General features: G+C 43.1%; 1 long non-coding RNA gene across 1 annotated transcript; it reads right to left on the reverse strand.

Moving 5' to 3' along the window:
• Nucleotides 1–294: 294 nt before the first annotated feature.
• LOC128327844 (uncharacterized) lies at nt 295–38,920 on the reverse strand. Its single transcript, XR_008308831.1, has 4 exons — nt 38,713–38,920; nt 26,872–26,993; nt 25,306–25,362; nt 295–1,926 (listed from the first exon to the last, which is right to left on the reverse strand). It is a non-coding gene; the product is annotated as an uncharacterized LOC128327844 (long non-coding RNA).
• Between the last annotated feature and the right edge of the window lie 33,169 nt (nt 38,921–72,089).

The raw sequence follows: 72,089 nt of genomic DNA on the forward strand, positions 1-72,089 counted from the left end.
GGACTGCAATCCTCAGCTTTAATTGGAAAGAAGTTCCACTAAAATCAATGGGAATCATCCAGACTAATCAGTCATGACTAAACACCACTGAAATCAATGAGACAAGTTGGACCTGACTAGTAATTTCAACTGGACTTAGTCATGACTAACTTAGACAGGATGTTGCCCAATGAAATTTCATCATCATCATCATCATCATCATCATCATCATCATCATCCTTTATTACAGTCATAGACCAGCATAAAAATACATGTTAGAGAATACGAGTAAATAAAAGTGGAAATGGAAGGTAGTTACATATGTGATGATGTATATTAACATTAAAAGAACTAATAGTACTTATAATGTATGAGAGTGTTAAAAATGCAAATGCTAAAAGAGCTAAAAGTACTAAAATACTAAAAATGTAAATGCATATAATAATAATAATACAATTACTATGTTTAAAAGTCATAAAAATGCATAAAAGACATTAAAAGGGGAAATAAAATAGTAGAGTTAAAAAACCCTTAAAATAATAGAGTTTTAAAAACCAAATGAAACTTGCTTCCAACCAAAATTTCTTTAAATAAAAAACACCCCTCTGGCATAAAATTAAAAAAACCCCAAACTACTTAGGAGCTCTAGCTAAAGACGGATGTTGTGAAACCTGAAGAACTCGATGCCCTCTGCTATGTCTTTATGAGGGGTTTTGTATCACCTCATCTTCAAGTTAGGAACTGTGAATGAATCCTTAAATTAAATGTCCCCATCCAACTATTCTTGCATCCTCTCTCAGATATACCACAGTCTCACCATTCAGCTAAAACCAGCTCTCAGCTTTTTCTCCTTTCAGGGCAATGTGTGTTACTACTGGCTATCTGATGGAGTTATGTAGCCATGGCTGCCTGTTGGATCTGGCTGGGGTATTGCACAAGCAACACTCATGTATGTGTCTGATTCTGAACACTCAACATGGGAGAAAAAGGGAAGTGGGATGGATTTGTGTCAGATTATGCCACAGTTTAGATCAGTTTAGTTTATAGTCTTTAAGTGCAAGAAAAAAAGGAAGTGAGAGGATCTTTGGTCCATCTGATAAGATGTTGAATGGCATCCCATGCGGCTGCATCTTGATCACTGCTGATTCCCCATCCTCCAAGTAGGCGCATGTGCTCCCAGATGTTACTTCACTTGTCAAATCGGAGTGCATTTCTGTCATATCAGATCTGGCTAGCATTTCTGCTCATTAATATAAATTCATTATGCATTTACACTGAAAATAGTAGCAACAATAACCTCTTAAGACCATATTTTTGTTAAACAAATGTCTCTTTAATATGCTGTACAACCCTGATTTTTGACATATTTTTGATAAACAAACGTCCCCTTCATATGCTATGCAACCCTGACTTTTGACATTCCTGATCCCTCTGCTCTGTGTCAGCCATTATTGCCACACTTAATTCATCTTGCAATTTTAGAAAATGTCCTCTATGCACGCCATGAATAGATTACTTTCTAATCTTTCCTGTCTCTGTAGATCTTTTGTAGCTGTGCATAGACAACATTTCATAACAATACAACTTACTGGTGGAGGAAATTATTTAGAGGAGGAAACAAATGGAAGTCTCTTTTATGGAGAAGCTTTACATCCAATTCTTATTATATAATCTCAAGACTCAGCTATTTTAAAGGATTCATTTGTGTTATTCACAATTGTCTTCCAAATATATGTGAAGACTTTACAGTTATTACCTTGGATTGACCAAAAGGGTATTCATTGTCTGTAGGTATTATATGTATTTGACATTCAGGAACTTGTAGATTCATGTCATGATTTTAATCCATATGTGGCTTGTCATCAGCTCATTGCCTCGAATTAGTAGTTCAAGATGCAATCCTTTGCTCAAGTTAGGTTTGTTGTAAGTTCCCTGAGCTGATGAATCCTGGAGATAAGCAAATCAAAGAAAATAAAAGTGTCTTGAATACATCGCAAGCATTTTTGAAAATTTCACCTCTACTTTGTCATTATCTCCCCCCATTAAAATTTTATTATGTACTCCAGTGCTTATGCACATATATTGCCAATTATACAAACAAACAAACAGAATATTTAGAGTGTTTGGGATTGGTGGAGAGAGAGAGAGAGAGAGAGAGAGAGAGGTGTGAAGGAGAGGACAACTCATGAATAGGTTTCCAGCTTATCCGTATATATTTTAATGGCAAATTTAGATACGATTTGCCAAAAACTGGCCCCATCCACCCCCAGCACAGTACCTCCAGTGACTGTTGCTGGTGTCAATCTTATTTTTCTTTTTAGATTGTGAGCCCTTTGGGGACAGGGATCCATCTTACTTATTTGTTATTTCTCTGTGTAAACTGCCCTGAGCCATTTTTGGAAGGGTGGTATAGAAATCGAATGAATGAATAAATGAATGGGGAAAAAACTTTGGTCACAACCCTCTTTAGATTCTTCATGGCCTTTCCATCCTCTTATGTATCCAGCACAGACTTCTTACCCTTACGTTCCAAGTGAACCGCTGCCATGGTCCTACCGCTCCTATCTTTCTGTCCTTGTTTCTCATTATATCCCTGCCACTGACTTCCATTCTTTCAACTCTACTGCTTTCAGCCAAGATTGAAGGTCCACACATTTCAATGACTGCACACATTCTCCCTTGCTGCCTGCTACATGTGGAATAGCTTTCCTGAACATATCCCGGGTACCACCTCTCTTCCTACCTTCAAATCCCTCCTCAATCCCACTTTGTCCATGTGGTCTTTGGTTTATCCTCTTAATCCTCAATGAGAACAGTAACCAAGCTTTAAGTACATGAAGTGACATTTGCCCACATTCTGTCTTCCCTGCCATTCTCTTTCCTTCCCCCTGTTGTTTCCTCACTGCTTATTTCATGTTGTAAGCTTCTCAGGAGCAGAGATTTGTCTGTTGCCTATGTAATGTGCAAGGTATCATATACACTGCTGGCATGGTATAAATAATAATTAAGAAAATAAGGTGTGCTTAAGACTCCCTGAAGGCAAGCAAAGTCTGACTACTTAAAAAACCACTAATTTCAAAGGGACTTGAGCATGACTGCTTTTTTCTCTGGATTGGGACCTTTTAGTTGCAGGGTTTTTTGCCCCCAAAGCTGATATTGCATCCACCTGTTGTGCCATTCCAGCTTGGTGGCATTATACAGGTATTTTGCTGATGGGTTTTGATATATAAAGTGGTAGCAACATCATGGCAACCTACTCCTTTCTCTTTTTAAGCAGAGAGGACAAATGTGGGTTATGAAAGTAAAGAATTGTTCACAGAACACATTTGATCCATGCCCACACTTACTGGCAACCAAAAAAAGACACACACCTGCTCTTTTCACAAAACAAGAGGTTTTGTTCTTCACTCATCAAAACAGCAGAAGTAGCTAGCCCCTAGCAGGTGCCACATCATTTCCTTAAGCGTTTGATGGGTCATTGACTGTTATGCATTCTAAGAGATGCCACATTATTTATGCAAGACTGCATATGACTGTGTAGCCAATAGGCATGTCTCATCACTCTTTTTTATTGCACAAAAGGAAGATAATATTGAAAGCCTATCACATTCCTCCTGGCCTTCTTTCCTTTGTCCATTTTTTTGCTAGCTCATTTTGCAATGCAGTCCTATACACAGTTTCTCAGAAGCAGGAACTACTGTGCTCCATGGTGCATATTCGCAGGAATGCAACCTTTGTATATTGCAGCACTGACACATGTAGATCTCTTGTCATAAGGGCCAAACTACACATTGCATTAAATACCTAGTTTTGTCCAGTGTGTGGTTTTATTTTCAATTTAAAGAAGCAGCGGCAGGGGAACTAGATAAGGATTGTGGCCCCAACCCACAAAAGGGGCTACTTAATCCTTTCCCCTTGTGCTGTGGTCCTGACAAAAATTGGCCCTTTTGAAATTGTTAGTAGCTCCGGGAAGGAAGCTCCCCTTGGCACTGAGTGTGGCTATCTTCCCTTCAATCGTTCACACAATTAGTTGCTATGGGTGGAGAAACATCCCACACGTCCAATTTACATTTATTTTATTTACATTTATATTCCGCTCTTCTTCCGAGGAGCTCAGAGCTGTGTACATGGTTATGTTTATCCTCACAACAACCCTGTGAGGCAGGTTAGGCTGAGAGATACGTGACTGTCTAGAGCAGTGTTTCTCAACCTTTTTGGAGTCAAGGACTGCTAAATTCTTCGTGCAGAGTTTCAAGGACCGCTACATTCTTCATGCGCAGTTTCCCGGACCAGCAGTTAGTAAAGGGATTTCAAGTCTATCTATCTATCTATCTATCTATCTATCTATCTATCTATCTATCTATCTATCTGTCTAACAAACAGACTTCTATACTGCCCAAAACTTGCATCTCTGGGCAGTTTACAATTAAAATAATATAAGCATTAAAATCATTAAATTTGGAATCTTTTGCAAACATGAAATATTAGGGGTTCTCCTTGGGTCCCTCAGTTAACCTTGGGTCCCTCAGTTAAACTCCCATAACCCCCAACCACAATGGCATTTGGCCATTATGGCAGGGGATTATGGGAGTTGAAGTCCACCAACATCTGGGTACCCAAGGTTGAGAACCCCTGAATCTAAAAGCTTGGGTGAAGAAATTTGTCTCCAGTATGTCTTCAGTATGTGTGGGGTGGGGGTGGGGGTGCTTGTGATTACTCAGTGGAGAGGGGATGTTGGGCCATTAGAAAAATTCAAAAGCTACATGGGGCCAATGAAAACAACACACAAGCAAGCTTTGAATTCCCCCAAACGCTTCATCAGGCTGGATGTCAAGCAAAGCAAGAAGGAGATGAGGAGAGGAGAGCTGGGCAAGTTCAGTAGAGCTGGAAATCTACAGTTTAACCCTCTCATGATGGAGGTGGAGTTTTAGCAGGAGTTGTGTAGTTACAGGGCCGGATCCAGATGACGTTAGTCAGGACCACCCACTGAAATTAATTTAGTCATCTCTCATTTGTGTCAATGCTGCTTGGTCATGATCACCTGGCTTGATCTGGACCCTGCTCTTAGATGTGCACTTTGTGAGGTGGACCTAATGAAACTCGCGCAGCTCCTCCAAAACTCCTTAAAAACGGTTACATGGCAGGTGCTGGGAATGGGGGTTTTTTTAACGGTGAAAGAAAATGTGAAGAAGAGCGGTGGGGACCTGGCATTAAAGGGAAGGGGGTGATTCTGAGATGGCGGAGGGCGTGGGGTGTTGTAGTGGTGGATGCCTCATCTTCCTCGCTGGGGAGACGAGGCACTGTTCAGGGTGGGTGAGGCAATGGTGCACCTGACTGCACTTGGAAGGTCGCTTGGGTCCAAGAGCTGACACCACTGTCCTTGCGCACCAGAGTGTAGCAGGTATTCCCCCATCCTCTCACAACGCGTGCTTCTGTGCCCCCCTCCCAACCTCCTGCATGCGCCAATCACACCAGCCTGCCTTAGGGGCCACGCAGCTCACGTGGCCCCACATGCTGCCCGCGCATACCTGTGAGCCGAGCCGAGGCAGCCCTCCTCCCTCCCTCCTCTGCTTAGCCCTCACCGCGGCATGATCCCGGCCAGAGGTTGTCCCCCGCACCTGGCGAGGTCATAAAGGGGACCACCGTCTTCCACTGGTGGTGCAGACCAGGAGGTTATAGGGGACCAAGGGACCACAACACCCCACCAATGCAAGAGGGAAACGGCGTTTCCTCTCAAGGTGCTTTGGCCGCAACAGGCAGCTGGTTTTAAATCGGTTTGGATTGGACACAAACCGCGCTGGGCATCAAATCCCCAGGATCACTTCATTCCAGTGCCATTCATCCAATGACCCTTTTACATGAACGCACAAAATGGTATCTTGCCTCTTCTCCGTACCATGCTGCCTCCCTCCTCCACTTAGCCCTCCTTGGTACGTGTGCTTGCTCCCCATCCCCCAAGGAAGGTCCACCTGCACTCCTTTTCTGCAAAGCCCGAGCCAAGGCGGCCCTCCTCCCTCCCTCCCTCCGCCACTTAGCCCTCACTGCGGCATGATCCCGGCCAGAGGTTCCACCCCCTGGCGAGGTCACAAAGGGGACCGCCGTCTTCCACCAGCAGTGCAGACCAGGGGGTTACAGGGGACTGAGGGACCACAACAGCCCACCGATGCAAGAGGGAAACAGCGTTCCCTCTCAAGGCGCCTCGGCCGCAACAGGCAGCTGGGTTTCAATCAATCAACCTTTGGCTGCAAACAATGAGCATGCAAGAACCAGCAGCCCTTCAAGTGGCGCCCACTGCCATACCTTTTCCTTGATGCCCCCGCACCACATACAGTCTGAAGCTGTAAAGAGAGGGAATAAGAGAGCTGTAGGAAGATCTCAACAGCACGTGGAGGCAAGGCGGAAGCAGGGTCCCGCGCTTCTGCGATACTCCTCCTCTTCCTCTTCCATGCCATGTGCATAATTTAGGAAGTGAGTGCCTTGATTGCAGTTGTTGGGTGTGTGTGTGTGTGTGTGTGTGTGTGTGTGTGTGTGTGTGACTCCCAGTCAGGGACCGGCACTCAACCCTTCGGGGACCGGCAGCGGTCCAGGGATTGGTGGTTGAGAAACTGTGGTCTAGAGTCACCCACTGAGTAACATGGTTGAATGGGGATTCGAACTCAGGTCTTCCTGGTCCTGGTCCAACACTCTAACCACAACACTATGCTGGCTTTCAATAGCCAGGAGCTGTGTGGAGGTTTTTACTCCAATGCCTTTCACTTCTATTCTGCACTTCTATTCAGAAGTGCAGTGACAGGCTACACCCATGGATCCCGTTCCTCCCCTTTTCCCAGTGTTGCAGTGGGGAGCATGAAGCCATCTTCTTTAGCCATCATTTGTTCCTTGGGAGTAAGAGGAATTTGCCAGACCCTTGCCTATCCCTGGATCAGGGCCATAATAAATTGCCCAAGGCCACCCTTGAGTCAGTGAGTCAGTGAGTCAGTGGGATTAGAATCCAAGTTAAGACCTTTATTCACTTTTTCTTTACAGCAGAGATCAAGTTTGTTCCATATAGAGCCCTGGACAGGAGTAAATGGCAATCCATCAGATAGTGGGCTTACATTTCAAAGGCTTGAATTCATATCCCAATCTGCTCATCTTGAAAGTTTTTGGCAAGTCACTACTTACAAATTCTCCATCTGTTAAATGAGAGGAAAAACAATGCACTACTTCAAAGAGTTGCTGTGGCAATGAAGGAGATGAGGGCTGTAATGCATGTTGCCTGCAGCTGGCACCTTGATCCCAAATATGTGTGTCCTGTCTGCAAAGCTAGAGTAACATCTTTGCCATGTCAAAGAATACCATAATAGTGGTTTGTGAAATTGCACTGCACAACATTTGCTATGTATCACCACCACATACCATCCTGAGAAGGGATTTGCTTGGTAGCAAGTCAAACTGTCTCCCTAAAAATGCTAGATGAGGCTTCACATTTTTAAATTCAATCTTCCTACTGCACTTAAAAAAAAAAAAAAAAATCCTAGCTGATCAGATATCTTATATTTTAAATAACGAAGCCAGCAAATTTCCCTGATCAAACACACTTTACAGAACCAGAAACTCAAATAGTCCTCTCCTCCAAACTGCATTAGAAAGCAAAATACAAATCTGGCAAGGAAAAAGAAATTATATTATGAACAAGAACTGCTATATAAGTTTGAAAACACTAAATGCATTGGAGAGCAAAAATGCTCCTCTGGAGAGGTTTCTTTTCATAAAACATGAAAATAAAACAGTCTGAATTTATTCAGCCCTATATTCCAATTTCCTGGGGTACCAATTACCTGGACTCCTTGGTGTAGTGTATGATTAAGGAAAGAATGAAGAATGGTGCTAAAAATTTAAAAGCAAGGTGGAGTGGGACAATTAGCAATTTATTCAGAACTCATCATTGAACAAATTAGGACTCATTAAATTTTGCTACTGTCTTTAATGAAGGTAGCAGCTGCTGTGCCACTTCTTGTAGAATCGATAATAACTTAACACTACACAAAGGAATTTGTTTATTTCTCTTCTCCCAGACCAAGCAGTAGACAGAAAATTCAGCAGGTGCTATTTTTGTAAAAATGGAAAGCATTATGAACTGGTTCAATTATTCCCCAGATTTCATTTCCTTTTCCTCTTCTGTATCTCCAGGTCCTCATTAGTGAAAGGGGGAAAGAGATCATTTACCAGTGAGTTATCAGGAAAACAGTTTCCTTGGATAATGAAAGTTATGTGAAGCCAGGGAAAAGTCAATGAAACATTATTGGGATCACACACAACCTATCAATATCTTCACCTCAAATGACATTTTTACTGAATGTTGTGCAGACAGAATTTAGAGTTACCCCCTTCCCCTTAAGGGAGGTAGGGAGATATTATAAGAATTAGAAGCTGATCCCTTACTGGCAAACAAATGTAGCTGAACTATTTGCAATAGGTATTCTGATGTATTCATTTATTGGTTCTTATTTTAATTCACAAAACACTGATAAGAACATAAGAACAGCCCTGCTGGATGAGGCCCAAGGCCCATCTAGTCCAGCATCCTGTTTCTCACAGTGGCCCACCAGATGCTGCTGGTATGCCCTCTCTCCTACTGTTACTCCCCTGCAACTGGTACTCAGAGGCATCCTGCCTTTGAGGCTGGAGGTGGCCCACAGCCCTCCGACTAGTAGCCGTTGATAGACCTCTCCTCCATGAAGTTATCCAAACCCTTCTTAAAGCCATCCAGGTTGCTGGCTATCACCACATCGTGTGGCAGAAAATTTTGCAAGTGGATTATGGATGTCATCCACACAGCTGAAAACTGGTTAGGACAAGTGTTGAGAGCTGTGTGTGCTCCCAATTTTTAGTTGTATGGGAGCAAATAACTAGCTTGGATGAGGGATGAGTGATTGTGTGGAATCAAGGTAGAAGGAAAAGCTGGGTAGGATAGGACAGCTTTTTCCTTCTACCTTGGTCAAATGCTGGGTATAAAAGCTGGGTAGGACAGCACTGGCCTACCCAGCTTCCCTCCTACCATGATTCAACACAATCATTTCTCCCTCTTCCTACCTAGTTGTTTGCTCCCACACAATCAGAAATTGGGAGCACACCCTGCTCCAAAACCTGGATAGGATACTTGTCCTATTCTGTTTTCAGTTGTGTGATTGACCTCATTGCATTAGAGGGAATTGCAAAATTGCTGTGTAACTTCCTCAGGTTAAAGGACGAAAATATCCAGATATGAGTAATTTTTTAAAATACTAATTCATGTCTGTTTCTCCAGAATTTGGACTGTCTGGGCAATTGGTTATGTGGCAACAGCAGAAGAAATAGGACTGGGGGTCACTGGGATTTTGGGCAAGTTATTACCATATGCAGGTCTGGGTGGGTGAAACTGAAATTTCAACCACTGGACTGTGCATTGCACTTCTGCTGCCTGAGAGTGACCCAAGTAAACTGCTGATATTTTTAACTTGTAAAAATAAAAAATGGGGGGGGGGGGAGAAATGGACAGAATGAAAAATGCTTAAAATGATTTGGTGTCACATATACATACAACCAATATGCATATGGCTCAAATTCCTGAAGTTATCTATCTGATTTTAGCTAGATTTAAATGCCTGGTCAAATGTATTTCCACATCAAGCTCTATGAAGAGAAACACAAGAAATCATTATATACTTGTTTTACTTGTGCTCGCTTGTGGCTTTCTAGCATATGTACACAGCATGTACACTGCAAAAGATTTCACATGTAATAACGCATATGCATTTTACAGGTTTATTTCCCTTTGCAAAGGTGATTTCTGTGTAGTGATTCATTAAATGTCCCTTTATCCATTCTGTTGGTGGATGTGTAATTCAAGAAAGTCCGAATCACTGCCTTGTACAGCTTCGTTTCCTTCATCTTTAGGAATTCCATAGTCAAACATTGAAAAATATATTCTCTCAATATTTAGTTTAACCCCAAATGCTTGATGCCTCTGAATGCTCTTGGAATAAAAATTTAGAATAAGTGCAACTTTTGATTTTAAAATTGATCATTTTTAGATGCCGGAGGTGAAATCTTAACTTCACAGAAATCAATGGCTCCCTTTAACTTCAGTAAAGTCTAGGCTTTCACCCTAGAGCTCATTCTGAGAGAGGCGAAACACTGCCTTAGAATTCATTTTCTTAGAATTCATTTTGAACGTCCATAATATGAATACAAATGGTGGCTTCTTCAACAGCAATGTGTAACAAATGGTTAGCAGAAACAATGTTCCCTCCCTCCCTCCTTCCTACAGCTGGAAAAGTCATTCACAAGGGTCAAAGAACCTTAAGTATTAGTGTGGTGTGGGTAGGGGTATGTGAGTCAGCTCGAATCGAGCAAGGCTGGAGTTTGGGAAGGGCTCAGCTCAAAGGGTTTGGTTCAAACCGGATGGGCCCCATTCGGGCCAAATTCAAACCAAACTGGGTCCGGTTCTACTTGAGCCGGCTCAGAACTCTACTGGTAAAGGGGAAACCAGTAAGGATTCCCTTTACCAGTAAAGGGGGGTGGCGGGGGGCTTCTATCAAAGTAGATCAGTTGGGAGGGGAGTAAAAAGGTACCTGCAGTGGCTGTGGCAATGGTTGTGGGGAGGAGCAGCAGGAGCAGGAGGGCTGCTCCCATCCCCACTGGCCTCCCCTTGCATAGCCCGGGCCTGTTCGGTTTGGGCCAATGCACAGGTGTGGAGGTAACTAAAATGGCCTCCATGCATGTGCAGAGGCGATTTGCATGACCATGCAATTTGTGTGGTCAGACAAATGGCCTTTATGTATGCCGCCACCACCCCGCCTCCCCCACACCCATGGCTGCTGCCACAGCCGGTGGTGGCTGTACTTGTAAGGTAACTTTTCACTACCCTCCTGCCTGTTCTACTTTTATGGAAGTCCCATTGCCCCCACCCTTTACCAGATTCCCCCTTACTCAGAGGTCTCTGAGCCTTCGAACTGGCTCAGTTCAAACTCCAACTTGGTCTGGTTCAAGTATGCATGGAACTGAACCGGCTGGCTCGAGTCTGATTTGGATTCAAGTCAAATAAGCTTTTCTAGTTTTGTGCACATTCCTAGGTGTGGGGTGCTGTACCCATGGCTGCAGGTGGGGTGGGGAGAGAGACCCAGAAACTGTACAGAGAGGCCTTCTGCTGGTAGACTGGAAGGTGTGTCTTTGGGCTTCACCTCCATTCCCCCAACAGCCCTGGTGTAGTATCAAATGCAGTTTCCAAGGATCCTGCATATCTTGGAAATGGCTTTTCTGAGGGCTGCAGGGAGGAGGGTAAGAAGAAGAAAATGGCTTCCACTAATTTTGTTCCATGCATGCCACTGTGGATGCTATCCATAGAGTATGCCTTTCTGACAACAAATTGGTGTAGATTTGTTTAGAAACCTGGACTTTGTACAAACCTCACCGAAGTAAACTGGGCCACACTTGGTAGATGACATCAGTTTCAACCAAAATAGCTCAAATGAAATCAATCAAGTTGTTTTTTTAAAAAATAATGGAAATATTATGGTCCTTATGCATATGCTTTTTGAATTTCTAGTTTTGATCTTACTGGGTGAGATGTATATTTTTCAGAAACTAGTAACTAGGGATGTGTATGAACCAAGGTTCATGCACAGGTTTGGCATCAAACCAGTTCAGGAGAGGGCCAAACTGTTTTGGTGCTTCCGCGGATGGGAGAGCAGCAAGTGGGACCATTAGAAGGGAGTGCAGCAGGTCCTTACCTGCGCAGCATGGTGTTGCTGACCATGCAAATGGCATCCATGCATGCACGGAGACCATGTATATGCTGGCACCATACATGGGTTGTTGGCGGGGGGAGCACCAGCACAGCAGGAAGCTGCATGGAGCAGTGGAGAGCAGGTAAGGACCTGCTGTACTCCCTTTTAAAGGTCCTGCTTGCCACCACCCCCACCTCCAGTGATGCCGAACCAGTTAGGCCCTCATCCAAATTGGTTCAGTGCCGAACCTGTGCATGAACCTCAGTTCGTGCAAATCACTACCAGTAACCAATAGTGTCCATTCTTCTTAAATTATTTATTTGAAACCATTTTAGTAACAGTTCTGGTGAGATATTTATTATATGCATATCCTGTCTTTTTTTCAACATACCTCACTTTCCCAAGTTAGTTTATTTAGCACATTTTGATACCACCCCATACATAAGTCTATTGAGAGTTCACACACACACACACACACACACACACACACACACACACACACACACACACACACACCCCTAAAGATTATAATAATTAAAAAATCCTCCATCCAAGCAGTGACCACATCCAGAACAGCTTTGCTTTAGCAACATGTGTCTTCTCATAATGTGTCTTTGGACCATACCTTAGGCAGCCAGGCAATGCTACATTATTTCTACCAGCATGTGGTTAGTTCTTCATCCCTGCTTTTGGGACATAATTTTGTACATGGTTCCATGAATGTCAGCTGATGTGATTTGAAGGTCACTATGACAAACTATTACAATAACAGTCCTGACAAGACAATACGATATATAACTTAACATACACAAATGTTTCCTTCAATGGAATTTAATAATTTTATAGATTGTATGTTCTGGTTACCATGTACAATGGGGCTGTTAAAAAATCAAGTATGCTTAGTTATAATTGTACTTTTATGTTGCATTGTGATTTCAAAATAGTAAATGTTTTTAATTATCAGTATCCCTCTGTTTTTCACATCTGAACCTAGCACTGTCACTATGTCAAAGTATTGCTGATGTTGCATAAAGGTAATTGGGAGTTTTGCAGTTATGTCTTTCTACTCAAATTAAAAATGCTATACAGTTTAGCAACATATTCTGCAGAACATAAGTACCAATCCTTCCCCCTTGCTATTAATTAATTCTCCTGGACAACAATAGTTGTGTACAATACTATTGATTTAGCAGGGGCTAAGAATTCTTTCATGTCAACACATGGGGAAAGCTGAAAGCAACGGTGACAGACGTAACACTTCTTCCTTTTCCAGTGAAGAGGCACAGCATGCATATTGTCAATATGTGCTTTAACAACTTGTGTCTCAAGTTCATGAAAACATCCCCACAGATGCCTTATATATTGAACACTTGTGAACAAACAGAAGACATCTTAGCACATTCATTCAGCATGAATGTGCTCTTGTGTCATTTGGCAAACTTTCAGGTACTGCTACATTTGTACCTCACAATTTCCCCCCATTTTAACACTATGTATTTATTTATTTTTAAAATGCCTAGCTGAGATACTTTGTCACTATAGAATATATACATGTATGTTTGTGTAAATGATTAAAATAGCTAATGAGATTTTCAATGAAACACCATGAAATCCACTCTAATTTGCTATCATAGAATCCACACTCAGAATACCTCTGAAACAACAGAACCCTGTACCCCATGGGTTAGAAACCCATGGGGGTGGTTGGCACCCTATGTGCACTACACTACCACTTGCTCTGGGCCACCCAAGCACCCCCCAAGTACAGTTATGGGGCTGCTGAAAGCTCCATGTATACCCTATGAGGAAAAACCTTAAAGATGCATAAACTTTAACAATTCCCCAAAAATCAGCCCTCTGCCCAAATCCTTTGAAAAAATTCAGGTAGCTTCCTTGACCCTACCTGGCACTACCACTAACCCCACACTGCTCTAGGCCACCGCTTTGCCCCCCGCATGAAGCTATACATTTGCTGACACCTCAATGCTTCTCTATGGGGAAAAACCTTAAAGACGCGTAAACTTCAACAATTCCCCCAAAATGAGCCCTCTGCCCAATCACTCTGAAATTGGGGTGGTAGCCTCCACCCATTAGGCACTACCACCCCACCCCACTCTTTTTGCCCAGATCCCACGCTATGCCCCCGAACTGCCCCAAAGACACTAAAACTTCAAAAATTCCCCAAAAATCAGCCCTTTGCCCAATTCCCCTGAAATTTGGGTGGTAGCCTCCACCCATTAGGAGCTACCACCCCACCCTGCTATTTTGCCCCTGGGACCCGAAATTCAAGCTGATGTCACATCAGACCTTTTTGCATTCAAATCAATGGAGGCAAAAAGGCGGGAAATTCAAAGAGACGTCATCCCGAATCACCCAAATTTTTTGGGCACAAATCAGGGGTGATTCGGATCGGCCCCTAAAAATATCGGGGGACATCGGGGGTGATTCGGTTCGGACCCGAATCACCTGAAATTGCTCGTTTCGGGCACACATCGATCTGTGCCCGAAATTTTTTGCACATCCCTAGCTATTACACTGAACAGCTAAAAGCAGAAGGTTGTTTATGCCAATCCTGGCCAATCCAGAGGCTTCATACTGTCAGCCAATCACAGGAGCCAGTATTTGCTATCTCTCCCCCTCCCCCACCCTGTGTCTGAAGAGGGCTCTGAGGCTGGAGTACACAGTCTACAGTAGACCCTGTGCCACAGTACTGTAATTGGTCTAAGGAATCAATGGTTTGACTCAGAATTAAACATACCTACATGGTTACACATAGAGAAATGATAATGTGAAATGGAGATGGGGGGGGGGGGGAAGGCAGCTGCAGGCTGAAGCCATTTCAGTTTCATCCTAATAGCTAAAAAATGTGTCCACAATGATGGATATGGTGATGCCTGTCTCTTGGTGCTCTCCTCCACTGTCCTGTCCTTTCCCACTTGTGGGCCGCATTCAATTTCATGTGTAATGTGAAACTGGAGTTGAAGGGGCCAGAGTTTGCCAAACTTGTACGTCCGAATGCAGGACACTCCTTGAACATTCTGGTTTCATGGGGGAGCGACCTAAGGTTCTGCTCTCCAAACTTCAGTTTGAATCCCCGGGTTGTAGTGAGTTTCGCCACCACAACCTGACTTTAAAAGTGCACTCAGCCAGCGTAGTGTAGTGGTTAGAGTGCTGGACTAGGACCAGGGAGACCTGAGTTCAAATCCCCATTCAGCCATGATACTCTGGGTGACTCATGGTGACTCTGGGCCAATCACTTCTCTCTCAGCCTAGCCTACTTCACAGGGTTGTTGTGAAAGAGAAACTTAAGTATGTAGTACACCACTCTGGGCTCCTTGGAGGAAGAGCGGGATATAAATGTAATAATAATAATAATAATAATAATAATAATAATAATAATAATAAACAAAAAACAAATGCAGCCTGTGTTACATGTGAGAGGAGAGCTGGTCTTGTGGTAGCAAGCATGACTTGTCCCCTTAGCTAAGCAGGGTCTGCCCTGGTTGCATATGAAAGGGAGACTAGAAGTGTGAGTACTGTAAGAGATTCCTCTCAGGGGATGGAGCTGCTCTGGGAAGAGCAGAAGGTTTCAAGTTCCCTCCCTGGCTTCTCCAAGATAGGGCTGAGAGAGATTCCTGCCTGCAACCTTGGAGAAGCCACTGCCAGTCTGTGAAGACAATACTGAGCTAGATAGACCAATGGTCTGACTCAGTATATGGCAGCTTCCTATGTTCCTATGTGAATGCTAAACTGCAGGCTGAGTTCCTTCAAATTAGAGTTGAGGGAGGAAACTCCTTCCCTTGAGCTGCGATGGCTGTGTGGGCTGTCCTTCATGGGGGAAGCCCTCACAGCCAGTTCCTCCTTCTCTCTGTAGTCTCGCCGACTGCAGGTTCCTTGCTCTCCATTATGTTCAAATTTGGACATGAGAATGGGGTGGGGAGCAGAACTGCAGGTCCATTGGACCCATGGCCCTGTATTACGTGTGAATAGGGCCACTGCGCCTGTAGGTGGCCAAGGATTTTCCACTCCCACTGCCACAGCGAGGAGGGTACGGGTGGTGAGGAGGAAGTCCCCCTTTTTTATTCTAAATGTCACCACAGTGGCGGGAGGGGGGCAGTGAAGGCTTTGCAGTGGCTGCTGCAGGCAATGGGGGACAAGGGGAAAGTCTCCCCTTTTTCATTCAAATGCCACTGCCTGCACAGTGGAATGGGGCGGCAGCAGCTGCAGTGGGGAGGAAATTCCCCCATGTATCTTAAAGCAGCATCCACTGTCTGCTGCTGTGTGGAGGAACAGCGAGGGAGAGCTCCTTCCAGCCCCCCCATGACTGCACGTCCCCGACGCAGCCCATAGTAATGTCCAAAATGGGCTGCATTGGGGGAGTGCACTCACTGGGGAGGGAGGGGAATTGCTGGAAGGAGCTCTCCCTCGCTGTTCCTCCATGCAGCGGCAGGCAGCAGATGCTGCTTTAAGGTAAATGGGGGAAATTTCTCCCCCACCACAACCCTCCTCGCTGCAGTGACTGCTGCCCCATTCCACCATGCAGGCAGCAGCATTTTAATGTGAAAGGGGTGACTTTCCCTTCACCACTGCTCCCCGCAGCCGCTTCTGTGCAGCCTTCACTGCCCCCATCCTGTCACTGAGGGGGCATTTAGAATTAAAAGGGGGGGCTTCCTCCTCACCATGCCTACCCTCCTTGCTGTGGTGGTGGGGCGGCAAAAGGCTTAATCTCCCACCACCGCCACACAGCAGCATTTAACATTTTTTTATAAAAAGGATAAAACTTTCCTCCACCCCAAGATTTGCTGCTCCCCCAGGATTTGCCTCTGTAGGCAATTGCCTCTATCGCCTGCAGTAATCTGCCTCTGTGTGTCTGTACATGCACTATTATGTGGAGGGGAAAAAACTCCCACTTGCATTTGTGAATGAGCATTGAGTTACTTGTATTTTGGAATATAGACTCATGTAATTCCAAGCAAAACGTATTTGTGTTTCCAGAGCACTGGAGCATGGAGTACGTTGTCAAAAATTGTCAGCATACCATGTTCCAGTGATCCACAAATCTAGATACGTTAGGACTGAAGTGCTCCGAAGAATGGCTCTCTCCAGCCTTCCTAATGGCATCTGTTAAGAGTTTTACATAGGTCAATGAAATTTTTATGTCTATTCTTCTTGTATTTTATATTACTTATGGGGCTATGAGTGAAGGTTTGGGAAACAAAGCCATGGCAAGTTGCTAAAATAAGTAGAGAACAGATAAGAAAGTACAATAAATCTAATCTTCTTGATAGTAGATGGCATAAGGAGGGAAAGAAGACGTCAGGGAAGACTCTTCCTTATTACACTTCACGCTGTTCGGTTTACAGACCTTCCTGCCCAGGCTCACCTCTTTCTGAGAAGGATTAGGGGGAAAGAAAATCACTCAAGTTTTTCAATATCATATTATGTCTGAGATAAGCACTGGCTCTTCTCAGGTCACTGTGCGCCTTCACCAGCTGTGTCTTCTTACATTCAATCTGTGAAGGCAAATTGAGCGTTGCTGCTCATAGACTGAATAGGAGCATTAGTGACCTTGATAAAAAAAGAAAAGCCTTTTACACCAATAAGAACTTTCTGTAGAATTGTAATTCACATTTCCACATACACCTGATTATGTAGTTATTACAAGGTAGGGGGAAGCCAGATATTTACATGTTTAAAACTATACATCTCTGCCAAACTCATAGGAATTAAATAAGCCAAATCACACACATTTTCTCTGGAGTTTGCCCAGATTTCAAACTGTATAAGATCGATTCTTTTTTTGTTGTTATTTCCTATTCAGTCATAGCTTACACTAAGTCTTCCCTGATTCACCAGCTTTCTCTTTTCTTCTCAGAGAACTCAAATGTCTTGTCTTATAATGTCCAACAGTCTGCTTAAGATCTTATTTTGGGCTCCCCACTCCCCCACCCCTGTCACTGGGCTGAGAACTAAAGAAGCCTTGTTGAACAGGCATTGCCTAAAAAATGATTAATTAGTAAACAAAAGAGAAAAGACAGTTCTATGTCTAGTCACAGCGGGGCACTAAATTGTTGCATGTTGAAATGACACTCAGCTCTATTTGGTATGGCCTTTTCTGCCTTTGGGAAATGGTATTTACCTGTTCATTAAAATAAATTCATGCATACAAGATGCATTTGCATTTAGTTGGAACTCTGGTTCCTAAAATACTATACTACCAAACAGGTAGTCCTTTAAGATAAGCAGACCTCATTGGGCACAGCTCACTCTGCACACAGTCCTAGTTGCTAGATGGAGATTTTATTATGTATATGTAGAATTTATGCTCCCCACGCAGTACCCAGGACCCAGTCCAGAGAGTGATCTGTTTGCAGAATCCTACTTCTGCATGGGATAAGTCTCACTAGACTTGGGCAACTGCATATTTAAAGCCACTGGCGCTCTTCCGGCCAGATTCTGGGTAGTTGTCCGCAGGGGTGAAGCAAGGTTGGATTGGGCCCAGAGATGAGATTCTAAAATGCCCCCCCTCAAAGTCCAGGGCCTCCACACACCCCAGGCCCCCAAGGACTTAAGTCTGATATTTCCAAATAAGTATGCTGCCTGGAAATAAATTTCACTGAATTACACACTTCACAATATATAGTGATATACATTGAATACTATATATTTGTGCTACTTTTAATGCCTAGAACACACTAGAAACATTAATTATTAAAATGGGTCCCTCGCTGCAGATTAGCAAAGGAGACTGTCAACCATGCAGTGTGAGCCTGTGTATGTTTTCTCAGAATTCTGAACAAATTCAGTAAAGTTTGATTCCAGGAGGTTTTTCACATGGGGCTTTTAAAGCCCTTTAACACACATCTCCTCTGGAATGGAGGTGCTGCATTCACATGTTGGCCAGATTTACCCTGAAGTCCCTACAAGTTATTGGGGAGCAGATCACAGGCAATTCAGGTTTTTCACTGCTTATTAAAGTGTAGCCTGATTTATATCCGGAGTAAAAAAAAAATCCACTATTTTGCGTTGGTTCTTTGGGATAACTTCAATTTTGCAGTAAAGCTTTCCAGTAAACTTGCAGTAAAGCCTGTTGTGTATAAAAGTCCCAGGTAAGTGTGTGGAGAATTGCAGCCTCAGGCAGCAAATCTAACCACATTTAGCTGGAAGTACATTTCATTGAAACCTAAAGGACTTACTAGCATGTCTACAGGAAAGCATGTCTACTTAAAAATAAACTCCATGGCATTCAACTGTCTGAGATCCTTCCCTGGTAAGTGCATATAGGATTGCACATGCTAGCTCCCAGCATATTTTGCTCCCTATAGGAGATAGGGGTGCGCATGGAACCGCGGTGCTGCGGTCCGGCACTGGGGTAGGGGGTTCCTTTAAGGGCAAGGGAGGGTTTACTTACCCCTCCCACCGCTTCCCCCCCTCCGGCGCATGTATTTTCCGTAGGGCTGCCTGATTACGACGGAAAGTATGTATGTGCGCGTGCGTGCACACAAAAGGCTTCTAAAAGCCTTTTGCACTTTGCAGCCAGCCAAGCGGGAGGAAGAGGGTTGGCAGGGACGTATCCTGCCGCCCGATTACCATGGAAAATAAGTGCGCCAGAGGGAGAAAAGCGGCGGGAGGGGTAAGTAAACCCTCCCCTGCCCTTAAAGGAACCCCCCACCCCAATCCACCCGAACACGAACCACCCATGCGCGGACCGGTCCAGAGGCCTGTAGAGTGGCTTCCGGAACGGTCCGGGCACATCACTAATAGGAGACCAGTAAGTCCCACTGAAGCAAGTTATATAGGTGGGGAGAAATAGAGAAAAGAGCAAGAATTAGCACCATTCCTCAGGAGAAACAGAGGTGGGGAGGGGGGAGAATGAGGAATCTGCCTCTTCTTGGTAAAATTTTTAGATAGACGAGGCATGCCAGGGCTCAAGGAACTCCTGAAGTTACGCCCTCCATCCTAAAAGTCATTCTCCCTGCTCCCCAATGTGGAAGTAGGGCTGGTCTCTCACTCTACTGAGATAAAAACCACTCTCTGCAGGTGCTCAGAAGCAGGGTCGCCCCTAGTGGGGTGTGGGGCTGGGGGGCACATCAGCATGTGCAGGGCCTCCTTAACATTTCATATCATTACAGAATCATACTGACTGATAACATCCAGTGTAAATAGTATGAGTGAGGTTTTTGGAAATGTCCAACCAGCCTGGCATTTCTAAAGAAAAATAAAATAAAAGCACCACACATGCTTCACAGTTCTCACTCAGACCTTCTGGATTGCAAAACAACTTGAACATACGTGCATTTATAAATGAATGAATGAATGAATGAATGAAAGAATGAATAAAATATTGTTTGTGCCAGAAGTTTTTGTAATTTTCTGCCATAAAACAAGCCATTGTAAAAGATCACTGTCATTGTCAGTGAACTGGGCAAGCAGCACACACAATCCTTGCACCGGGGTTAAGGGTGGGCCTTTAACCTTGGCTAACGGCCAGGCTTAAAAGTGGGGTTAGGCAGGCGGGCAGCTCCAGGATCTATGTGGATCTCGGTGCTTCACACGAGTAGCCTAACCCAGGCTGGGCTACCCTGGCCTGGGTTTGGCTGCTCATGAGAACAGCTTTTATGTGTGCAGTGCCCTGATTCATGCACTGTTGGATCAGGGCCAACGTAGTCATTACTTTCAGATATGTGAAGTATAAAAAAAGAAAGAAAACAGAAAACCACTTTCAAGTTTCACTGTGAGATAGTTATAGCAAAAAGGAGCACACACCACAAGAAAACAGTTAAACACTGAAATAGTGTTCTTATCTGCTGTTATTGCAGGAACAAAGGACCAGATTGGAGAGGCTCACAGATTGCTTTGGAACACAGGGGAGGATAAACAAATAAAACAGTCTTCAGGTGGCATTAACGCACACTATATTTTGGCTGGAGGGGTAAGAAACAAAGGAGTTTGCTCTCCAATTTATGGGGAGGAAATGGTCCCAAGTTAAGAAGTTTGATTGGGGAAGATGGAAAGAGGAGTAGTCTCTTCTCAGTCACGGTTGCTCCTCCTTAAGCTCTTACAGAATGTTTCCGATAGTAAGTTCATGTATTATGTTATGAATGTGGAAGTTCTACAAGGCACTTGAACATGTGAATCTCTCCTTATTAGTGCACATCACAGAACCACCCAGCAATTGAAGAGAAACTTGGAAATGACAATACTGTTATGTTCTGGCAATCCTTTAAAGTGTACTTCTACTCACTAGACTATTCCCAAGAAGTCATGAGGGCTATACCAAATGGAGAAACTGAATTGGGAAGCCATAAGGCCTAGTCGCCTAATGGCCTGTGGCCCAGATCTCTGCCTTCTGAGATGTTTATACAGCATATGACAAAGGCAATTTCAAACTTTCCCCAGCCATCTATTAATGCTGGCATATGCGCAATTTATGTTGCATCTCTTATTTTTGGCAGGAAAAATATACCTTATTGTTTTCCACTGCTGATATGACTGATAAGTGGATATATTTGTCAGGCTATAATTTTTCAGATGTTTGTGTTCATGTTTAGATGATTTTGCCAAGTGAGCTGGAGTAGTTTTGCATCTTATATGTTTAAGTGTAATTTTAAGTAATCTGTATCTTGGATATTTGAAATTCCACTTGTTTCTCCCATTCTCCCAGCCCAGAAGCAAAATTGTAGTTATTGCCCATGACCTTGTGAAGCTGCTTGCTAAAGCTCCATCATGTCTGGGAGGCTGATATAAATCTCAAGCACAGTAATTCTGGGTTAAATAACATTCTAGCAAAAGTAAAGAATGACTCATTTTTAAAGTGCTTTGTCAGGTTGCCAGATGTGTTTTGATGCTGATCATTTGTGCTTTTAACCTTGATATCCTATTGGACTGAAGGAGTCGAAGCCAGATTTATAGATATTTTATCTTGACTTACAGCATTTTCTTCTCTTAACACTTAACAGTTTTTCAAGCTAGTTCTATTAATTGCAAATGGAATGGGTGATTTGTGACAATTGCTTGAGTATATTTGTTATGATTAAATTGTAGCCTGTCCTGTTTAAGCTTATATAATTGAAAATGGAACTCTGATACAAACCAAGTAGTATAGAGATGAGAAGTCAAATTGGCTGGTAAGAGCACACTAGGCACATCAGATTTTGTGTGACATACAACAAATTGTAGTATACCCTGTGTCCTGCTTTCTTCTGCCACTACTTCACATGATGTCAATTCACAGAGATGCTCTTCACAAGAAGACACATGGAAGCTGCTTTTTAGGTGCTATCCATGTTTCTGGGAGCTGCTTGTGAATGATACAACTTAGGGGTGTAACTATAATAGGGCAAGGGGAGACAGTTGTCTGGGGGCCCACTGCCTTGCCCCCCCCGAGGCAAGTCACATGACTGACTCCCCCAGCCGCACAGCCGCCTGGGCTTCCTTCAGTTGTATTCATCCTCCGAAACTGATGTGAGTGTTAAGACCTGGAACTACCAGAACAGCATGTCTTTCTCTAGTACAATTAAATGACTTGCATTGTCCACAATTGACAAATCCTAAAAAAAAAAAAAATTAGGATGATGTTCTATTGTGGCACATAGGTGTTATATATATATATATAACATATTAAGCCTCATATTAAGATTTCTTCACTTCATGAGCTGAGCTTCAGTGTGTGGGGGGGCATCTTAAAATCTTGTCTCTGGGCCCACCCCACTCCAACCTTGCTACGCCCCTGATACAACCGCATGAGTGGAATAGAGTGTGTCTGGGTTTTCCCATGCTGTCGGCACTTGTCTACAGCCTTTCCCAGAGAGCAGGCTTTACCGAGGGATTAAGAAGGGTGAAATACTGCGAGTTACGGGGCATATCGGATATTCTGAATTTGCCCCAAACCCTGATGCTAAAAGTGGAAATTTTTACCCCGGACATAAATCGGGCTAAGCTTCAATGCTCAATGAAGAACCTGAATTGTGTTTGGAGTGCTCCCTGATAGCTTGCATGGACTTTGATGTAAATCTGGATAATATGTGAATGGACACCTGCCCTTCCAAAGTAAAATCGCTAGCTGGCAGTGCTCCATGTGGTTGCATCATTCAGATGAACCCCCACCTGTGATTCTAGAGTGCATTCAGTAACCAGAACCCAGCAGCTGATCAAGGAAGGGAAAAGTATAGAAGGCAGATGAGAGGGGAAATAAATTGTCTGTGATTTGCCAGATTTGCTGGCAAATTCTAAGTATGGCTACCAGGGCTGGTTCAGATGTACAGTTTGACTGCAATTAAAGCTAGCAGTGTTTGTAACTGCAGGATGCCCAAATGTGAAAACCTCCCTGTTCAGCCTCATAAGTTAACTCCAGTTTGCCTAGACAAACTCCAATTTTGACCTGAGCTTTTCTCGATGGTTTGCTGCAGATAACTGCAGCTTTTCTCAATGGTTTGCTGCTGATAACTGCAGTTTTTGCCACTGAAGCATTACACCCAAAACCAGACCCGTCCCTAACTGCAGTTAAGTGCCTATTTCCTGACTCCAATCATATAGGCGGTGGTGCAGAAAACCCCCCACCCCCCAGGATGTGGCTGCTCCAGGCTTTTGGCACTTCTTGCTGGGAGCCGCTCGGAAAAACCAGCCCCGACCCTCCTGTCATCCATGCAGCTATGCAATTGCTGGGCTACAGGGATGCCAACACGCCCCATCCCGTACCGGCCAGCCTGTCAAGCCACTCAGCAGCTGGGGAGCAACAGACAAGAGAGTCAACAAGCACAGACACACCAAGTGGAAGCACAAGCAGGGCATCCCATCACAGTACTGGGAGAGGGGAGCCCAAAGGCAGACCCAAGCAGGGAAGCTGCAGCAACCAAGTTCTATTCTAGATACAGAAAGGGTGGTGAAGGTGGGGTCAAGCCCCTTCCCTGGGAGGGGAAGTTTGCTCCCTAAATCTCACTCATGAGTAGGACAATGCACAGTTGAAGCCACTTGGGTAGCAGTGGGTTGTCTGAGCGCGGGACAATTGCCCGTCTGCCCATGGGCTGGCTGGTCATGAGTGGCAGACTACAGGCAATGAGGAAGGATGGTCCATTCAGGAAAGCTGCAAGGATGGGCACTCAGGCAAATGCAGTCCTGGTCTCTGCAACTGCCACTGAACCCCTGTCAAACCTTGCGCCCTGACAACCCTCACACCAATGTTGGTATGTGCATCCCTACCTGCTGCCCCCAATGGCCTCAAACTGGGCTCTGTACTCCCAGGAATCTATGTGCCTTGAGATCTACATATGCCGCAATGCTGGTCCTGTCCTGGAGATTTTGAATTGCTGGAAGGGTACACTCCGCAGCCCACTGCCTGCACTGTCCTTCCACTTAGTTTTTGTGAGTATGCTAAGAATGAGATCTGAAAGACTGACCCTCTAAAGGGATTCCGGAGCAGACAAGTTTTACTTTTTTTAACCAAGAAAGGGTAGTGAAGGGCAGGGTGAACCCCCTTTTGGGATGGATGCCCATACAGGCTGGCTCATGAGCAGAACAGATCACTGAGGGCAGTCTTGGGTCAGCTGAGATCCTTCTTCAAGGAAATCTCCATCTTACCCCTGTGGCCGGGCATGAGAGTGACAGGCCATGGGGACACCCCTAGAGAGGAGTGGAGAGGAGAGAAGTGAGCTGCCTGGACAAATCTACCATGATGCCAGATGGCAAAACATCCCCTTTTCCACCTAATACCTCCCTCACAAGAGTATCAGACCATGGGTTCTCTGAATAGAGCCAGGATGGGTTCTGGCTCGAGGTAGTGGGGAGTGTTATCTCGGGGAACACAGGCTTGGGAACTACAGGCAAGCTGCCATGATCCTTTGCCCCCTTCCTGCCCACATGGCCATGTGCACAGGTGTACCCTTTATGGTGCTCTGGAACTGCCACCCCACTCTCCAGTGAGGTCTGGAGAGTACAGGTGCTCCCCTCACCCATCCATCTCTGCACCTGCAGATCTGCATATGGCGGGAGGGCAATTGGGGAAGTAGGAGCCATGAATGGGTGGACAGGTCCTGGTTTGGTTTCTTATCAGACTGAACCCCACCCTGGCCATTTGGGGAGGTTCGCGATTAAAATAATTTTTTTTTAGTTTAAAAAATTAAATTCTACTTACTGCCACCCAGTCTGGGGGTTTAGATAACGGCTGTGGGGGATGGGGGTCTCCAAAGGTTTCCCCTCACCCCATTTGGCTTCCATTTATGTACACATCACTCTGTTTGGACAGTCTTTGGCCTGTTCCCGGCCTGCCCTCTGTTGTGGTGGCCATTTTGGAGCCACCACACATGCCCAATAGGCCTTTGCATGGCCTGGTATAGTTATGTCCACTGGCCCATCCTAAGCACATTGGGGAGGAGAGCAGGTGAACATATTTCTGCTGTCCAGCATGCTGCCTCCTAATCTCTCTCTCTCTCTCTCTCTCTCTATATATATATATATATATAAATAAAATATTTTATCTATAATATAAACAGAAAAATAGAAAACACATAAGAAAAGAAAAACAAAAAGTGATCAGATGATGCAATTACAAGGATTCTCATTACAATCTGTATACTTCCACCTGAATTCTTTACACCATCATCTCCCTCTCCCCTTCTTCAATCTGAAAGATAAATGTCTGCAGATTTAAAAACATTAACAGTAAGGTCAATAATTAGTGTACCTGTTATATACACAGAGCATTCAGCATTGAATCTCTCTACAAAAAGAAACCAAATCAGATGGGGAACCAAATCCTGATATATTATATTGAATAAATGGTTCCTATGTCTGAGAAATAAAATCTTCAGATTTGTTCTTAATATATGCAGAGATTGATAGGTATATTTATTTCAGTCATTTACCAGCAATAATAAACAGACAACTGCAAGTTAATATTTGTAGTAATTTTGGCCATTGATGCATAATCCCAAAGTTTAAGATACCAATCGTCTAGAGACGGAATCAGATTTGTTTTCCAGCAAGAAGCATAGAGGATTCTTGCTGCCGTTATCATATATAAAGAAAGCTTAGTGATAGTTAACATTAAAATCTCCGGAGGAAAAGGAAAATCTATATGCAAGATTTGCTGCATCTTCAAATGTATTGTTTTCCAAATTTTTTGAACTTTTTAACATGTCCACCACATATGATTAAAAAGTACCTTTCTGTTCTGTACATTCCAACAATCCCCAGAGTATTTATTGTTCATCTTTGAAATCTCTACTGGAGTAATAGACCAGCGTAGGTACATTTTATACCAGTTTTCCCTCAAGGTACTATTCACTGTAAATTTTATGTTCACCTTCCATTGAAATTCCCACTGTTGCATCTCTATTGCTCTGTTAAAATTCTGCATCCATTTTATAATGCAGTTTTTCACCTGTTCTGATTCCGAGTCATATTTCAGTAGTAATTTGTATATAAGACCCAACAAATGCTCTGAGTACTTTGTTATTAGGGTTTCAAATTCTGTCAAGTCTCTCAATTTTCCACTTTGCTTCCATACTTCTTCTTGGATTATACTGTTAATCTGTGAGTACAATAGCCAGGAAGGATGTTCATTGCTGCCTCCTAATCCTGTGGGGTATATGTACTTTGGGCTGTATTTGATTTGTGAGTTAAGGAGGTGACATGCAATTAGGACGTGGCATTCTGGGTGAGAAGGGAGATGCATGCCCTATCATGTTTGAAAGACAGTTTGGAGTGTTATCCCAACCAGCCCTCTCACTATTGTCTAGTAAGGTTTTGTAGTTTTTAAATATTGCTATTCTAGCTCTTTTATCTTGAATTCATAAAATGCTGTGTGTTGGCAAAATCTTTCAGTGGAACAGCTACACATGATGTAGTGTTTAATTTGGGTAAGACAGTCAACAGTGTTCCAAAATAAGAATTGCATTAGTGTTCAGCCTTCTGCTCTGAAATTATTCATACCTTGTTAATGAAACTTGACTTCTGAATAGCAAAGCAATCTTTTAAAGATAAGTTTGTATTTACAATATTTACTATTTTGTTGTATCTGCTGAAACTACTGGTATAGAATACATTGCACATTACACACAGCCCTGCTTTTTAAAAACAAACTTTTCTGTTTCTAACCAGGATCATATTTTGTAGATTAAATAGCGTTGAGCCATTGAACACATACCATTTTGCCTTCTTCATCATCTATACACTGACATATGCTTCTGCACTTATTTTCTTTTCATAGTAGTTGATCTTTGTATTACTTAGCACACCAATGGGGAAAATGCTTAAATCCAATGACATCTGCAACCAAAAACATTTCTTAAACATTATAGAATAAGGTCGATCATGGTGGAATGAATGCATAAATAGGTTTCACACAATTTTAATCCCAGTTTTGTTTGTTGTGATTTGATGAGGCACTGAATAAAGGCAGAATTATGTGAGACTACTTGGTACAATACTACCTTAAGTGGCGCAGCAGGGAAACTGCTTGACTAACAAGCAGAAGGTTGCCGGTTCAAATCCCCGCTGGTACTACATTGGGCAGCAGCGATATAGGAAGATGCTGAAAGGCATCATCTCATACTGCATGGGAGGAGACAATGATAACCCCCTCCTGTATTCTATCAAAGAAAACCACAGGGCTCTGTGGTCGCCAGGAGTTGAAATTGATTTGACGACACGCTTTACCTTTACTTGGTACAATGCCCATTATGCAGTCTCAGGTCTTACAGTTTGGAAAGCACTGTATGTGCAAGCTAAAAATTTTAATTTTAATGTGTTTTTATCTATTGTGATTTTTATCTGTTTTTATGAAATTTATATATTTTATATTTTATATTATGTTTTAACCTGTTCACTCCCTAGATATTTCTATATTAGATGGTAAAGAAATTCAATCAATCAATCAATAAAATAGACATACTGATCAACTATTTACAGACCAGATTTGAGTAAAGCTCACAGTGACTGTCCACAGCAAGTAAATTAGTAGGTAATAGGCAGGAAGCAGCTAGGTAACAGACAAATGAAGAGATGGTTAGGAATTTTTTTTAGCTATTGCCTTACATCAGGATTACATGCATCTGCATAGAGAGGTTGGGCTTTTATAACACAACTATAGCTTGAACCTGATAAATTCATACAAGGCTTAACATTGTCACAAGAAAAGATATGATAACTGTGATTAGCAAGACTTTCCTTTTCAGAAGGAAAATAGGTGGCGTGTTTGAATAGAATTCCTATTTCTTTTAAAATTGTGTTCAATTTTGGTGGACGTCTTCCTGGTGTGGGGTTAATTCATTTTGTGGGGGAAGTTGGAGATTCTAGAGGTTAAATCGCATTTCTCTGATAGAAGTAACATCTAAGGATCTTGGATATAGTATACTTTAAAAGACAATTGCAGTATATCTTTTGGGTGACCACTGAAATTGCTCATGCTGTTAAAATATAGTTTCCGAATTGAAGGAAATATTCAATATTGTATAGACCAAGAAATATAGATTTTCTGTTTTGAACTTTCAGTTAAACTTTTCTTTTCAGCACACATAATGATTAAAAGAACAAAACAAAACAAAAACTCTCAAAGACTTTTTGTGATCTTTTCTTTTCATGAAGTTTTTAAAAGTGGCAAAAACTATTATAACAATCCAGAAAGTTAAATCATGGAACATATTGCATTGTTGTACTCCTCTCTTTTTAAATTAAAGCACATTATTTTCTATTTTGCAAAGTCTCCTAAGCCCTGTTCATTCATTGTGTTGCACTTGCGTTTAGATGTCTGTACACATGCACATATATTTGTGTGAATGTCTGTACCTGTGTTCATTTTAAAAGTGAACCTGGATGCAGGGCCCTCAAATACAGGACACAGATAGAAAGTCTGCTGCTGTACCTGTGGTTAATATAACATGTGTATGGATCTGTACCTATGTACACTATACACAGAAGCCCTGTTCAGATGTTGTTTAAAAAGGGACACTGTACTTGTGTACAGTGCATCAGAGCATGCCTGGAAGTCCAACCTCCAGAGCTCAGTAGGGAAGCCTCATCCTCCCTGTTCTTTTCAGAGTTGTATTTGTCTGAAGAGACAAATGCCCTTTCTCTAGAAGTGCTCTGTGCCACATGAAAGCATGATTGTGGTGGCTTCTGTGATGGTCAGCCTGGAATGTACCAGCCTGCAGATCATGGAAGCAACTGTGATCATGCTTACAGCATTTGCTTCTTCAGACAAATGCTGCACCTGTGAAGGGAGATAAGGCTTCCTGGCACTGTTTGGGTGGGACTTTTGGGGACACTCAGGTGCTGCACATGAGTGCATTGTCCCTTTTAAGAAACTGTCTGGACAAGGCCAGATAATACAAGTGTTGAATGTAATGTGTGAATAGGGCTTCATTCTTGGGCAAAACAAATATGACATTTAATGCTTTGTAGCCCAACCCAAAGACTTGCTGTGCCAAGCCAACAGTGCTTAGAATGGGGTGTCCCAAAAGCAACTCCTGTTCTGCATTGCAAAACAGGACATTATGCCAGAGGTTGTACTAATGTCGGCAAAGTAAAAATGCTTAGAAACCAGGAGCCAATATAGTAACATTTACTGACTGGAAATAACCATATCTTATGAGAGAGGAGAACTACAGTCTAAATGGCCTTCTTCCAAAATGCTATTTGACATTCTTGGTGTCACACTAGATATTACATGCTGTTCACAACTTCGTGTTTCCTTCTTAACGTTACGTTGCAGGCTGGAGGCACTGACAGGTGAATTGGATGGGAAGGAGATGCTATGGGGTGTAGCTAGGGGAGAAGGCACCTGTGTTCTTCCCTCTCCCTGGTGAACCCCGGGGAGAGGAAATAATGAAGAGGGAGGGAGATAATGAAGAAAATAGAGAGGGGTGGAACTGGAGGGCCTGGGCCTGGGTTCTTTGAACCCATCTGCTCAAATATAGCTAAACCCCCTGGAGATGCTTAACCTGTTGCTTACTCTCCAGTTTTTCTCTGCACGTGCCCTGGTAATTTAAACAGAAGCAGGGGTGGTGTTGGGAATTCCCCAGGTTGGCCAATGCCCATCAAATCCCTGCCCCCCGGCTGATCCCTGAAACCCTAATCCTTGGTGGGAGGGTGTCTTCTGCTGTGCACTGCCACCCAGTAAGCCTACCTGTTGGGCCCTGGCAAGATTCCTGGCTGGGTGGTGGCTAGCAGCAGATGCTCCTCCTTCAGTGGCAGCACTGTTGCATGTCCCATGCCCTTTCCCAGCATCCACTGGGTTGTCTGGCTAGGAAAGCAGAATGGAAAGTGGCTGGATGCTCCTTCAGTGCATCCTTAAAGCTAACTTAACTGCTTGGGGTGGAGTGGGGGGTTAATGGTAGGGGGAGGGCTTCCCTCTTGACTCTACTTTTTTTTGGGCTACATCTCTGCAGGAAGTGGTGGATTTGGCAGTGTTTGAAGCAGGCTCTGGCCACATTTTCAAACCACAGGTAGATGAACATGAGGTTAATTTTGTAACCATGAATTGCAGCCCAACTGTAGCTACGTACAACCATAGCCCAGCAACCTCCGGTTTCAGGATAGGGGAGCCACTCCCTCTTCCTGGTCTGCTGAGGCCACATCCCAGCAAGCTCCATAGCACTCATGTCAGTGGGGAAGGCATCAGGATGTCTTCAGGGCAGCAGCCATTGGCCACATTCTTCAAGGGGACATGCCGAGTGCTATCATGCCTTTTCAGAATGGACCGTTGGCCCTTGGCAGGGAAAGGGCAGTTAAATTCTTTTAAATGCCATTTGTTAAGCCCTTATTCTGACAGCAATTGCACTGCTGCCCTTGTAAGAGCCCTGAACCAAAACAGTCTCACATATGCACGATTTCTGACAATGGGCGGGGGTGGGTGGGATGCTGAAGGGGTTCATAATTTTTGTTACTCTGGGAAGGGATCGTAATGACTTCCTAGGAAAGAATATTTATATGAAGAATTCTGGGGCCTGGTCCATTGTGACCAAGCATGCTCCTGTGATGGCAGACCTTGGCAAAGCAGTCCAGTAACACCCAAGCATAATCCTGCCCCTGTGTCGGCTTGTCACCCAGTGATTAGCCCTCCCATGATAGGGCCAGTACAATGAGGAGGACCAGAGGCTCAGTAAGTTTTGGTCGGTCTGCGCTCTCATGAATTAGGCTCATGAATTAGTCTCTTTCTCATGAATTAGTCTGCGCTCTCATGAATTAGTCTCATTGGACTGCGCTCTCATGAATTAGGCCATCCAAATCAAGGGGGCCCTGCTTGTGTGGGCCCCCCATTCTCTCTGGTAAATGTACACCATGACTCCCTCCTCTCCAGGCAACTCTTTCATACTTCTAAGGATTAGTGTGGGCAGTCTAGGGATACACCGTGATTGGGGATAGATGTGTAAAGGTAAAGTTTTGCTGTTGAGTCGGTGTCAACTTCTGGCAACCACAGAGCCCTGTGGTTTTCTTTGGTAGAATACAGGAGGAGTTTACCATTGCCTCTTCCTGTGCAGTATGAGATGTACTCTCATTCAAATTTCCTGGGTTTGGACTGGCGTTGTGGCATATGTAGATCAGCTGCCATGGGGAATCAAGGGAAAGGAGAGCCTAAATGATCAGCAAACCCAGGAAAGTAGGGTAACCATACTGGGCAAAAGCAAACATGGATATGTGCCAGTGGATGGCTGGGCGAGAAGAAGTACTGCTTGGAATGCTTCATCATGGCAGTCACCACGACAGGGAATGGTGTTGCTGGGGTACCCGTTGCTGCAGCTTGCTTGTGTCAAGCAACTAGGATGGGCAACATCTGCTGTCTGGCCTGCATCTGTGTCTCCATGTCGTTTCACTCTCATGGGAAAGGGGGCATCATCACACATTATTAATTATTCTGCCTGATCCTGTGTACCCCAGGAGGGTTCTTCTCATGAGTAATGCCATAGAATGTGTGTTTGCATCCAAGGGGAAGGGGCTGGGCCTCCTTCCCTAACTTTATTGTACAAAAAATAGAGCAGACCCATTCAAGAATTTCTGGGTGGGGCTGCCTTATAAATCCAACACTGGGTATTGCTGCCCTGCCATATGTTAAATTTGCTGTGATCTAATCGGGTTGCCTGGTTTACGGTGCCACAAATGTGCGTGCTTGTGAAATACTTTTTATCAGTGTATTTTTAGTGATCAAAACACATACTGCCCATCTTTCCATCCCGTCCCCTTCCTCTTCTGGTTGCCAGGGGGGCAATCCCCCTTACCAGAAGCAAGCATCCCCCAATGTAACTTTCCGCTTTGCCAGGCTTAGAAGCTTGGGATGGGACAAGGTGCTACCCCTGTTGCCGGCAATGGCTCGAGAAATGTGGAGACAGGGGAAGGGGCAAGTGCTCAGAGAGGTGGCCAGCGAGAAGCATGGCAGGCATGGAGCAGAGGCATTCCTTGGAGGTCTGGGCTGCCCTCTCCATTATTTCAGTTCCAGAAACAGCATGGAACCCCGGTTATGGTGTCATCTGCCTTCAGATGTAATGCTGCAGCTTTCAAGACCCAGGTTGGAGCAGTGAAACTCATTACAAACTGAAGGTTCAAACTGGAGTTTGGCAAGGGAAACCGCAGGTCACTCTTGCCATGAAACTGTGGTTTCATGCATTCCAACTTCTACCTCATTCATTTCTGGTTTGGTGTTAGGTGTGAATGCAGCCACGGTGTTCTAGGTGGCCAGTAGATGATGATAACTCTATTTTTTAGTCTCGAAGGAGGGAAGAAAGATTCTGCCACAGCAAAAAGTAGTTTAGAGGAGAAAAAGTTAGAAAGAAAGAGAGAGAGGAGCCAGTTGTTTCCACTCACCTGGGCATCTGCTCCACTTGACCAGGCAAGTAGTGAGAAACAAGACCGCTCCGGAGGAATAATCATATGCAGTTTGAAAGATAGGTTGGAAACAACTGTTCATCCTGCCCTCCCTAAATGGAACTCATGTCAAAACTGCTGTCATTTTTAAAAAATGAATTTTATTAACCTATGTTTTTCCATGGCCTTTATAGGAAACAGATGTTAAACATCAGTAAAAGTAATGTTTTTTTAAATGTTTGCCTAAAAGAGGATTAATTCATGGAAGATTAGGACCATGCTGGCTGTCAGTTATGATGGCTATGTGGAACCTCCATGTTCAGATGAAGTACCTCTGAATATCAGTTTCTGGGAGAGGCAAGAGCAGTGCAGGATTGCTTTCACGCCTGCTTGTGAGTTTCCTAGACTCCTAGAGGATTCTAGTTGGCTACTGTAAGAAATAGAATGCTGCACTTGACCATTAGTTAGATCTGCAGAGCTGTTATGTTCTTATCTCAGAGAGGCATACAAAAGGACTGATATGGAATTTATGAACGTAATAGAAAGGTTTCAATTGTTTTCAGTAGGTTTGAATTTATTTCAAAATAAGGGATCTTAGCAGTTATCTAATCTGGTGCTGGAGAGAATTGAAAGTATATTCTGCTCCCCGCTGCCCCAGCTCTTCATACATTAAAATTAAAGCAAAGCAATCTGAGAAGACAAATCAAAAGTCAAAGTGCTTCGCAACTGCCTGATCGATGTAGCTTTTCAGCCTTGAATAAATTAACACGAAACTATGTCAGTCTCTCACAACCCAATAATTCTCACTCAAAAGCAGCATAATTAGCTGCTCAAACAACAAAAACACAGATACCAAGATTTGTTGTTGATGAGAGAGTAGCAGGAGAAAGGAGAAAATGGAACTGTAATCCAGTTGCTATCCTTAACAGCTCTGGACTTCAATTGTAAAGTAAGCTGAACTTGTTGGAGATGGAGTTTCAGTGCATTGACCTTTTGCACCAACTATCCTAATGACCACTATGGGCACTGGGAGTAGAGGTAGTTAGTGAAGGTCTCATTACCTGTCCTTGCTTTGCCTCTACTCTATGACCCCTGCCTTGACTCCTCAGGTACTTCGTGTAGCGAGTCAGTCCTTTTCCTTTCTTCCTAGAGAGAAGATGGAAACATCTCTCTCTCTTTCTACCTATCCATTATGCAACTGATAGATAGGACTAGGTCTTTCCTATCTCAAATGTACTTCATCAATAAACATATTTAGTTTAGATTGACATAGGCAAAATGGGGGGGGGAGCCAGGCCCCCCCCCAGTTTCAAAACAAAAATGGCCACCGCACATGCTCAAATGGCCGCTGCAAGACCCAAGTCTAGCTTTTTCCCTGATCTAGGGAGTCAGAAGAATGCAAAGTTGTTGGCAAGGGATCCGAGCATTTAAAAAACAGATATAAATGGCACAAAAGTAAGTGGACAAAACATCCCTTAAAAAGACAATGTTGGTTTCATACCTTGTAAGCTGGCAAAACTGAACGGTCGGGAAGAGAGGCAAGGAATAAAATAGAAATATTCACTCACATGCTGTTTAATGCTCTATACAGAGCTCTATTTTATCTCAATTTTTGTCAAGCAATCTGATTATAAGGTCTGTGGGATTTCAAACTTGGAAAGTGCCTGCTTTTAACTTGTGTGGTGCTTTTAAAAACAAAACAAAACTGAATATCACACTGTTTTGCTGTTCTGTGGCTAATTGCAACTTCCACTTTCTTCCTGATCAGGCTGCTGGATCCAAGCCTATTGTAAGCTGCTGGATAATTTCAGATTGTTTGGGGCCCCTAGGATTTCCCATTGCAGCCATCTCCCTTTAAGGCAAAAGCTGTTTGGACAGAAAAAACCCATCCCTGAATTTCTTGGAGGCAGCAACCTGTAGTGAGGTGTGCTGAGGTGGCAGAGCATTTGCTAAAGAGAGCTTTTGCTGCTTAGCTCTATGGAGGCATGCCCAGCACATGGATGTGCTGCGTTTCCTTGGGAAGGCGACTGGCACGTATGTGCCACATGTGTGGTTGTATGTTTGTGTGTATGCATGTGTGTGTTGCTTACAACCTGTTTCTCCTGAAAGTGTCTGATATTTTTGAGCTGATATTATGGTAAAGTTATCTGAAAGATGGGTGTCATATGTTTGGACAGGGGTGCAATTTCAGTGCTTGCCCTAGGCGCTATTTTCCTTAGATACGCCTCTGATTGTACAACAATCTCCATGTGTGTTCTTTAAATAACTGCAACTACTAATTCAATGCTCTACACTGTAACTGGAGTGGGAAGCTTCTTTTTTAGGCACTTTGCTAAATAATCACAAATCCCAACAGAACTTACTTAGAAAGAGGAAGTAGTGCCTCAAATCAGATGTGAAGAACAACTTATTTGCATTTCTTTTGTTTTGCTTTCATCAGAGGGTAATTACTTCTCTTTTATTCTAGTAGCTCTATGATTTCTCATATAGATAGATGAAGTTGCCTTATCTGGAGTCAGGCTATTACCTGTTGAATTTATTATCTATTTCAGTGGCAGTGGTTCTCTAGAATTTTGGGCAGAGGTATTTTTAGCCCTCCTGCTTGATATATACAGTATTTTTAGTTGGAGATGCCAGGGATTACTGGAATCTTTAACATACAGATTATGTAATATATGCAACATATGAGTCCCCCCAAACTGGTGGGTGAAGGCATTTAGATTTCTAAATCTTAGTTTTATTCCTTTATTTTAAAATGTATATCCTGTTTTTTTCTCAGTGAGCATCCAAAGTGACTTACAAAAATTCATTAGGAATAAAAATGCATTAAAATAATGCACATGGTTAATAGAGGTGTGTACGAATCATTTTTTGCTATTTGATCCAACCTTGAATTGAATTGCAAAAAATTTGAATCAATTCCTCAAACCAAAGTGACAATAAAATAAAATAAAATAAAAAATCAGCCCTCCTCCCTAGCAGGAGTGCAGAAGTAGCAGCATGTGTTCTGTGTTACTTCACCAGAGCTGCATTAGTCTGGATTTCAGCCACTGATTGAAATACTGTTTGAGGAAACGTAGGTGGTTGGAAAATTTCCTGTGCTACATCATCTGTGGAAACTCCTCCAATGGTGTTTCAGAATGGGGCTCTAATTTGAACCAGTTCAGGGGTTCTATGTTTTTTAGAAAATTATTTTTAGACTCACCACTGGGTCCAGTTTATTATCAGCTGCAGGGAAAGTCTCTGGCATCTCCCCCTCCCTTCATTGTCCTTCTTCCGCTCTAGAAGGGGCTGGTTCGGACCACTTCCTCCGGTGGTGATGGCCATTTTGGAGGCTGGCATGTATGCCCAGTGGGCCTCTGCACTTTTTCGAGCGGGAGAAGGCTGGTGGGAGAAGGGGGAGATGGGGGAGATCCCCCCGTGGCAGCAGCTGCTGACTCGGACCCAGTGGTGAGTCTAAAAATTAAAAAAATGTAAAACCCCATACCATCTCTGAGATGGCTCAGGGGGTTTGGCTCGAGGTCAGTTCATTGGCAAACCAGCTTGACCTCAAGGTGGTTTGCCATAGTTGGTTGTTAGGGTATAGCCCAACCTACCTACCACCCAACCCACAAAACAATCGGGCAATCAGGCTATTTTTAATGAATTTTAAAATTGTATCTTTAAAATGAAGATAAAGTTTAACTAAAATTCAAAAATTCATTAAAAATAGCCGGATTGCACGATTGTTTTGTGGGTTGGGTCTAGGTAGGTTGAGCCATGCCCTAACACGCATGCCCTAACACATATCCCTCTGGTCCTAGTGTCCCTAGGACCTACTCTCTGGGGACAAATGTGGTGATTCGTGTTCCCCATTGTTCTGTATGAGAGAAATAAGCAGAGTGCACACATTTTGCAACCCTGCCTTGCAAGAACAACACTGCAGAACAGAAGCACACACAGTTCCTGCTATCATAGAAGAGAACATTACATGTTGCCAAACACACAGTCCAAAGATGGCCAAAAAAGAACCACTGACCCAGAATCCACCGCCAGCAACCACAGTGCCTGCACTGCAGTAGCATCATTGATACAAGTTGCTCTCTCACACACAATTATGACTCCATCCTCAGTTGCAACAGCTGCCACAGCACAGCAGCATCCTTAGCAGCTAGCAAGCATAGCCAACTACATTAACTACAGCCACATTTGGCTGAGTGAGTACATCTTGCATTACAGATTGCAGACTGCAGAGTAGACCAGAGCAGTGAGTGAAGCACAAGGTACTCTCAAGCACAGACAAGGAGCTCATCTCTTACCATGAGAAGAAGTCTTCTCCCTTCATTTCTTCAGAGTAAGCATACACCCCTGCCTGTGTCTGGATAACACACCATGGCCCTAGATTGGTACTGGCCCCCTGACTGACAGCCAGACACATGGGTCAGGGCACCAGTCCAGATCTCATTACTGGCCATGGTGGTGGCATGTCTGCATGTGTCAGCAGCATAGGCAGAATGTGACACATCTGGGTTTGGGGTTAGCCAGTGTGGGGCAAGCTGTGGTGTTGAAGTTGTGTTGCAGTGGGTAGAGGTGACCATGAATCACTCGTGCTCCATGGCCAGCTCAGGATAGCCCAGCTGAGGGAGGTTGGTCTTCAGGAAGAAGTGGGCTCCTCCCATATCCCTAGCAAGGTGTCAAGGAACCCCTACATGAACCAGTAGGTGGAAAGTGGAGGCAGAACTCCTGGGTCACTTGGCCCTGACAGGGACACCATGTTGCTGGACTGGGAAGTGGTGGTGATAGTACTGCTGCTAGGGATGGAATGTGCACTAGCAGTAGGTGCTCCAGGACCTCCTCTTGGTTGCACCCCGGCCTCCTATCCTCATTTTGTTTAACCTCTGCAACCAAGCGGTTCCTTCACCTGGGCAGCTGGTCAGGGGTGACCACTTTGCCCTTCATTCTTGGGTCACATAGGCAGGACAAAACATGCTCTGCTGATTTATCCAAGAGTGTCCTGAGCTGTTCTACCAGTCCAGTCCTCAGCCTACCTGCCATTGCAATTGCTTCCTCAGTGGTCAGCATGGTCTGGAGCTCATCCATTGCCCCTCCCCCCTCCACTTACAGTGTGGGGGCCAGGCAGGCAGGCAGGCCCAGTCCACCACAACCACTACCATTCTACTCTCAGTGTTGTTACAGCCTCTCTCTGATGACCCCCTTTTGGCCTTTCCCCTCCCTGCTCCTTCCCGCCCATGCCAGCATTTGATATGAATGACAACAGTTCAATCAAGAAGAAAGGAGATTTCAAGGTAATCGGAAGCTAGTGCCAGAAAACCAATCAAAAGCTGAAAAACAAAGAGACAAAATGGCGACCGTGACATGATCAATTCATAACAAATTGGGGTGATACTATTCTCCCTCGAATCAACCTTTGCATTTAAGTGGCAATTTGATTTGTGGGCAAATCCACAAATTGCCCCTGATTCATTGTGAATTGATTTGCGCACGAATCGAATTGCACATCCCTAATGGTTAACCTATTTCAAAGAACTGAACTTTAACTGCAGGCACAAAAAATGGCAAGGTCCAACAAATTTACAGACTTCCCCATTTGTTTTTATTTATTGCACAATACTCTATAGATTAAATTTAGTTGCTCAATATTTATTTTTGTTTCATCAGCCTTGAAATGGGAACAGCAATTGCTTTGATAAATGGATTCAAGGGTTGTTTAGTTCCATTTTAACTTCTGTAAGAAAATATGTGTCTTCTGATGAAATGCTGTTTTATAACTTTTGTAGTGCTTCTTGATAAGGGCAGCTATTGCATACACATTTAATATGGTATTGATACTATTTCCCATTTATGTGGCATTTGTGTGGTGTTCCTCACAATGCAGAGCAGAATGCATGGTCCTACAGAATTCATAACACAATTCTATGTATTGTGAGATAGAAAAGAAGTCGGTGTGCTTGCGTGTCCATGCACATACACCACCTCACCGACCAAGGCATATTAAAGCGGTTTATAATGGTAATATGCTTCACGTGTGCCTAGCTGTGTACATATCCATGCAGACAATTTACAATTCCACTTTAAGTTGCAATCATACCCTGGGTCATGTCCCATAGTTCTTTTCCCTTTTGCTTCCCTTTCCCAATAAGTCTATTCAACAGCACTCAGGACTGCTTTCCCCAATATTCTAGCAACTTACCTATGGTATAGTTTCATCTGTTGTACTCTTGGTTGTCAAGTCTTGCTTTTCCTTCCTTCTGCTGCCTCATCCCATTTCCAGAGAACCCTCTTGATGGTATATTTCTGTAATACTGGGATTTGTATTTGCCATAGATGGTGATAGATTCACACTAAAAATACCCAGTTCTTATCCACCCCAGAACGTTCTTCCTCAATCTAGTCCCACATCTACCTGTCTGAAATTTCAGCTTGGATATTTTGTTATTGGCTCAAGGCCAGATGTGGCAAGACTGGACTTTGCATTTTTTCTCTCAGTTGCTCTTTTTTCATGTTCTCTCCTTATCTATTGATAATCCCATTGAATAAACATGAACCCTTGAACATAAGAACAGCCCTGCTGGATCAGGACCAAAGCCTATCTAGTCCAGCATCCTGTTTCACACAGTGGCCCACCAAATGCCTTTGGGAAGCCTACAGGCAAGAGCTGAGGGCATGCCCTCTTTCCTTCTGGTGCAATCCTACAACTGGTATTTAGAGACATCTTGCCTCTTAGGCTGGAGGTAGCCTGTAGAGTTTAGACTAAGGATGTATACGGAATCGTGGAGCTGCAGTCCAGCACTGGGGTGGGGGTTCATTTAAGGACGGGGGGAGGGTTACTTTCCCCTCCCACTGCTTTCCCCCCACCGCCGCGCGTTTCTTGGTAAGCATTTGGGGTGGCAGGATACCTCCCTGCCTCCCCTTCCCTCTCTTGGCAGCAAAAGGCATCAGAAAGCCTTTTGCGCATGCGCACGTTGCGTGTGAGCGTCACATCTCCATGTCACACGTGCACGCACATTGCGCACACGCGCAAACAGCTTTCTGAAGCCTTTTGCTGCCGAGAGGCGGAAGGGGAGGCAGGGAGGTATCCTGCCACCCCAAATGCGTACAAAAAAACACACGCTGGCTGGGGGAAAGTGGTGGGAGGGGTAAGTACACCCTCCCCCGCCCTTAAAGGAAATCCACCCCAGTGTTCGAACTGCAAACTGCCCCATGATCGGAGCGGTCTGGAGGCCTGTAGAATGGCCTTCGAACCGGTCTTTGTACATCACTAGTTAAAACTAGTAGCCATTGATAGACTTGTCCTCCATGAATTTATCTAAGCCTTTCTTAAAAACATCCAGGCTGGTGGTTATCATTATATCTTGTGGCAGAGAATTCCATAGGCTAATTATGTGTTGTGTGAAAAAGTACTTCCTTTTGTCAGTCCTAAATTTATTGGCAATCAATTTCATGGGATGACCCCTGGTTCTAGTGTTATGTGAGAGGGAGAAATTTCTCTCTCTACATGCATAATTTTATAGACCTTTATCATGTCACCCCTCAGTCATTAAACTAAAAAGCCCCAGGTATTGTAGTCTTATCTCATCAGGAAGGTGCTCTAGGATCATCTTGGTTGCCCTCTTCTGCCCCTGTCCTTTTGGAGGCATGGTGACCAGAACTGTACACAGTACTCCAAATGTGGCTGCACAGATTTGTATAGGATCATTATGATATTAGCAGCTTTATTTTTAATCCCCTTCCTAAAGATTCCAAGCATAGCATTGGCCTTTTTCACAGCTGATGTGCACTGAGCCGAGACATTTAATGAACTATCCAGCATGACCTCAAGATCTCACTCCTGGTCAGTCACCGACAGCTCAGACCCCATCAGCATATACGTGAAGTTGGGTTTTTTTTCTTTTTCATCATCAGGAGTTCTGGTGTGGGGTGTTATCAGTATGCTGAGGACACCCAAATCCATTTCTCCATGTAATCTTCATCATGGGATAGCATAACCTTCCTAAATTTATTTATTATTTATTTATTATTTATTTAACATATTTTTATACCACCCAAACCTTACATCTCTGGGCGGTTTACAGATGCCTGCCTTCATGCAGTAATGGGCTGGATGAGGGAGAACAAATTAAAGCTGAGGAAGTTTAATTGTAAACCGCCCAGAGACACAAGTTTTGGGCAGTATAAATATGTCAAATAAATACATTAATTAAATAAAGCAAGACCTAGGTACTTATTGTGGGGTTGTAATTTAATTCAGGGGATGGGTTAAAGCTGTCTGTTCTGGAAGGGGTTACATTTCCCTGGAAGGAACAGTTACATAGTCTTGGAGTACTTCTTGACCCAGGTCTCTCTCTGGTTTCTCAAGTGGAGGAACCAGACAGAGGTGCTTTTATTAGCTTAAACTGATATGGAGGAGATATGAGATACTGTATATGATATGATTTCTGGAGAAGAATGACCTAAGAACAGTGGTACATATGTTGGTAACCTCCAGATGTGACTTCTGCAATGCGATTTATGTGGGACTGCCTTTGTATGTAGTCTGTAAACTGCAGTTGGTACAAAATGGAGCAGCCAGGTTGGTATCTGGGGCAACCCAAAGAGACCACATTACTTCTATTATAAAAGCATTCCACTGGCTGCCCATTTGTTTCTGGACAAAATATAAAGTGCTGGTGATAACCCACAAAGCCCTAAATGGCTTGGATCCAGGGTATTGAAGAGAATACCTTCTTCCCCACTGTTTATTAAGATCTTTTGGGGAGGTTTGCCTGTGGTTGCCTCCAGCTCTTTTGGTGGCGACTCAGGTCTGGGCCTTTCCTATTGTCAGCCCAAGACTCTGGAATGAATTCCTTGTGGTTGTCAGAGCTTCCTCATCTCTGGTAACCTTTAAAAAAGCTCTTACGGCCCATTTATTTAATCAAGCCTTTGATCAGCTGTAAGTTGATCTTATTGTTGTTACTGCTGTTCTAAATTATTTTTAACTGTTTTTATTACTTGAATTGTGGTTTTATTGTTTTGTAAACCATAATGAGTTTTTGGTGGTCTTAAAGTGTAATAAATGTGTGGATAACTGAAACAATCACATATTCCTCCTGTTTACCCTGGCGTACATTTCCACCCTCTTTCTCTGTTTCCTTTCTGTCAGTTTCTAGAGTTTGGGAGACCTTTGAGGCAGGGACCTGTCATTTCATTGTTTGTGAAGCACCATGGACATGGATGGTGCTATATTAATAAATGACTAAGCAAGCAAACAAATACTTCTCCATTGAAGCTACTCAGGTTGATTAAATCCACATAGAACACTGGCAATTGTCTGAGCTCCAGGGAATGTGCCTCAGTGGAATTTGCCAAAGTATTTTGTCCCTTTGGACTCGATTGACATAAAGTTGGATAAGTAATATTTGCATATGATGATACTCCAGATGTACATCAAATGTAATCCTGTAAGATGTCATAAATATGACCCCTCTGTGAATCTCAAACATGTATTTCTTAGATGGACCTTTAAATTCCATTTTCAACAGACAGACAGATTGTCAGTTTAATAAATTAAAGTTGCCTTATTGCAGCTTTTTTGGCCAGTGTTCTATCCTAGGCCCATATTAATATTTTATCCCCTTTAATATTATTACATGATGCAGGCTTTATTTAAATGGATTTGACGGGCCTCTTGGTTGGCTTGACAACCAGAGGGAAAAATTAATGTTCTGCATTTAATCTTGGCTCAAGGCGCTAAATTATTTTGGAGGTCGAAGCCATCATGCATATCATGCTAAATTATTGAATGTAATAACTATTAGCCAGCTGTCTATTTATAGAGTGTTTTTTTTAAAAAATGTTATTTACTTCATATGTCTTGAGTTAATTTTGTAGTGATCACCTCTTAAAGTTTTCTTTGTGCATAGTATAGTACCAAAAGATACTATACTATGCATAGTACATTTGGAGTACACAGTATTTTCACAGCATAGTACACAGCATAGTACATTTGGAGTACTCATTGTATATTCTCCAATAAGGAGTTGTAATTTATATGACAGTTTGCAAAAAAAAATTCAGCAGCCTAGCAAGTTCTGAAGCTTCTCTGTTGATAAACTGCAAAATGTTTACACTCCAGACAAGAAGAAGCATCGTCTTCCTAGATGGACTAAAAAGTATATTTAACTTCGTAAATTTACAGTGAAAAGCATATTCACTCCTTTAAAACAGAAATGCATTGCCAAGAGGGAGTTTCTACCATCAAACATACACCTTTATGTGGAGATAATAAAAGCAGATTTAATGAACTAACACAGTGTTGTTTATTGCCTTAAAATGCATTCTGCTTTTGCAAAACAGATATATTGAAAGATAGGCTGAAATATAAAACGTTGTTAGTGGCTGTTTAAAGACTGTTATGGTGAACAAAATCACATGGAGACCTGAGATAATATATTTATCATGCTGTTGAAAGCATATCTTTTCATAACATTGTTTGTCCGCTGTAAATGGGAAGCCTCTAGACTTATTTCTTCAGACTTTCTGTCTGAAAAAAAGCAACCTTAACTGTGTATCTCTCTGTATTTTCTGAACTCATTCTTGACTATACAATCAATGCACATCTTCCTGCTTCTTCATTATGTATAGCATGGGATAGCAAAGCTTTTTATGCATACTACTCCAGTAGGGAACTTTATGTTTATGCTGTTTTATGAGATTAAACTGCTAAAACTGATTTCTTTTGAAAGCACTATCAGTCAAGACCAATGGGCCATCATAAAAGAAGGCATTATTATTATTATTATTATTATTGCCATAATGGCTAGGTAAGAGCCAGACTTATCCCCAGTCTTTCACACAGTCATGTAATGTGATCCACCAGCTGCATATAAGCTAGACGTTGGTTGCATTCACAGGTTAACCCCTGCTAACTTGGCAAAGAGGCACCTCTTAATGTGGTGATTCTCTTTATTTAGCAGGGGGAGAGTAACTGGCCCTATCCACCTCTAGCACAGTACCTCCAGTGACTGTTGCTGGTGTCTATCTTATGTTTCTTTTTAGACTGTGAACCCTTTGAGGACAGGGTTCCATCTTATCTGTTTGTTGTTTCTCTATGTAAACTGCCCTGGGCCATTTTTGGAAGGGCGGCATAGAAATCATTAATAATAATAATAATAATAATAATAATAATAATAATAATGGTGACGATGATGATGTAACACAGAACCACAGGTCCAATGGATCTCTCTCCCTCCACCATCCCATTCAAATTTGGACTGAACGGAGTGATCTTTCTCTGCAGTCAGCGAGACTGCAAAGAGGAGGGGGAATTGGCTGTGCAGGCTTCCTTCTTGACTGAAGAACAACCTGCACAGCCAATCACAGCTGGAGTTGAGGGATGACCTTCGTTCCTCAACTACAGTTGAAGGGGATGCAGCCTGCGGTTCTGCATTCGGTTGCAATACAGGCTGTGTCCAACCTCTGGTTGTGGTGACGAAACTCACTACAACTCGAGGGTTCAGATTGGAGTCAGAAAACTGAAATCTCAGGTACACTGCTGTGCATTCGCACAGTAACGCTTGAGGAATCTCTGGCCCATTCAACTCTGGTTCCACATTACGTGTTACTGCGGCTGTTATCTTTTCCAATAAATGTTGGCGAGCAGTTCTCTTGTTGACTATGCTGTAGCACATTTTCATGGGAATCTCATCACCATAATTGGACCAAGGAAAACCAATTGTGCTTGTCTTGTTTTTACTTTTAACTATTAGTATTATAGATGCCCAGTGAGAATAGTGATAACTGCTTGCTAGCAGACTCTGACATTGACACAGTGGGAACTCAAAAAGAATTCTAGAGAGAGTTGGTTCACATTATGGCCACTTTTGAAAAGTAACTCTGGAAAGGAACTAGACACCCAGAGAAACCCGTACACCCAGGAAGGAACTAGACACCCAGAGAAACAGGCAACTATTCAGCTTGAAGAGCAGCTAGCAGCAACAAATGATTGCTGCTGTTCTTGGGCTCAGTTTGCTTGCCCACAGAAGTGGGAGGCAGTAATTGCTGGGCAGTTTCTGCCTCAACATAGAACTGTACCTACACTAAGTTATAGGATGTGCACAAAATCAGAAAACCTGGTTTGGCTCAAACTGAGCTGGACCTGAGCTGAACTGTCCAGTCTTGTGCACACTCAAACCAGGCCAAGTTCAGTTCCAACTGAGCCCAGTTAAGGTAGGCACAGAGCTCTAAAGGTAAAGGAGAAGGGGGATCAGGGGGATTAGCTAGAGCAAGTTGCGGTGGAAGGGAGTGATTTTTTACCTTCAAGGTGCAGTGGCGGCAGGGGCTACCCCAAGTAGGGCCATTTCAGGCCCATTTCAGGTCTCTGCACATGCATGGTCATAAAATGGCCTCCACACCTGGGCAGAGGCTATTTGTGTGACAACACAATTACACTGTATATCAAATAAGGGATAGAGGCAGTTGCTTGCTGGCCTTGAAGAGAAAGGAAGCAACAAGCTTGTATTTCTCTCCTAAAGAAGATATCAAGCAAGAGAACACAGCAAGGAAATAAAATAAATAAATAAATCACCAAGAAAACAAGAGGGGAAGGAGAAGCCAAGTCTGCTAGGGCTGGAAATTTCCTAGGGTTTGATTTCTGGCTGGCTGGAAGTGTTTGTGTCTTTGACAGAGGAGAAGCCTGGAGGGGGGGCGGGATTCATTCCAGGTGAGGGCCCCAGCTTGTGGGAGGGCTCACATTCCAGAGCTGAGTCAGTTTGACTGGTGTTGAATACAAGGCTCGGACCAGAGGAGCTTTTCTAACAGGAATTTGCAAACAGATAATGAAGGAGTTTAGCAGGAGTTTAGCGGGAGATTGGCGGGAAACTCTGTGGGGAGGCACATAAGTAGTGCCCCTTCATCACAGGGGAGACACCCAATGCAACAAAAAGGTGAGTTCTACCCAATTTTTGTAATTTTCTTGGAGGACAATACTAAAAACCACTAATTAGCTGACAACTGTACCCAGTAAAGTAAAGTGTGTCGTCGAGTCAGTGTCGACTCCTGTTGACCACAGAGCCCTGTGATTGTCTTTAGCAGAATACAGGAGGAGTTTATCATTGCCATATCCTGTGCAGTATGAGGTGAAGCCTTTCAGCGTCTTCCTTTATTGATGCTGCCCGATGTAGATGATATTGTCTGGAAAACATACCAATGGGGATTCAAACTGGCAACCTCTGACTTGCTAGTCAAGTCATTTCCCTGTTGAGTCATTACCTTGCTTCAAACCCCATATACAATAGCCAATAAAACTAATCATGAAGGTAGAATGCCAGCAAGGGAGGGGCTGCTTCCCAGTGTACAGCACAGAGTGTCGCATGTATGACTATCTGCCTGAGGGGCAGAAGTTATGGGTTTGTGCTCAGTGCAAAGAGCTCTTGGCTCTCAGGGAACACGTTTGTTCCCTTGAAGCCTAGGTGGCTTGGAGAAGCTCAAGGAGGCAGAGAGGTGTGTGGATGAGACCCTCAGGGCTGTGGTAGAGGCATCCTACTTCCAAGCTGATGGCACGTCTGCTGTCATGGAGAATGAGGGTCTCAGGGAAGGAGGACATTGGTCTGAGGAAGAGGGAAACACTCCCTTATCAGGGACCCCTTCCTTGGGTTATGTGCCCATATCCTCTCGCACAGAGGATACTCCTCCAGGGGGTTGGGGCCTCTTAATAGTGGGTGATTCGATAATTAGAGGCATAGAGAGATGGGTCTGTGACCCGTGTGTAGACTGTTGGAAGTGAAGGACTTTGCACAGTCTCTTGTCTCAATGACAGTGGAGGACAGACTAGTGAGTCAGAGGGTTAGAGGGTCAAGACATTGGTCATCTCTTCTCTACTGCTCTGACACTATCCCTTTGGAATGTAGATTGCTACTCTCAGGGACTAACTTCCTTCCTTCCTGCTTTGCACTTCCTCTCTCCCTTCTCTTCCTGTTCCTTCTACCTTGCAACATGCAAGCTCCTCTCCCTGCACCATGTGTGCAGAGATGCAGGATCCATCTGTATCCTGCTAGCTAGCTAGATTAGAGATCCTAACTCCTCACTTTCCTATCTAGAATGGAGTTCTTTAATAAATGCCATATATATTAGTTTGAAACTATGAACTGGCTCCAAGTTACTTTACTCTCAGCATACACGCATGCCTACTAAATTCCGCTGTGTTGTGCCTCTGTTCACTCTGCTGTAATGAAAAAGGGTTTCTCTTACCAGAGAGAATTCCCAACATAGACTGCATGGTTACTTGCCTGCCTGGTGCAAAAGTTGTGGACATCACACTGCGTCTAGGTAGGCTGTTAGTTAGCGCTGGGGAGGAGTCAACTGTTGCGGTGCATGTTGGCAACAACGATGTTGGGAAATGTAGTCGGGAGGTCCTGGAAGCCAAATTTAGGCTGCTAGGTAGCATACTGAAGTCCAGGACTCCCAGGGTAGGGCTCTCTGATGTGCAGGGACAGTGAGACAGGTGGAGCAGAGGGGTCTCAATGCGTGGATGAGATGGTGGTGCTGGGAGGAGGGGTTTAGATTTGTTAGGCACTCGGATACATTTTGGGGAAAGCGAAGCCTGTACAAAAGGGACAGACTCAATTTGAACCAAGATAGAACCAGACTGCTGGCACTTAAAACCAAGAGGTTCACAGAGCAGCTTTTAAAATGATGCCTGCGGGATTGCCAGCAGGAACTGGGTGGTATCTGCTTCGGCCAGCAAAATCTCCTAAGATGTGAGGGTGAACATGTTTTGGATAAACCAGAAGAGGACAGAGTAGAGCCAGGAGTTCAGCAGAAGGGAACACAGGACAGCTTGCCAAATGGGTCAAATGATGGTAAGGGGGATAGCACACGCCAACACCAGGTGAGGGACCTGGTGTATAGGTGTCTATATACCAATGCCAGAAGCCTCTGAGCCAAGATGGGTGAGCTGAAGTACTTGGTTACTAATGAAAACATAGATATAGTGGGTGTAAGAGAAACCTGGTGGAATGGTGAGAACCAGTGGGCCACGATTATTCCTGGATATAAACTCTATAGAAGGAATAGAGAGGGGAGGATTGAGGGAGGAGTGGCACTGTATATTAAAGAAGGAATAGATTCCAATAAGCTAGAAAACCTAGGTGGACCGGAGTCTTCCACAGAATTATTATGGGTAACGTTATGATGACTGAAAGGAAATGTGTTACTAGGGACGTGCTATCGCCCTCTGGATCAAAGTACTAAGAGTGACCTGGAGTTTGAAAAATAGATCAGACAGGCATCAAAGGGAGACAGGGCAGTAATAATGGGTGACTTTAACCACCCACAAATAGACTGGGTAAATTCACAATCAGGTAATGACAGAGAGGCCAAACTTCTAGATGTGCTAAATAACTGTGCCTTAGAACAGTTAGTCACTGAACCAACCAGAGGGATGGCGACCTTGGACTTAATCCTGAATGGTGCGCAGGACCTGGTAGAAGATATCAGAGTTGCAGAACCATTGGGTAGCAGTGATAATTGATTGATTGATTGATTAAGTGCTGTCAAGTTGGTGTTGACTCCTAACGACCACATAGGTACTGTAGATTCTTTCCAGGATGATCTGTCTTCAGATTGGCCGTTAAGGTCTCTCAGTGGTGCACTCATTGCTGTCGTAATCGAGTCCATCCACCTTGCTGCTGGTCATCCTCTTCTCTTTCCTTCAACGTTCCCCAGCATTATAGACTTCTCAAGGGAGCAGTGTCTTTGCATAAAGTGTCCAAAGTCTGATAGTTTGAGCCTGGTCATTTGTGCCACGAGTGAAAATTCTGGATTGATTTGTTCTGTGATCTATTTGTTTGTTTTTCTGGCTGTCTATGGTATCCTCAAAAGTCTTCTCCAGCACCAAAGTTCAAAAGCATCAATGATTTTTATATCTTGCTTCTTCAAAGTCCAACTTTCGCATCCATAGAGTGTCACATGAAAACCATTGTCCGAACGATTCTAATCTTTGTAGGTGTAGACATGTCATGGCATGTAAATATCCTTTCCAAGGCCTTCATTGCAATCCTACCAAGTGCTAGTCTGCGGCGTATTTCTTGACGGCTGGATCCTTTACTATTGATGGTTGACCCTAAAAGGCAGAAGCTATCTACCACTTCAATGTCTTCATTGTCAATTCTGAGGCTGGTTACTGTACCCATTGTCATTAGTTTAGTCTTCCTTACATTTAATTGTAGTCCCACTTTTTCACTGTACTCCTTGACTTTCATTAGTAGAGCTTGCAGATCATCCATATCCTCAGCTATCAGAGTGGTGTCATAAGGATAGCGCAGGTTATTGATGTTTCTTCCTCCAACTTTAAAACCACGCTCATCTTCTTCCAATCCAGCTTCTCTCAGTATATCCTCAGCATATAAACTGAATGAAGAAGGAGAAAGTATACAGCCTTGTCTTACTCCTTTGTCGATCTAGAAACAATCTGTTTCACCATGTTCAGTCTGGACTGTGGTTTCCTGTCCTGTGTATAGGTTTCTCATGAGAACAATGAGATGTTCTGGGACACCCATTTTCCTATGGATATTTCACAACTTGACATGGTCGACACAATTGAAGGCTTTTCTGTAGTCAATAAAGCACATATTGATTTCTTTCTGGTATCCTTTTGCTTTCTCAATTATCCAGCGTGCATTAGCAATGAAGTCTCTTGTTCCTCGGCCTTTTCCAAAACAAGCTTGAACATCCGGCATTTCCCTTTCCACGTAGGGCTCTAATCTGCATTGGATGATCCTGAACATTATTTTGTGGGCATGTGAAATGAAGAATATTGTGCGATGGTTTGCGCAATTGGTTAAGTCTCCTTTCTTTGGTATGGGTATGTAGACTGACCTGTTCTAATTTTATTTTTATTTATTTATATATTTATCTATCTATCTATTTATTTATTTATTTTTGAATTTATATACCGCCTTTCATTAAAAACAACCCCAAGGCGGTTTACAAAAGTTAAAAAACATACAATAAAATGACAGTAAAAACATTAAGCTAAAAATATAAAACAAATCTAATTTAAAAACTATAAAATACATGCATAAAAACTATAAATGGATAAAAACACATAGAAGCAGCAGTAGAAACAGTCATGTAAAAGCCTGGATAAAAAGCCAAGATTTAGGAAGCTTTCTAAAAACTGTGATGGAGTCCGAGGAGCAAATGGCCACCGGGAGAGCATTCCAAAGTCTTGATTGCCACTGTGCTGTTCACCAAATTTGCTGGAATAGTTTAGTTAGAGCCGTGATTGATTCTTCTTCTGTTGCCTTCCATATTGCTGTAGTATTGCTCCTTGTCTCTTCTAACAGCTTTCTGAAATTCCCTATTAAGTTCCTTTCTGAGGTCTTTATCTTTCTTGACTTTGGCTTCTCTCCTCTTCTGGGCAATTTCCACCACTTGTTCTGACATCCATTTTGCTTTCTTCTGTTTCTTGGTCTTTGGCAGTCTCTTCACATTTGTCCTTAACAACTTCTTTGATTTCATTCCACAGTTCCTCTGCTTCCCTATCAATGAGGTTCAGAACTTCAAAGCAGTTCCTGATGTTCGTCTTGAAAATGATGGGAACATTCTCAAGATCATATTGTGGAAGCTGGATAGCTTTGTTTTTCTGCTTTAGCTTGACTTGGAAGTTGCACATGATCAGTTCGTGATTTGTTCCACAATCGACCCCCGGCCATGTCTTTGCTGTTATAACTGAGCTCTTCCACCTCCTTGCGCCAATAATGTAATTTTGTGTACTCCATCTGGTGATGCCCATGTGTATAGGTTGTTTGAAGAATGTGTTAGCAATAAAAAGATCATTGGCTTGGCAGAAACTAATAAGTCGTTCTTCTGCTTCATTTCTGTTTCCTAAGCCATATAGGTCAACTGTGTTTTCCTCCTTACCTTTTCCAACTTTGGCATTCAAGTCTCCAACCACCAGCATCACATCTTGCTTGCATGTTCTGTCAATTTCAGAAAGGACTGGAGCATAAAACTCATCGACCTCCTCCTCTTCTGCATCAGTTGTTGGGGCATAGACTTGAAGAACTGTCATGTTAAAGGGTTGTCCATGAAACCGAATTGATATTATTTGGGCACTGACTGCATTGTACCCAAGTACTCTTTTTGCTATATCCTTCCTGACTATGCAAGCAACACTGTTCCTCCTTTGGTTTTTGTGTCCTGAGTAGTAAATGGTATGATTATCTGACTGAAAGTGTCCCATTCCAGTCCATTTTAATTCACTGATGCCCAAGATGTCAATCTGTAGTCAATTCATTTCATCTTTCACTGTGCCGAGCTTTCCCATATTCATGCTTCTTACATTCCATGTTCCCATTGTAATTCTGTCTTTGCAGCTTCAGATTCTCTTTTCCTGCACGGCAACATCAGCTGCTAGACATCCAAAAGGCTTTAGTCTAACCATATCATAAACACCATTGGTACTCTGAGAGATCCTCAGCTCTTCCTCAGTAGCATGTTGAGTACCATCCGACCTGAGGGGCCCATCAACTGGCACTACACCAACAATAATTCCATTGTGTCTATCCATGTTGTTTTCTTGGTAAAATACAGGAGTGGTTTACCATTTCCTTCTCCTGCGCAGTATGAAATTATGCCTTTGTTGTTGTCACTGAAGTGATCATCCACCTCCAGCACCTTCCTATATTGCTGCTGCCCAATATAGGTGCCTGCTTGCTTTAACTGGGCAGCTGGGATGACCTTTGCACCCACCATGATGAGGCAGCTTAGCAGGACTTGGCTGTGGCAGTGACCATAGTGTGATCTGATCCAACATATATGCGAGAGGAGAATTATCAGGGAAGTCCATCACAGAAGCATTAGACTTCAGAAGAGGAAAACTCAAAAACGAGGGAACTGGTAAGGAGGAAATTTAAAAAGAAATTCAGGGGGGTCCGATCACTCCAGAAAGCATGGAGTGAAAACCACAGTACTAAGCACAGCTGGAATGTATACCAAGAAGGAGAAAAGGTACCACCAAGTCCAGGCGTACGCCAGCGTGTCTACTAAGTAGACTCAGGGAAGCTATAAAAGGGAAGAAGACTTCCTACAAAAAAAAAAGTCCTGCCCAGATGAAGAGAACAGGAAGGAACATAAATTCTAGAACAAAGAAATGCAAGGAGACAATAAGGGATGCAAAGAGAGGGTTTGAGGAACATATAGCTAGAAGTATCAACGGGAATAACAAAAACTTCTTTAAATATCTCAGAAGTAGAAAACCTTCCAGGGAGGCCATTAGACCCATAGATGATGAGGGTGTGAAAGGGATGATTAAAGAGGGTAAGGCGATTGCTGAGAAGCTGAATGAGTTCTTTGCATCTGTCTTCATGGTGGATGATACTGACCATATACCCTCTCTACAACTAAATTTTTCAGGTTTAGCAGCTGAGGAACTGGGCCAATTTGAGGTGACAAGGGAAGACGTTCTAAACTTTCTTGAAAAACTAAAAATTAACAAATCGCCAGGGCCAGATGGCATCCACCCAAGAGTTCTGAAGGAACTCTAATGTGAAATTGCAGATCTCCTAGTAAAGATATACAACTTGTCCCTACAATCAGTCTCTGTACCAGAGGACTGAAAGTAGCCAGTGTGACTCCAATTTCCAAAAAGCGATCCAGGGAGGATCTGGGAAATTACGGGCTGGTCAGCTTAAATTTGGTGAAAGGTAAATTGATGGAAAACATACTTAAGGACAAAATTGTTAAGCATTTTAGAATGTGAGCCCTTTGGGGACAGGGAGCCATCTTATTTGTTATTTCTCTTTGTAAACCGCCCTGAGCCATTTTCGGAAGGGCGGTATAGAAATCGAATGATGATGATGATGATGATGATGATGATGATGATGAAGAAGAAGAAGAAGAAGAAGAAGAAGAAGAACAGGCCTTGTTGAAGGAGAACCAGCATGGCTTCTGCAAGGGCAAGTCTTGCCTCACTAACCTTTAGGAATTCTTTGAGAGTGTCAACAGGCATGTGGATAAAGGTGATCCGGTTGACATAGTATACTTGGACTTTATTTATTTATTTATCCGATTTCTATACCGCCCTTCCAAAAATGGCTCAGGGCAGTTTACACAGAGAAATAACAAATAAATAAGATGGATCCCTGTCCCCAAAGGGCTCACAATCTAAAAAGAAACATCAACAGTCACTGGAAGTACTGTGCTGGAGGTGGATAGGGCCAGTTACTCTCCCCCTGCTAAATAAAGAGAATCACCACGTTAAGAGGTGCCTCTTTGCCAAGTTAGCAGGGGTTAGGGTTAGGCTTTCAAACAGCTTTTGATAAAATTCCCCACCAAAGACTCTTGAGTAAACTTAGCAGTCATGGAATAAGTGGGCAGGTTCACGTGTGGATCGGTAACTGGTTGATGGACAGGAAACAGAAAGTAGGAATAAATGAACAGTTTTCACAATGGAAGTAGGTAGAGTGTGGGGTCCCCCAGGGATCGGCACTGTGACCAGTGCTCTTTAACTTGTTCATCTAGAAATTGGGGTGACCAGCAAAGTGGCCAAGTTTGCAGATGACACAAAACTATTTAGGGTAGTGAAATCCACAACAGATTGTGAGGAGCTCCAAAAAGAGCTCTCCAAACTAGGTGAGCGGGCAACAAAATGGCATATGCGGTTCAATGTACGCAAGTGTAAAGTAAGGCACACTGGGAGAAAAACCACTGACTTCACATATACTTTTCGGCCTTTTCAGTTGTGGCCCCTCAGCTTTGGAACACCATCCCTGAAGAGCTTCAGCATGCTCTCTTCATGGTTGTTGTTTTTTTAAATCTTAAAACACACCTTTTAAAGGAGGCCTTTTAATGCTCCATTATTATTTTGTTATATCTGGTAGGTTCTTTAGCTTTTTTTAGCTTTTTATAATTTTCAGTTTTAATTTGAATCTAATAATTGTGTTTTTTAATCTGACTTTTTAAAAAAATAGTTAATTTTATTACTTTCATTGTATCTGTGTCTATCTGATCGTTGTGAGCTGCCCTGAACAATAGTGCACTGGAGGGGTGGGGTAATACTACTACTACTACTAATAATAATAATATATGCTGATGGGATCTGAGCTGTTGGTGACTGACCAAGAGAGATATCTTGGGGTCGTGGTGGACAGCTAATTGAAAGTGTCTTCTCAGTGTGCGGCAGCGGTGAAAAAGGCTAATTCCATGCTAGGAATCATTAGGAAAGGGATTGAAAATAAAAATGCTCATATTATAATGCCCTCATACAATTCTATGGTACGGCCACATCTTGAGTACTGCATACAGCTTTGGTCACTGTATCTTAAGAAGGAGATTGTAGAACTGGAAAAGGCATAGAAGAGGGCAACCAAAATGATCAGGGGCCTAGAGCACCTTCCTTATGTGGCTAGGCTACAGCATCTGGGGCTCTTTACCTTGGAAAAGAGGAGACTTAGGGGAGACATGATTGAGGTGTATAAAATTATGTATGGAGTGGAGAGGGTGGACAGAGAGAAATTTTTCTCCCTCTCTCACAACACTAGAACCAGGGGTCAGCCATGAAATTGAAGGCTGGGAAATGTAGAACTGACAAGAGTAAGTGCTTTTTCACCCAGTGGATAATTAATCTATGAAATTCTTTGCCATGGGATGTGGCGATGGCCACCAGCTTGGATGGCTTTAAAAGGGGCTTAGACAAATTCATGGAGGACAGGTCTATCAATGGCTACTAGTCTGGTGGCTGTGGGCCACCTCTAGCCTCAGAGGCACAATGCCTCTCAATACCAGTTGCAGGGGAGCAACAGGCATCTGGTGGGCCACTGTGTGGGACAGGATGCTGAACTAGATGGGCCTTGTGCCTGATTCAGCAGAGCTGTTCTTATGTTCTTCCATAACCCAAAGTAAAAAAAGGTCACCAAGCAGAGTGCTTACTTGAAATCCACTTTTCACATCTGTGCCTCACACTTGTCTGCATTATCCTTGAATACTTACTGTATATTGTCTGTCTGTCTGTCTGTTGGCATAAAAAGGAATTAAGGTTGCCTGCCTGTTTTGGCATCTGAGGGAATGGTGCCCTTTCACTTCTTCAGGTGGCCTATACAGGCAGATGGTAGTTTTATACACAGGAAACCCCACGAGCAGGCTGTCTGAACTGTCTGAGTGGGGAAAAACAAAGCAGTAATAAAACTTCAAAGGTGAAGTACCTGCGATAGGAACATGACTGACTTTATCTCAATACAAAAACAATGAGCGAGGCCATAGCTCAGAACACAGCATGTGTTCTGCCACTGCTGTCTATGCATAAGGTCCCATGTTCAGCCCCTGGCATCTCCAGGTAGGGCTGGGAAAGACTCTTTCCCCTAAATAGCTGCTGCTAGTTAGCATAATATTAACTGGATTAATAATCAGACTCAGTATAAGGTAGTTTCATATTCATATGTACTGCAGGCCATTGCTTAAGCTTTCTGGAAAAGTTGTGTGCATAACTGAACTATATAGAAATGTTTGCAAATTTGTTTACAATAATTTCATATTTGCATGAAAAGTTCATGGGAATGTTTTGGAAAATATTACTTTTTACCTTTTCTTTCTAATTTTTTAAAATTTGAATTTCCATTTCTGCGTTCAGTCCAAATGAGATATTACACCAGTTCAGCTGCTGAGCAAGTTCATAATGACTTGGAAACAGGGATGTGCCATTTCAAAATATTCCCGTTGATGCTAACTGTACTTTTACTTCTTGATTCAGTGGAATCAAGATCAGATCCATGCATGACCTCTGAAGTTCTTTCACTAATTAAAAATTGATTTTGGTGCTTTGTGGATTAGACTTGTTAGAAACAACACATCAACTTTCCACTCTCCTACTCTATGTCCAGAGTTAAAGCAATTAGTATGTGAACTGAGCTGAGGGGCCAACTCTCAGATTTATTATATATATAATGATATGTATATCTGTCTGATTGGCAGGAGAAGAATTCAATGGACAGCAAGAGTCAATTTGTGTTAGTCCTAAATTGTTTCAAGGCAGAAATATAGAACTTTTGATTTCTCTTTTGTTTATTTTCAGCAAAATCCTGTAGTTTATTTAGCATTGTATGGAACCAGTTTTCATGATCCTTCATCATTTAAATTTGGTATTTCTAAAGCAAAGGATAAGCCCACACAATTCAATTAAATAGTTTTTTCTGCCTTCTCAAGACATTAGCCAGCAACTAAAAACTCAGGCTCCAATTAGATTTATGTATAATGCATTATTATTTTCATGCATTATTTGAATGTGTAAGAGGCAGGAAAGCAGGATCATGTGTATTGGGCCTAAAGTCTAAAAAAAGGCATACAGTGGTGTGTATGAAGGACTTTCTCCATGCAATCAGGAACCGCCCCCACCCGCAAAGCAGGGTGCCAAACTCACACTTTATGTTGAAATTCTCAAGGTTAGTTACACACAGTCCAGCTCCTCCCCCTCCCTCTCTTCATGACCAAATAATGTATAAAATGGGCTTCAATAGCAGCAGACCTCATGTGTCAAAGGTGAGGTATTGCTAAATTGTAAGGATGTGCATGAAATGGTTTTTCTTTTCTTTTCTTTTCTTTTTTTTAGCTCAAAGTGAAACACAAAATGGTCGAAATGTTTAGTCAAAATGGGTCAAGCTGGTTGTTTCGATGAAACAACTAGAAATGTTTCTAATGTTTTGGCTATAGGGAACAAAGAGGGAACTTGAAACACCCCATTGTTCCTCATGGGTAGTTCCTAGGGAAACAAAAGTGGGTTGTGTGGGTAGGCCAATGCATTTTGCAACCCCTCCTTGACACTGCAAAACACTGCAAGCACACATTAAAAGGGAATATATGCTTCCAACACAGAATACACATTTCAAATACAGTCCAAATGGCAAAAAAAGAATCACTGACCCAGAATCCATTGCCAGTCACAGTGCCCTGTGCTGTAGTAACATCATTGGCACAAGTTGCTCTCTCTCACACAGTTATGTCTCCTTACATTCCTAGCATTGCAACAGCTGCCTCAGCAGCACCCTTAGCAGGAAGTATAGCCATAAGCTCAACTACAGCAACTTCAGCCACATTTTGACTAAGTACACCTTGCAATGCAGATTACAGAGCAGACCAGAGCAGTATGTGAAGCACAAGATAGTCTCAAGGCTAGACATGGAGCTCATCACAGCAATCACCAATCTCTCTCTCTCTCTCTCTCTCTCTCTCTCTCTCTCTCTCTCTCTCTCTCACACACACACACACACACACACACACACACACAGTGCTACCACTGTCCATTTCTCGCCACAACACTATCTAACACACAAACCAAACCAGACCACAATTCAAGGCAGGCAGGCACCCAAGTTCTGCCTCCGTCAATCTGAGATCCAGCAAAACTGGGTAGTTCTAGAAGCAATAGGACAACATATTATACTCAGTGCTGGGAAAAAGAAAACCACAAAATCAAACCCTCCTTGATTCCTTCCTCCTCTCTCAATGTCTCCTCTTCTTCAAGAGAGGCACAGTATAAGGGTTCTTTCTGCCTCCCAGTCCTTTTAGGTTCATTTTTAAATTCCCTCAAAATTAAATTCTCTCTAATGTGGGTATGGATGTGTGAACCGGCTTGAAACAGAGCCGGTTCAAAAGTTCAACCTAGGACTGGGTTGGTCTGAAGTAGAGCTGAACTGCTCAGGCAGCTTTGGGCCTGGCTTGAGGGCAGCTGGGGCTTCTCTAGGTGTAGCTGGTTCTAAACTGAAGTACTCACAGTTGGTGCTGGAAGTGGTGTTGGTGGCAGTGGTTCCTCCTACTCCCCCCATCCTATCCCCGTCGTCATTCCCCTGAGTGTCCCCAGCTGGCTTTTGCCTTGCTCAGGCCCATTTTGGGCCTGTTTCAGCCTGTCTTGGGCCTCTGTGTGTACGTGGAGTACTCACAGTTGGTGCTATGAGTACGTGGAGTGTGTGTACATGTGTACTGTGTGTGTACATTTTCTTACCTCCGTGCATGCTCACGGGCAATTTGCATGACCACTGGGATTCATTTGGGAAAATATTACTTTTTAGCTTTTCTTTCTATTTTTTAAAAAAAATTGAATTTCCATTTTTGCATTCAGTCCAACTATTATACTAGTTCAGCTGATGAGCAAGTTCATAATGACTTGAAAACTGGGCTGTGGCATTTACGTCTGTCATTTATCACTGTGCCAAAACTACTTTTACTTCTTGATTCAGTGGACCAGTGGAAGCACTGGTCACACAAATGGCCAGTGCGCATGCGCGGAGATTTAAAAAAGGCTTCCACGCATGCACTGAGGCCTGAAACGGGCCCAAAATGGGCAAAGCCAGCCAGGGGCACTCAGGGGATTGTCTGGCAGGGGTAGGGGGAGCCACCACAGCCCCCCCCAGTGGCACCAACTCTGAGTACTTCAATTTACAACCAGCTACACCTAGGGAAGCCTCCCACCACCCTTGAACTGGGTCCAAACCGGCTCGAATTTGAGCCAAATCAGGTTCTGGTCCAGAGGATGGAATATCCTAACTGGTCCAGACTGAATCCGGTTTGAATTAAAACAACAATAACAACTGGAAAAACCAGTTTTGTGCACATCCCTAAATGTGAGCAGCCACCACGCTCATGGCACGAGGCACCCTGGGATGCAATAGTGGGAAATCCTCCTGCTCCCAGTTCTTGCCTTCACTGTGCTACCACTCGTGTGGTTGCATGGCATGGTGAAGGCAAGAACGGCCGCCGCTCGTCTATCAGGAAGGCAGGTGAGCTCCTTCCTTCCCTGCAGCCTTCCAGAGTGGCAGCCAGGCGGTCATGTTCACAACCTCAGTGTCTGATTGGAGTGCTGAACATAATGTGGGAGGGCTAATGCATGGTCCCCACTGCACATTAAGGTCATCTGAGGAGGTCCGTCTCTAGTTACCACTGGTTCGTCTGGTGGCAACTCAGAGGCGGGCCTTTTCTGTAGCTGCTCTTGGGCTGTGGAATGCAGTCCCGGCAGAAATCCACAATTTGAATTCTTTACTGGCCTTCAGGAGAGCCCTTAAAACCTATCTGTTTGGCCTGGCCTTCTAGGGTTTTTAAATAGCTGTAACTGGTTTTAATGTTGTAACCTGTTTTTCAGGGTTTTTTAAAAAATGTTGTGATTGTTTAATTACTGTTTTATGATGTTTTACTTGTTAATTGTTTTATACTGTTGTATACATTTTGTTTTAATTGTTAACTGATTTTAATAGTTTTGTTTTTAATTGTAAACCGCCCTGAGCCATTTTGGAAGGGTGGTATAAAAATTAAATAAATAAATAAATAAATAAATAAATAAATAAATAAATAAATAATGTAGCAATTTAGAGCCCAGTTTCTGTGTCTGTTCTGTGTCTTTTTCTGAAATAACAGTGCAAAGGCAGCAAAGGATTTTGTGTTCTACTTCTTGTTGAGTCTTCTATAAGAAAACAAATCATATAAGGAAGAGGAAAAAGAAAGAATTCTACTCTGTACTAATGGTAACTGATGGGTACGGTCTCTCTATATTGAAAAGGGCCAATTATATTTTGAACGTAGATGACTGCTGTGGTGATTATCGTTCTCTGTAATGGGTCAGCCTTTGAGCTTGACAACTCTACTTCCTTTTGTGGAAATCACAACCAGAACTCCCCATAATTTGAGTGGATTCCAACATAAGTTGTGGAATGGTATTCATAGAAAAGAAATGTTGCTGCTGCTTTAGGTGCATGATTAAAACATGTACCATGTACATCCACCTTCAGCATTCATTTGAAAAAAACAGCAGCTATCAATTGACGAAGGGCTACGCTGTACTCCTTGGGGAAGGAATTATAGCAATGCAGAACAGAAGGTAAAATTGCCATTTGCAAGCTATTTTATTAGTCTGTCCCAAATATTTATCACTGCATTTGTGAAGAAACAATTAAATTTTATGTAGATTTTGGAATTTTTAAAAAACTGTAAGGCAATAAAATGCTAGAGTTTCACTAAAGCTGCAAGAAATTTACTATCCGGCCGGCTAGATTTTCCAAACTCACTTGAATGCTTTTGTGCTTTTCATGGATATTGGAGAAATGGAAGTGAAAGATTTATGTGTGTGAAATTATGCTGGACTTCCAATTTTTCATACAAAACAATGTTTAGTGAGTGTGTTAAATCCAAGCAAAGCTAGCTATCTAAACATTGTGTATACCACATATGTGCCCAATATTCTGCTTCTTTGAATTGATGAAGTAATATAACTATATGACAACTTTCAAAATGAGTGAATCATTGTATATGCTTCTATGGAGTGTTGCACATGCACGTGAATTTAAGACCTGGCCTTGAGTGACAGTAATGAAGCCATAAATTTTTTTCTGAGAGTGTGCATTTGTTTTGCAAAGCTCCTTATCTTCTAAATCATAGGCCCACTGCTTATTTTGCCCTCTTATTTCTTTCTGAATTGCCTATAATGTGTAAAATGAGCAGCTTCATTAAATTACTTCCTTGAAAGCTCAAATTGTGCATAACCATCATGCAAATAGGAAACTGCATAGCTTTAATCCTCTATGATGCACTTGAGAGTTCTAACACCTATTAAATCGATATGTAACATGTTCTTTTGCTCATTAGTAGTCGGGGAACACACAAACTACCACATTACATTCATGAAAAGCTTGAACTATTGATTATTTTGCATAGTCAGATGGATTTGTTTCCACTTGAAAAACTAAAAACTTGAGATATTGCTTGCTTTTGACGATGATAGATCCTCCAAACAGATCTTGTGTTGTGAATCTGACTGTAGAGCTGGATAGCAATAGCAATAGCAATAGCACTTACATTTATATACCGCTCTATAGCTGGAGCTCTCTAAGTGGTTTACAACGATTTAGCATATTGCCCCCAACATTCTGGGTACTCATTTTACCGACCTCGGAAGGATGGAAGGCTGTAGATCAGGGATGGGCAAATGTGATGGAGCCGGTAAGGGTGGCGAGAATCAGGGGCTGCCTGGCCTCTGGAAGTCCCAGAATGCCCTGCGGTAGTGCATTGGGGCATTCTGGGAAGACCCCCGAGGCCAGGAGGCTTGTTGGGGCCTCCCAGTCGGGTGTCTCCTGGTGAGTCATTGCGGCGCAGAGCTGTGCCATGGCGACTCATGATCACCAAAATAGGGTTTATCGGGGTAACCATCGATAACTTTCGGCTCCGATTTCAACAATGGACACTGGGCCTAGCTTAATCATGTATTTCCTGGGTTTGCTGATCCAAATGGAGGTTCTGCTTGTGCTGCTCTGTGGTATGGTTCGATCCATACTGGGCCCATTTTGGCTTGAACCACTGACCTCCCTTTTCAGAGGGCCAGTCTAGTTCAAGCTTGAACCAGTCGAACTGGGCTGGTTCAAATCAAACCCAGTTCAATTTGAACCAGTTTTGCACATTTGCACATGGCTTTGAACTCTTTTTTTTTTAAAGGCAGGTTAGGCCACAGATCTGATCATGGATCTCCGTGCATTTTTCAGTCATACATTACATTATGACTGAAAAATTACATTACACTGCACTTACATTAGACTGATGCTCACACTCAGCTATTTTTGTCAAGCACTATGCTGTTCCTGATTTATGTTGTTGAGGGTTCCCCAGTCCTCAGGGACATGGGGGGGGGCAATTTGGGCACAGCAGAAGGGAGGGGGCCATGACAAAAATGGCAGCACATGGGCAACAAATGTGAGGCTTGGATGCTTATATTAATTAATTAATTAAATTCCTCAAACCAAACTCATTCTTCACACTTCCCTATTGTACAGTGGTTGTTTCTCACCCAGAACATTTCTGTTCCATCAGTTTATTGCATAGCAATCCTGAATGATTTTGGTACAGCTCATCTGCAGTGAATCTAGCCATTAGAAGCTGTATTTACATGATTCAATCTGTAGTGCTTGAAGAGGAGCACTCTTCAGGCAGAAATGTAACTTAATATTGTGTCAATTAACACAACATGGACCCAAAATCAGGTTGCATGCATATATGATCTGTGTGCCTTCCTTTGCCTTTCCCCCTTGATGCCATGGGGCCAGTTCAAATGATACTGGCTTCAGCACATGTGAAGAAGGAGGGAATGTGCTGAGACCACACTTGTTCGGACATCCCATTGAGGTATCCAAATGACCTGTAAACCCAGACTCCAAATACTTGTAATACATGCCATGACCCAGACTTATTGTTTGTAGCAGTCTGTGTTCATCTGAACCAGCCCTAAGAAGAGCATGTTGTGTGTTTCTATCAGCAATAGTACTTTGTGGCAGAATTTCAGCTTTACTGAGCTCATCTCATTCATCTCACCATTAATGAGCTCAAGCAGTTTTATGGCAGTTTTGCGGCATCTGGATTCAGAGTATGCAAACACTGCTTTCAGGCAGCGATTGCATCATCATTTCAAGGACTGATGTTAGCTAAGGACAAGCACTGGTCTAAGAATGGATCTTCCAGATAGCTTTTTAAGTTACAAATGAAGACTTGAGTGCTGAAGTGTTTCAGCTTGTCTGCTGTTATCACAACATAATATAACAAACAAAACTGGTGGAGTGGACATGGAACCCATGGTGACTAGAAATCCTTAGGAAAGATTTTTTGGATGGCCATGTAAGCATAGAGTTTGTCTTAAACTTATTACAATAGTGGGCTGCAGTGCTGGTCCTAGTACTGTGCAACCCATACAAGCAGTGCTCCCTCTAACAGAGATTACCAGAGGTTGTTGACTACAACTCCCATAATCCCCAGCCAAAGGCTGTTACAGCTGGGGTTGCTGGGAGTCGTAGTGAACAACATCTGGAAATCCCTGTTAGAGGGAACAGTGCATACAACACAGATTTGTTCTGCAATATTTCACTGGTCTACTGCAATCCTTTCTCCTTTTAACAGAAGTTTCTTCAGACTTTCCTTAAAAACCTCTCAGTCAGATTTCACAACCTCCTTAGGCTGTTTAATCTATTACCACATTTAGCCCAATGGAAAGCGACTCTGAATGTAAGACGATGCCTTAAAAGATAGAGGTACAGGTTACACCTGTATTTACCCAAAGGAAGAGAAACCTGATGATCTCCACTCCCATATTTAACAAGAAGGAACTGGGGGAAGGGGATCTTGTCTCAGATTCGGGTAAATATGATACTGATTCACTCTCATAGTTAGGAAGTTTCTTCTCAAGCTTAATAACAAAACTATCTACCTGAAGTTTCATCAGTTCCCCTCCACCCCTTTATGTTTTCAAAGGATGAAGCAAATTTGTGTCAAGGCCACTTTAAGCGAAGTAACCATTTCAAACATTATGCAGGGCCTGTCACCAGTGTTCCCTCAATTTCCCCCCATCATTGGGTGGAATGAGTTTTGTTCTGGGCCGCAGTATCAAGGCAGTGTGCACACATGTGCCAGTACATGTATGTGCATTCACGTGCACACGCGCGCGCGCGCGCGCGCGCACACACACACACACACCCCATGAATATGGAATGAAAGAAGTGTATTTTACAATTCTATTCTATTTATAAAATTGGATTTTTACTTTCTTTCACTTCACATTTAAGTATAATATTTTTAATTTAATGCTTTTGGTTACAATTCTATACTAATTTACCTGACTGGGAGTAAACTCCTTTTGAACTCAATGGGACTTAATTCAGAGTAGCCATGTAGGACTGCACTGAATGAATGAATGAATGAACAGAATTTTATTTATTAGTCAAACAACCATATCAAACTGCAGTGGATCTAAAAACAAGGTGGAAGCAAAGCAAAAAGATTTAATGGGAACATATATGAAGACCATAGGTCTAAAAACAAGACAATCATAAAACAAGGATATTCAAAACTTGAAAACAATGTATGAAATATGAATCACAGAAATTTAGGGGTCTTGAAGATCATCTAGTCCAACCTACAGCTTAAACTGCATGTTTAACTCCTGCCTGTAGGCTTCCAGTGGCATCTGGTAGGCCACTGTGTGAAACCGGATGCTGGAGTAAATGGGCCTTGATCCTGATCCAGCAGGGCTGTTCTTATGTGAAAGATTAAATATTCTTTTGTTTGGGCATGTGAAGGCCATGTAGAAGCAAAACACTGTTTATGTGCACATAAGTATCTGACAAATTCCATATTTTGAAAGCATTCTTAAGATCTGTCCATAAAGATATAGTTATAGATAGGGTTAGGGTTAGACAATCTAATATAGACATGTCTAAGAGAAGGCATTAAGCCACTTAATGGCGCAGCAGGGAAATGACTTGATTAGCAAGCCAGAGTTTGCCAGTTCAACTCCCCATTGGTATGTTCCCCAGACTATGGGAAACATCTCTATTGGGCAGCAGCAATATAGGAAAGATGCTGAAAGGCATCATCTCATACTGTGATGGAGATGGCAATGGTAAACCCCTGCTGTATTCCACCAAAGAAAACCACAGGGCTCTGTGGTTGCCAGGAGTCAACACCAACTCAACGGCACACTTTACCTTTTAAGAGAAGGTATTATATTTTTAAAAGGCATCATGGCCATGCATCCTTGCTCAAAAGTTAATGATCATGATTCTTAGATTTTATGTAGCAGTTTCCAAACATAACCTTACAAATTCTTTTAACAACCTTGCAAGGAAGGACAGAAAATCTCCATGCAGTAGAGCAGCTGCTTTCCCAATGAGAGCAAGTTAATGCAAAGGAAATATAATGGCACCATGCCCAACAGCATAATGCAATAAATGGAGAAATAAGCCCTGACAAGTTTGTTCAGTGGGACTTGCTTCCAGGTAAGTGCTGCTCCACAATACCTGCAGCAAAAGCATTACTTTACCACCCCCATTTTCATACATTTTAGCTTACAACAACCCTGTGAGGTAGGCTTGAGTGAAAAACAATTTGCTCAGGCTTGGTGGGGTGGGGATGGGGCTTATATGTGGCTGAGTGGGGGATACAATCACCTTTCCCCCGCTCTGTGTAAAATGTAAATGGATTGGAGACAGGGGGAGAAAACCAGGTGGGGTTTAAGTGAGTGTGCTTGGCAATAGATCAGGGAGCACTCTTTTGGCAGCCCTACCACAAGCAGCCCCACAGGGATCCTGCTTCTCCAAGGCACCCTTGAGTGCAGGGCTGTCACTAGCAGGATGCACTGTAGGACCCCTGAGAGAAGCAGAACTTGAAGTCTCTGCCAGATCGTGCCCCTTCCTGCCCTGATCTGCACTATATCTGTGCCCAGCCTCCACTCTCTCTCCACCTCCTTGCACAGGGTGATGAGCGACACACCATGCCTGCTGCAGTTGCGCCACATCTGGGCTGCTGCCTCCTCCTCAGCCATCCCGCACAAGCTGGATCTTTTGAAGAACCAGGAGAGAATGGCGGAGCAAGAGTCCGGCAGAAAAGAAGTTAGATTTGCTGAGTACAAGGCTGGCCAATGACAGCATTGGTGGGAGGGGCCAGCAGAAGCTAGCTGAGGAGTACTTGCAAAGCTATTGGAAGAGAAAGTGGGCGTGAGGAGACTGAAACTAACTGCGTTGGGACAAAAAAAACCAAAACACACTGGTTCGCGCCTGCTCACCCGCATGCCATGAGGGAACACAGCCTATTATTTCATACATTAACATTTTACATGTTCAGGTATCAGGGGCATAACTATAATAGGGCAAGGGGAGACAGTTGTCTGGGGGCCCACTGCCTTGGGGGCCCCCTAGAGGCAAGTCACATGACTGACTCCCCCAGCCGCTCACCTGCCCGGGCTTCCTTCAGTTGTATTCATCCTCCAAAATTGATGTGAGTGTTAAGACCTGGAGCTACCAGAACAGCATGTCTTTCTCTAGTACCATTAAATGACTTGCATCGTCCACAATTTACAAAATCTTTTTAAACATAATTTAATTGATGATGATGTTCTATTGTGACACATGGGTTATCTATCTATCTATCTATCTATCTATCTGTCTGTCTGTCTGTCTGTCTGTCTGTCTATCTATCTATCTATCTATCTATCTATCTATCTATCTATCTATCTATCTATCTATCTATCTATCTACATTTTACTATGCTTTTTGTTACCACTATTCAGCCTCATTTAAGATTTCTTTACTTCATGAGCTAAGCTTCGGGGGGTGGGCATATTAAAATCTTGTCTCTGGGCCCACTCCAACCTTGCTACGCCCCTGTCAGGTATACTTTTATATAGTATAATGAAAATGAGGTGTGTGTGTGTGAGAGAGAGAGAGAGAGAGAGAGAGTGAGCGCACATTAGGTCTTTTATGTTCAGCAGAATAATATGGCAATGTCATTTCTGTACAACAAAGCAGGAAAGGATTAGCTGAATTTTTCAGTGCTCCTTACATGTAGAAAATGAACACATCAGGGAGATCCCAGCCCTCTTTTGATATTCTAATACAGGTTTATGTGCGTTTATAAAACAACACTCAAAAAGAATATACTTTAGTGAGCAGTTTTCATCAATATGCCCCAGAACTTCTATGTATTGGTAACCAGGGTGAGAAACTTAGCTTGTACACAGTCTAGTAGCAATTATACACCCCCCCCTCCCAAGAATCATGGATTGCTCATGCATCAGCATCACTGCTCATCAGATGAGACCAGAAAATCTGGAACCCCAAATTCAGAGCCAAATTCAGATATAGATAATTTTTGTACGCATTTATCATTGTTGCCCTTCACTATCCTCTCTGTAAGCCCTTCCAACATCAGAGGCATAGCATTTCTTTAGTAGGAGACTTATTTTCCCCATCCTCAGGAAACCTGGAACTAAACCTGATGCAACAGCAGGTGGCCACTGAAATATGATCATATAGGGATTACTAGTGTGGTTTTCTTTTCCACAGGAGGGCAGCATTATACCAAAAAGAGGTGCAAGGGAGATGTAAGTAGCAGTTTGGACTCATAATGACTATTCAGTACTACCGTAATATGAAAGGAGTTGGTCTCTGAAATCAGACTAATAAATCTAGGGGTTAATAATGTGTTAGTCAGATCACCAGGGCCCATAATCACTGTTCTTGATTCATTTGTCTCTCTTTACACACTATATTGATTTTTGCCAAGAATGCAACAAAGAAGGAACTTTCATCAAACACCATTCCTCTGGTTGATAATATATCCACATATCTGTGCTGCTATTAGCAGTTTCCCAGCAGAATTAACCCTTGGTATTATAATTTACAATATTCTTAAAAGGTCACCTTTGTTTTTCTGTGATTTTTCTCTTTAAAATTAAGACTTCCCAGTGGGATTGTGTGAAAACAGCTGAATTCAGGTGACTGAGACTTCTGCCAAGTGTATATAAAACATTTGGCTTCTGGCCTACCTTTGCTTTCTTCGTTCTCCTGTTATTAAAAGAGTATTTTCCCTTTTGTCATCAAGGTATATATACACACGTATCGTTTTCTTGTCTCCAGGGCTACTGAAGCAGATGAGAAAATCTTTTTTATATTAATTATTCAAGAACTGGCATTGTGATGGCAGGTTTTTTTAGGGCATTAAAACAGAAGAAAACTAAATCAGGCAATTAGATTTTGTTTAGAATGTATTATAGACTGGGAGTTTCTCATTAAAATGGGATTGTAGATTCTGGCACATGCTGTCTGTTGAGTTACAATGGTTCATGGTTTTTCTCACTTTTGCAGCTTTTAAAAAATAATCTTAGGGATAATAGTGAGTGAGATAAATATTTAAGAGCCATGCATTGGATATTATTTTTAATGTATTGTGAGAAAGTGAAGGTCAAAGTTTCTGCACACTTGTTGATTTGGCTAAAACTGTCCACTCCTCTGGCTGGATAAGAAACATAGGAAGCTGCCATATACTGAGTCAGACCATTGGTCTATCTAGCTCAGTATTGTCTTCACAGACTGGCAATGGCTTCTCCAAGGTTGCAGGCAGAAATTTCTGTCAGCCGTATCTTGGAGATGCCAGGGAGGGAACTTGAAACCTGCTCTTCCCAGAGCGGCTCCATCCCCTGAGGGGAATATCTCACAGTGCTCACATTTCTAGTCTCCCTTTCAAATGCAACCAGGGTGGACCCTGCTTGGCTAAGGGGACAAGTCATGCTTGCTGCCACAAGACCTGCTCTCCCGTTTTGCCTGTTTAACCCATTCACACATGTGTCTAAGAGCTCTTCAAAATGGCAATAAACAGAGCTTTGAAAAGAGCTTGCAAGTAAGCTGAAAGCAAGAACCAGGGGCAGGGACTCTGATAATGAGGTGAGGTGACTGCCTCAGGTGGCTCCTGAACCTCAAGGCAGGAAGTCAGGCATCCCACTCCACCCCATGGGCATTGCCTCATCTGCCTACTATCCCGCCTGCCACCTCCCACCTTCCTGGCATGCTGCCTCCTCTTCCTCCCTTCTCCCAGCACTCACTGGCTTCTGGGTGCAAGGATGTAATTTTAAAATTCTGTTCCTGTGCACTCAGTGTGAATGCTAGGAAAAGGATGAGAGGAGGGGAGGCAGTGCCTTGTGTGCTTTCTCCTCCTCCACCTCCTCCTCCTCCTCCTCCTCCTCTCTTGCCACTCACTGAATTCTGAGCATGCAGGGATAGGTTTTAAATATTCCATCCTGGCACATCTTCTATATGGCAATATACAGCACTTTGAGAAGAGTATGCAAGTTGAAGGTGAGAACCACGGCAGCCTGATAATGAGGCACGGTGAGGGATTGCCTTGGGTGGTCCCTGCAGCCAGAGCTTCCCCACTCCTGAGGGCATCCCCTCACCTGCCTGCCACTCCCTATGCCTTCCCAGCATGCTGCTTCCCCCTCTTCCCTTCTCTTGGTGCTCAGTGGCTTTTGGGTGCATGGGGATGGAATTTTAATGTTCCATCTTTCTGTGCTCAGAGGCCAGTGAGCAGTGGGAGAAGGGAGGAGACGCTGGCATCTGCATTGGGTGGCATAGCTAGTGTAAGGGGTGTGGCTGGTGGCATCTTGCTGCCACTTCAGGTGGCACCAGCAATTAAGCCCAGCATTGGCAAGGACCTAGCATTCACACACTCTTGCCTTCAGCATTTTGTCACCTTCAGCTTTTATAAGCTGTTTCCCAAGTGCTCTTTGATAGCTACAAAAAAGCCATGGCAAGTGTGTATGTACTCAACATACACTTTGAGTACATTCCTCATCTTAGAAGAAAAGAAATGGTACAAAACTGCATTTTTTTTAAAAAATGTTGCACATCAGATACACTGGGAAAAGCTCTGTGAAATAATTCATAACTGAAGGGGGTCGTCTTGGAATGAATGGGCAGAACTCTGCTGATCTTGGGAAAATCAGAACTTTAGAAGGTTTGTGGTATATGCAAAGACTGCTGCTCCTTGAAGTGTAAATTATAAAACAAAATCTGCATTTGTTCCTCTATGTGAAAACTCCCCCTTTCATGTCGTAATTGCAGCCATTGTTTGATGTGCGTCAATTGTCTATAATCATCCCTCCATAAATTACATATCATTATGGATCATTGCATCTTATCAGCTAAAGCAGTTATCTAACAATGGGAGCTAAGCTGGGTGATAATAAGCTTTTCACTCCTCTGAGGTGAATGGCAACTCTTCACCTTGGAGAGCACTGCAGAGACCCTTCTGTTCAATACTCCACATGCATATATTCATAGGCTTGTATAACATTCATTTTTATTTTAAAAGAAATTATGTATTCATACAAATAAGCCAAACAACAGGGATCCATTAACATGCAATTTTAAGTTTCACAATACTCTATATTATGAATACATATATAAAAAGAATGGAATCAATTATAATGTTTTACTCTATTCAATATGAATTTTCCAGTTGCTCATCTAGTTTAATAGCATCAGTGGTGTATTTGATTAAAGCATGCATACTAAAAGTTGATAGATACATTCCAGTCCTTAAAATGTCCTTCCTTTCTTCCTGATATAGCATCAAATGTGTGGTGTATACTTCACCCTATAGAGAATATTATGGATTTTATTCATCCAGGCCTGTACAATATTCAAAACTGAATATTTGAGCTAGAAGCAATGTTTGCCTGCAGGGTTGTAGATGGTGTCTGGATGGCATTCCTATCCCATCGCCTTTCTGAAATGTTGTTTCTGTACCTCCTATAGATTATCAGAGAGTGACAAATGCCAATTGTCTTGTGCTCAATGTAGTTTTAGGTTTAGGAACAGTGGCTGACATCCTGACTAGCAAAGCACCATTGTGATGGGAAAAGCACCAGTTATTCTGAAGAGTTCCAGACTCACATTGCACTGGTACTAGTGTCTGTGGAGGAGAATTTTAATGACCTCCTCTTCCCCTGGAAACTCTCTGTGCCTAGGGTTGCCGTATTCTGGCTTTCCAAATCCAGGTGCCTAATTTGGATATTATGTAAATTGGCTGGAAAATAATTTTTGGGCAGAACAGTGACTGCTCGTTTTGCTCCATAACTCTGCTTCTACAAGGGCTAGAGCTTAGCTTAAAAAAAAAAATTAAATTAAAGCTGAAATCCAGGCGAATCTGGGTGACATGCTTAAGATACAGGTGAAACCTGGAATTTTGAGGGTCATGGCAACTTTCTCTGTGTCACCTGAAAATATGGCCATGAGGACTGCATGACAGGAACATCTTTTCAGGTGGCACAAAACACTTTCTTGAGAAAGGGAAGCCCTTGAAATTTGCCCCCACCACTGAGCCAGCAATGTAACTGTGTTGGTTGAGCTTTTCAGAAGCATCGGTGCTTCTCGCATTTTACCAGTGCTTTGTGAGTCAGGGAGGTCTTTCACATGACCTTGGGGCCACTGCTGGGTGCATAGTGGGGAAGGCAGGAACTCACCTGCCTTCCCTGGTACAGGAGCAGCTGCTGCCCTCTCCTGCACTGCACCATGTGCTCGCATGAGTGGCAGCGTGGTGACCGCAGGAGCTGGGAGTGGGAAGCTTTCCCCCCTTCCCCATCCCAAGGTGCCCTGGAGCACGAGCTCATGCATGGTGCAGCCTGTCCTCCCCTGCCCCCGCTGCCAGAAATGGTGGTGGGTCAGGGGAAGCCATTTATCCTGGTGGTGATCGCCCAGACAATCGCTAGCCGAGGTTAAGTGAACTATGGGTTCACTTAGCCTTGGCTAAACTCCTGTTTAAAGACTCTGGCTTTGTGAGGGGGCATCACTGGGATCGGGCTTGATCCTGGCACTTCACATGTGCAGTTTAGCCCAGGGTGGGCTGCTCTAGCATGGGCTAGGCTGTCCATATGAACAGCCTCAGGATGTCAGTCACTGAAGACAAGAGTGACTAGCATTCTTGAATTATTCACTGTGGTGTAGTCTCTGTTGAAATCAGAGCTGCTGTTCTGGAGCAAGCAACTGCATGAAGTCAAGGCTGAAGAAAATATGCTTGAACTTGTAGGAAGTTTTCTGGTTGTAAACATCCAAGTAAAATGCTGACACTAAAGCACTTAGCAGTTGATTCTGGAAATGTTTCCATTCCCAACTCTGTTCTTTAATTAGTGCAGAAGACAAGGCATGTAAACATGCTTAAATATCCACCCACTACACTAATTGACAGGCCTCAATGACTAAATGTTGTTACTTTAAAAACCAGGTTCATACATCAGATTGGTAAGCACTGAATTCAGCAGCAGTTTTTGAGGTGTCTTTTAGAGAGCTGTCAGGGTCCGTCATGGAGTACTGCTACAAGGCAAAGAAGAAGCCAGTGCTGTCCCCTCTCCCATGCACAGATGCTCAGTGAACTGTCCAGGTTTTTATTAATGGACCCCAGTTAAGTTGCTGAAGGAAATAGGGCATTTAAATTCCTGCAACTAACAGGCAAGTAACTGGATTCACATCATTTTCAATATAAGGGATATAGGTGAACAAATGAAATATTTAGCCACATTGATATTCTGCCTTTCTTCCATCATGGAACTGAAGACAGCATACATTGGGTTCCCAGATGGTCCCTTATCCCAACACTGATCAGAGCCATACCTACTTAGTGCCAACAAAATTGCTGCATCATGCTTTCAGACATGACCTGAGACAGGTGCCCCTGACCACCAACAAAAGGAGAAACAAAAAACAACAAAACAAAACAAAACAAAAAGAGAGAACAAAAAGAGAACAAAAAACAGAAGGAGAAAAAAGTTGAACCAAAATAGTAGTAGCATTTTCTGCCCATGTCTGCTTTGAACATTATTCCTTTGTTTTCTTCCTTGTGCCTATTTTTAGATTACGAACCCATCAGGGCAAGAACCTCTCGTTATGTGTAAAGCATATGTGTAAACCTCCCAGAGACATAAGTTTTGGGCGGTATAAAAATATGTTAATAAATAAATACACAAATAAATAAATAAATAAATAAGCATGGTGCTAACTAATGAAATAAATAAAACAGCATTCTGCCATTAGAAACCAGTGAAATTGCTTTTGGGGGGGGGGGCAAAGTTTTATCTCAGGGGTTCCCAACCTGTGGTACTCCATAGTACCTACAGCTCCCACTATCCCCAGTCACAACAAATTGGAATTTCACAGGCTGGGAATCCTTGGTTTACTGTATCTTTTCTCTTGGCGTGAAAACCAGGGAGCCCTAGGAAGCTCTATGAAAAGGAAGATTACTTGGAATCTTTCA

The sequence above is a fragment of the Hemicordylus capensis genome, chromosome 5 (assembly GCF_027244095.1).
Source record: "Hemicordylus capensis ecotype Gifberg chromosome 5, rHemCap1.1.pri, whole genome shotgun sequence".
Taxonomy (NCBI): domain Eukaryota; kingdom Metazoa; phylum Chordata; class Lepidosauria; order Squamata; family Cordylidae; genus Hemicordylus; species Hemicordylus capensis.